Below are 72,089 nucleotides of genomic sequence, written 5' to 3' on the forward strand. Positions count from 1 at the left end.
AGCGCACTAGGCCCATAGGCCCCCAAGGCACGTTCATACGGCTTGGTTAAAGCGTGGCTTTATATGTGGGCTGAGGTAGAAGAAAAAGAGAAGAAGAAGAACGCTCGGTCACCCGCAGCTAATGCTTTCGCTCAATATTTGGTTCAGCAGTGTTGAACACTTGTAATTTTTTTTTCGCTCTTTTTTTTTGCACCGGTGGCGTATAACACGCCAAGAAAAATGCTTCTATCTAAGCCACTAGAGTGTCGAGACCTGCGATCAATTTATGCATATAGGTGCAGTCACAGCAGAGCTTTTGGATCATACCAGTTGGTAAACTCCTCTTCAGAAAGCGACTATAGTTCTTGTGTGCATATTTCGGATGGATGGATGGATGGATGGATGGATGGATGGATGGATGGATGGATGGATGGATGGATGGATGGATGGATGGATGGATGGATGGATGGATGGATGGATGGATGGATGGATGGATGGATGGATGGATGGATGGAAGGCGACAAAAAGCGTTTTGTATAGCTTTTCTGAAAGTACAAGCTGCATAGATTTACAGAGGAAATAGATATGCATGACAATTTCAGTGCGTAAAAAAGAGGGCTCCAAACTTTCATTTTTTTTTTTGTTCCAAAGAATGTCGCTATCCACCTCTTGTAGTATACGATTTTTTTTTTCGGGAAAACTACAGCGAATCATGCGAAAATAAGGTTCATTTCTTTGTGTCGACACGTTTTTCTATCACACATTGAAAATTTATTTTAAAAAAGGTCACGTGACCTTGATCGCCGTGAATAACGGGTAGTTTTGTTAATTGCTCATAGGTCACTTTCAACTCTGTGAGACATGCGTCAGTGCGGTCTGTCTAGGTGCATTCAACAACAAGCAACGTTGTTAGATAACAGCAAGGCGGATATTATGTACGTGATAGAGCTGATGAATTAAGCCATTAATTAATCAAAATTAACTCATTAACCTTTTGTCTTTCATTTTAGAAGCCACTATAATATTAAGTATTAATAAAATGAAGGCCGTCAACATAAACTTTGTTTCCAGCTTTTAAACTTCCTTTATTGGCAATATTGCAGTTTGAAATATATTTAACGACAAAATATAGGCATTTTTCAGCTGGGAAAGCTGGCTTCCCATAATGCGCATTTTTAAAATTCAGTCTAATTTATGCCGTTGAAGCACTGAGTATGATTTCCACGACAATACCACTCCTAGCGACGCCGTTTTAAAGACATGCCGCGTGGGAAGCCAGTTTTACGAGCTATAGCCATGCTTTTTGAAGTTAAAAACGGAAAATAAAATTTAAAAGCATGGACACAGCGTTTGTGTCGACAGCGTTCATCTTCTTAATATTGAGCCGGCTGCTAAAATAAAAACGTTCATCGTTCAATTGAAGTAAATAATTGCTTAAGATTACTAAGCTCGATCACGTCCGCCTTCTGTGGAATCCCTGCACAGACCCGTTCAGCAACCGAAACTCAGTACCCGGGTTCGACCCGACGGCGCTGGCCGCGTTTAGAACGAGGCGAAATGTAACTGATTTTGTGTTCTGTGCAATTATAGAGCATGTTGAAGAGCCCAAGGTGTTCGAACATATTTCGAACTCTTCTTTCACTCCCGCCTAATTGCTCCTTCCCTTCGCCGTTAGTACAGTTAGTACGCACGAGGTGTGAGACGACGGCCGTTGCTGCGGCGCGCGTCTTTCACTCCCGCTTTTTCTTTCTTCTCTATTTTTTCTTCTGTCTGCACGTCCCTTCCTATAAATCACTCAGGCAGCGGAGGTGGCTCAGCTACAGAGCCAGTAGCAGGCCCGTGCATTTGCTTTTCCTTCTTCCTACAGTCACAAAACCACTGTGGCTTTTCTAATTTCAATTTTAAGTTAGGCTACGCCTTAGTTCATTCACTTATCATCATCTTGCTTCAAAGGTACTTTAAGATCTTTTAACGTCTGTCCAATAATCCGGGTTGTGCCCAAAGTTCGTGCCCAAAGTTTGTGTAGTTTGTGCCATTGTGCGTGGGGTTGCGTGTAGCCACTTTTTTTCTTGCACATAAACCGGAAATGGCGTCAACCGGTTAGTTCACGTCCGCCCGTGGCATTCTGCATCCGTACTATCCGTACCACTGTGTCCGCACGGAGTCCGTCTCTGCATCGATGCGCGCTGCCAATGGTATAATAATGGTATCTACATTGCTCTGGACTTGGATCCTGTATGCTCCGTGAATGGTACGCTCTGCAGGGCAACACAGAGTCGTCATGGCTCGCATTTTTGTGCAGACGTCGCTACAGCTGTGCTTCGACGGGGACTGCGCGGGTCGGTACAGCGCAACTCGGGAAAATCAACGGTGCAGTGTCCCCTTCTCGCAGGAAGTGTCATTGCTGAAAGAGCGCCTAGTCCAATCTTCGGATGAAATCTCAAGCTCATTTCGTTGACATAGTGCTGTCTTTAAGGCCAGGAACACCGTGTTTGACTTTCCGTGTCGACGCTCGCCCATGGCGGTGCAGCGGAAGGTGTATTTTGTGCGGTGCCTGTTCGTCGTTTCAGTGCTAGGAGCGGCGTGTCTATTAAAATATGAGTACACGAACATCACCAGGGTTACGACAATAGAGACCTTTCCGAAAGCAAAGACCCTGCAAACCACCGGTCATCCTGAGCCCCAGCCATCATCTGGCATCGAGGAGCGCCCTGCGTAAGCATTCTTGGATACGTCCGCTTGCCGCGCTGTCTGCGCTGTGCCACGACTCAGTTATTCAGTAATTGCATTCAGTAATTTAGTATCGGTTCAGGGTCGCTCTAAAGCCGCATTTTGTACGGGAACTCCATGGCGCGCGCGCACCCAACTGCGTGCGTGGTGTCCAGCGCATTAAAGCAGCACGCATTGAACGCGCTTTCATGTTGCTGTGAAAATGGACATCGTTGATGTGAGTTTTGGCTATGACGTAGTTTGAGTGACCTGCTTCCTTATACTTGCGTTAGATCAACTACGTACAATTGTGGCATCTGTGCGGAACACCTATATTAGGACAAAATGCACGGTGTGAAGTGGATGTCGTCGTTGCTAGGCTTTCATTTGCATGACCAGAATGGTACTCTAGACTCCTTTACTTGACTTGCTGTGAACTGCTTCGGTCTTTTACATTTGCGCTTGCAGTAGCCACCTATATGTCAGGCTGAGGTTTTTCCGTTGTGCGAGTTTTTGTGCCGTAGAAGATATTGTGAGTTGTAATGTGTTTACCTCCACCAGCAATGGTTACCATACACTGTAGCTTGTAGAGGTTTCCGATAATGAAATGTTTTGTTCTGTAAGTTGTCTAATACTAAGTTGTATAGCATGAAAATCAGGAGCCCAATATTATTAATGGAGAGCCAGAGAAATGAAATCGGAGAATGATAAATAACGCAGAGTGCACACTTACACGCCGAATTCTACTTACTGAGTAGTTGTCTCTAGCAAGCACCTCGGCATTTTATCATTATTTCCACATTCTATATTTACTCTGTGCTACCTGTTTTTTACCTAGCTGCCCATGCCTTGAAAGTTTTGAACTGATCTATTGGGCACAGAATTGTGCAGAGGTGTTGTATGATGCTGGATCTTGTGCCCACAGTTGGCTTTGAGCTGCTTGCGTGATGACTGACAAGCCTATTGCATCAAGGGGAAAATGTCTGTGCAATGTTGCATGGGCATTTAAGTCACGGCTAGATAAGCGGCTCTTGGTAGCTAAGGGTATCACAGTTTGTGAATGAAGCAGCTGCTGTCAACCAGTATACTTTCAGAGGCTATTTAGGAGAGCTTGACAATTACAGTTGGCATTGTGGTTGTTATGGGGTTCCGCAGACGGACGTTTGGCATGAGCGGCTGTCTGTCATGACGCCTGGCAGATAAAAAGGAAAGCTTGGTGTTTGTGCAATGGGAGTGACTGCAAAACATTGCTAGGCCTGCACTCTGACTGGGTTAAAAGTTAAAGTAGTTTCACTGAGAGAAGCATATTTTTTATAAGGTCTAAAGGGAAACATTGCTGGCAGTTGATCTGCACATCTGTTAACCTATATGTTTGCACAAGATGGAAAGCGAGAGATTTCCATATTTCCTAGTGGACGGAAACAGGGCAGATGGTGACCTGTGTTTATGACGCTGCCGAAGACGCGATGATTATGGGAAGTACTATTATGAGTAGAAGTGGGGTACCGCTGCCAGTAGTACCGATCCATGTTGAATTGCATGTGGGTGCCACATAACACCCTAGTTTTGAGACTGGCAGAGTCCGCCGCCTGACAAAACATTCTGAGGTGATACACCTATCTCGGCACCAGGACCGCTTTGTCAGGTGTTGTCCACATGCAGTTTAGCGTAGGTAGGCAAACGCTAGTAAAGTGTCTTACTTTAACTCCCAATAGTACAAACAAGCATTATCTGCACTTCAGCATCTTGTATGATTTTGCTTTGCAGGGAGCAACTTGTAGTGCATTTTGTTTTTGAGTTGCTCATATGTGGCAGCAGGGGAATATGGTACTAAGGTAAAACCTCTGTGGAAGTTTTGGCTCCCAAAGCACAGCCTTGTTCACAGTGAGTGTGAGTGTGCAGGCATACGTTCGAAAATGCTTAAAATGTACAGTGCCGGCAATGGACGCTGACACCATAGTGATTTGGTTGGTTGGTTGGTTTGTGGGGTTTAACGTCCCAAAGCAACTCAGGCTATGAGAGACGCCGTAGTGGAGGACTCCGGAAATTTCGACCACCTGGGGTTCTTTAACGTGCACTGGTGCATGTTATACGACCTGTGTTGCTAGCAAGTGCACATCAGTTTGCTATGTCCTTGCATCTCCAAGTATGTGTGTGATGCTAAAACAGCTATGGCCAGTGGTCAGTGTGGTCATTCAACACTTCATATATTTAAGCACACTGCAGTAGCTTCAACAGGTGGTGGAAATGGCTGAGACACAATACACGTCTCACATGTAGTGATAGTTCACAACTCTGAGTAACCAAGATTTACATAACATGTCCACAAGAGGCTCACAGAAAGGAGCCAGGCATAATGTGCAGCAATAACTGGCAGCAAAAGCAGAAATGCAGAATGAGCAAAAGTTATGTACATTTGGAATAGTTGCTGTTGGTGGAAAGAAGTTCAGTAGCCTGATAAGCACATCTTTTGCACTTTTGTAATTGCCGTATGCATTCGTAAGAATAAACATAAAGCAGCATTTTTGGCAACATGAAATACAAGACTAGAGCACTAGATTGAGTGTTTGAGGCCTGACATAAACACGTTGAGAGCAGGCTTGAATACAAGTTCACTGGATAGTGCATTCCACTCTCTTTTTCAGCAAAGGCGAGAAAGGATGAAGTTTGTTTTGTATGAAGTGTTTAATTCATTTCTAGTATTCAGCAGGAACGAATGCTTGGTGGCATCTGTTTCAAAGGCACTGTACAATCAACCTTTGACCACACATGGACTTTCTTTTCAAGACACTTTTAGTGGATGCTGTGTGCTCAGCCAGGAAAGTCCCCATTCCTGGTAGAGAGGCTGGCATCGGCTATGCCGGCCTGCTGCTGCGCACTGGGAGATCAGAGAAGACAGGCAGAAAGAGGATTTGATGAGCGTGGTGTTAACAGAAGAAAGGCGGAGATACTTGCAAATGTGCCAGCAATGGATCTGATCAGTACCACAATCAAAGACCTGCATTAAACATGAAACAAAGGAGTTTTATTACCAAAATAGCAGAGAAGTGGCTCTTGGGCTTGAGCTGAATAATCAAGGGAGATCCCATGTTTCATTGTCATTGCTAGTCTTAGCTCTAAAAGGTCACTGAGGGAAGCGCCAGTCAATTTTTTTTAGTAAAAATGAACCCTTTTACCCTTCCTGTCTATATTGATGTTGATGTGGCAGCGAAAGACGCATTTATTGCTGAGAGCAGTACATCTACAATGAAAAGGGCTCCGTGACCAGTGTCTTGAAGCGAATAGTCACTAGCCTAGCCTCAGAGAATAGTGAATAACCTAGCCTCTGTTGATGCACTATATGTATGTATGTATAACTTTATTAAGATGCCGGCAAACGACGGTTTAAAACGTCGTGACGCTGGCCAAGCGTCAACCCGGGGTTATGCCCTACTCTGCATTACCTCATTTTGGCTCGTTTGTGGTGGATTGTGAGGCTCGTGCTTTTCGAGCACACTCCGGGCCTGCTGGACGGCCCATAGTTGAATGTCCTTGTCTGTACTGTGCACAACACTTTGAAGTTCCGGCGGGTATGTCTTGGATGCAGCTTCGGTCGGGAACCTGGCACAGTTCCACATGATGTGCCATTGGTCCGCCGGACCCACTTGACATACACTGCACATATCACTCGTGTAGATGTCTGGGTGGAGGACGTGTAGCACTGCTGGGGCGAGGAGTGACCCGGTTTGTATTTGCCTTAGGATGACCGCCTTCTCCCAACTAAGTGCTAGTTTGCTCATGAAATCACTTTGGTGCAGTGATATTCATATTAGATTTTTTTTACTTAATATAACTTATAAAAGCCCTGTTCTCAGTGAAAGTAGCATCTTTGCCTTTGTAGTGTAGTAATTTATTAATATAGGCCAATTTCAGTTTGTGCTATAAGGGCCCCTCTAAAAGAGCTATTGGGCTCTTTTAATCAGGTTTCGTTACCTGATGTAGTAGCTTTGCATCCCAAAAACCAATGCCTTTGCTCTGTGAATGACAACAACACTGAATCTTGCAAATCGATCAAATGTGGTGTTGATGCCCAAAGTGGTTGATTGGAGCCATGTCCAGGGCTTACTCAACTTTAGTTTGGACTGTGGCCGCTGTGCTTTATTTTCATGAGCTTTGAGTAAAAATTCTCTCATCCAGAGGGCGCATCAAGCTGGTGGTGGTCACATGCAAGAGCCTCCTCAACATGACTCTTGTCAACCTCAAGTCCGCGGTGGCCTTCACAACAGTTCCTATCGAGCTCCTGCTCTTTGCTGATGACGAGAACAGGGAACCTCTGCTGAATGCGGTCAGTGCATTTATTCCTCTTTATATTCCACATCGCAAACCGCTCACCCATAGTTTCACCTTGATCCCCGAGTGCTGGAAGTACCGGCTACCTAACTTTGTGGGACTGGTTGGGAGGCTTAGCTGCTGCAGAAAAAGCACGGGTGCAGTCACACTGACCAAGCTTTGGGTATAGAAAATTAAAATCTAATCACAGTTATGTGAAACAGCCCTGGAAGCATAGCACTCTGAAAAACAAAAGTATGCCCAAATGAAAACTTTCATCATTTTGATTAACAACATCCGGAAACGTATATTCTTGTTTATCAGCAGAAAATTTTACTTATTTATTTATTTCAAGATATTGCAGGTCTTATAGCTTAAGCAGGAGGAGCATATAATATATAGCAATCACGCTCGCATGCCAAAAAAAAGCTACAGAAATCTAACATTTTTTATGGGAATTCCCAAAGGTGGAGTAGATTTGTAATGAGGGAGAAATATCTCTTAGCATCCACCTGTGCACAACCAGTTGCCACAAAACAAAGCTATGCAGCTTTCACAGTAACTTTATAGGTAACTCTTTGTATGGCTTGCTTATTTCTTCTGGCACCTCGCTGTATTCACTCACTGTTTGGCAAATCAGAAAGGGCAGGGGTGGAGCCAAAAAAATATGAGGGGCAAGGGGGGAGGGGGGAGGGGGGAATTTGGGCGGTGCTCTGTCACCGAACCCGCCCTGGCTACGGTTAACTCTAATTTGGTGCTTAACATATCCTGTGAAGGGGTGGCAAAATGTTAAGCACATAAAGTATAGAGATGTGGGTGCACTAGCGACTGAATGTCTATTTCATATTTCCACAAGGGGAATAGCTGCAGGAAAGCCATAAATGTATCAGAAAGAGCAATACAGTCATCAAAATGCACATGTTTAAAAAAAACAACTAAAGAACATGGTGTGGTGCAGTAACATTTCCTCTTGTATTGTTCATGTTCTGGAGCCAAGATAAGTCAGCTTGTTTGGGGACCAAGGCACTGAAAGCACATTGACACAGGAATTGCCTTGGTTAATTACCTCCAACAGCTATAAAATTTATTTTTCTTACCATCAGCTGTGCTTTGAATGCAGGTCTTTTCAGACTGTGTCGGGCAGTCATGATTCCTGCTTTGAATGCTCAAGTGGCTTGAAATCTGCTATGTTGCCCTGCATGGACAGTCACTTCTCCTTTACGTAGGGCTTAGCATTCACCAATGTGCATATCCTTCCAAGGTATTTTGGAGCATATATTAAGTTTATTACTTTTAATATTAATAAATGCTATTCATTTTCTTCTATATATGGCACACTTATTCTTCACGTAGTTAACGACCACAGAATGTGACAACACCTTGGGCTTCTTTCCTGAAATAATTGACATGTTCACCAATCTTTAGCAGTCTTCTGACACCATAAATGTTGCTGTTGATTCTAACTGGTCCCCAAGCTTGATTGGGCACAACCTGATGCTGATGCAGCTCCATCAAAACAACTATAGCACATGTAACGTTTGCAAGGGCCAAGTTAAAGTTAACCTTTGCGTAATATGAGATTCACATTATCTTAATCTATCGCTATGACTGAACCAGTCAAGTGGGACTGATCATTTCTGGATGTTCCTGTGAAACATGTATTGACAATCTAAAGGCAATGGCTAGCCTACTTAACTTGCAAACATGGTGTACTTGTTTCGCTAATTTGATTACGATTTGTTGCTTAACAGCCTTTGATTCATATTTGAATGCTGCAAATTTCGGTTCCCGTAGCCATTTTTGATGTTCATAGCAGTTTCAGAAAAGAGTTAACTATGTTCACTTTCTTTGTTTTCTTTCTCTGTATGTCACTTGCTGCGAGCAGATCTCTTTGTGGCCTCCGAGCATCTTGAAACGTGTTCAATACCGGGTACAGCCTGTGCAATTCCCCGAGCCAGATGCCAAAAAGTGGCGGTCCCTCTTCAAGCCATGTGCGTCGCAGCGCCTGTTTCTCCCCGTGAGTGAAGAAACCCCTTTTTATGTTATCAGCTTTACCACCACTCCGAAGTGCGCTAACCAGAAAGCTCACAGATGATGCTTGCTTGATACTAGTACCGCATTGCAAGGCTTACCGTGAAGAAAATGGAGGAACAGCTGCTGCAAGTGTTTGTAGCATTCTGTATGTACCTTGAGGCATCCATTTATACTAGCAGTCATACAGGCTTAACTCTGCGAAGTCTGCGTTCAAATGGATACGACATTTGTGACCATGCCAAAGGTAGAGATTGGAGCAAAGGAGTGGTTCCGACGAGTCGTTTTTTTTTCTTGAAGGGGTCAAAACAGATAGGAGCACGGCACTTTGCTTCTTTTACTTTGAGCAGGGCAAATCAATATTTAGAGTGAAGTATATACTTTGTTACTGTAACAGCTTGTATGAAAAAGGCAGTGTATGACATTTGTGTTTTGGAGCAAGATTTGCTACCCAACGGGTAGTTCCACTTACATAAACTAGCCTAATGTAAGAAATTGGAGCACTTGATCGAATGGTTGCAATTGTGCTTTGCTATTGAAGGCATCTGACGTCTGTCCAAAAGTTTATGCAGATTTTCACAAAGAACATGTACCTTCAGGGGTTGAGGCCTTTTAGTTGATCCTAGTTGGAAAGCAAGTCTGGTGGTAAAGCCAACTAGTGAAGCTGACACACACTTTAGGAACAAATCCAGAAATTTTCAGAGCCAGTGGGCCACATTCGGCCTGTGGGCCACATGTTTGAGACCACTGCTATATAGTCTCGTGGTGTCAAGCAAAACCCGCCAATCATTCAATGGCATGCTCATGGTTTTTCACTCGCAATGCCAACTGCTGCCATGTTGCTATCAGGCATTCCATTGAACAGGAGTTGTTGCATTAATATGCACATTCAGAAAATGTATGCTGCCTTTGAGCAAAGGTGACTGCACTACACGGAAACTGATATATATATATATATAAATTATTTATTTATTTCAAAAATGACATACAAATACGAGCCTGCCCAAGCCAACAATGGACTTGTGGGGCAGCGCTCGGCAGAATGGAGCAAGCCAGGGAGTGGCACAGTAAGTCAATATTGCACAGACTCAAAATAAAAATAAAGAAAGGCAGTAAGAAATGACGGGGGAAAAAAAAAACAAAGAAAGAAAGAAAAGAAACAAAATTACACATACAGTTCAAAGATATAAGATTTTACTTCTTTCCGTGTGCTGGAAGATAAAACATTATCTGGCAGGTCGTTCAACACATCAGGTACATAGAAGGCACGGACACGTTTGCCATATCTTGTCCGTACTCTTGGTAAGGTAAAGCGGTCGCGTGGACGTAATGTTCTGGCGGGCACATACTGGAGGCAGAACTCATTGTTCCATATATATGAAAGGATTACCGTGGTAGATGGCTTGTGTTTATTCTGTGGTGTTGTTTCCATATAATCAAACATTTTTATGATATTTGTTTTGGAGTGAGCTCAAAAAGATGAGTTCAGAAAGTGTAATTCAAAGCCTTCAGGCCTGCACACAATTTTTGACCAAAATCATCATTTTATGGAGCGTAACATACATTACTCCAAACCTGTTGTGAGTATAAATTTACCGCCGTGATGTTGAATGTTTTTTTAATGTGCAGGCACAGACGGGTCCAGTAGACACACAAACTGTTCTATGGGGAAATGGTACTATAGTTCACTCTGGATTAATTGTAACAAATGAGAAAATAATGAAATATCTTGTTCATTCAGCAATTCTTTTGCACCCTGCCATTTCTACGTTATTTTTGAAGATATCAAGGAACAGAGCATTTCGTATGAGAGCTAGTAAATAATTATGCCTGCAGAAGAAATACTGTGAGGCCCAGGTTACTAATATTGTTTTTCATTAAACTGATTTCTACCTGAATCTGATCTCAAAGAGTAGCAACCAATATTCACTTGCCCCCTCTTGAAAATTCCGCAAGAAACGAAGATCGAGAACGAAGAAGTGCTCTGAATATAAATAGCCATTTCTAAGTTGGCATTTGTGCTGCTTACCTTTCAGTGTTGTTTCCATGGATAGTATTTCTATCATTTAAAGATCTGTCTGCAGCAGCCTCTGGTGCTAAATTTTGGCGTCACCACCACTCAGTGTTGAGGTTAAAGGCCACGCAGAGGCTTCAGCTATTCACGCTCTTAAACGGAGGCGTGTGGATTTGTGCTGTGTAGTTTTGGATTAGTATCGCATTTTTGATGTGTACATTGGCAGTTTGAGTCACCTCTCTGCCTTAGATTTCATTTTCCAAATTTCTCTGCCCATTTCCTTTCACTTGAAATCTTTCCTATGTGTGCTTTAATTACCTTTGAGGTTAGCAATTGTAGTGCTTAACCCTTTGCAGCTTGGTGGAACCTCTTCTAGAAGCATCGAGCACAATTTTCATCAAGTCAGTCATGTTGGTTGCATTTAAATTTATTTCTGGACAAAATGATGGGGCTATTTTGTCCCTTGAAAAGCTATTTTATCCCTAGAATAAAAGAATCACTTTTCCATAGCAGGAAATTAAGATACATGTGGCAAAGTTCTACGGAGCACGAAGGAAGTAGCGGCCTTACTGTTGCTACTTTTTTTGTCTTGCACGGTGGAACGTTTTCGTAAAGTATAAGGTGTTAGCCATGTTTTCATTGTGGAAGAGTTGCAGGTGATAAAGGAGTTGCTGAATTGTGTGTAAATTATTATATATAGTAGCTGAATCATACTGGGATTTCACAAACTTGAAAGCCTGCATCTGTGTGTGAATTCCTAAATTTTTTGAGCCATTTGTGTTTGTTTTCTGAGTGGGAGGTACTAAATATGCACTCACAAATTTTCACATTTCCCTCTGTTGGAGAACGTTATGCATGTCTGAAATGGTTAACTGCTTACAACGTCATTTATGAAGCTGTGGGGCAGACTTTTTCTCCGTTCCTATCTTGAATATTGGTCCTTCAGCTTACCCATCACATTTGGGTTTTGAGCTCATACAAGATATTTCCAAATGTGACATTATTAATATTAATAATTAAAATAATACTTAAGTTCCCAAGTGTGTGACATTAATTTACATTCTGTGGTGCGATGCTCATGCTTGTGCTGGCTGTCATTCAATTTTCTTGCTGTTGCAGAGCATGCTTCCGGATGTGGACGCGGTCATCTATGTGGATGCTGACGTCCTCTTCCTGAGCCCCATTGAGAAGCTGTGGGAGCACTTTGCGTCCATGAACAGCTCACATTTGGCTGCACTGGCACCTGAAAGTGAAGACTATGCCACCAACTGGTACCGGCGCTTTGCCCGACATCCCTTCTACCAGCCACTTGGTGAGGGCATCACACATCATTGGGGAATTAGTGTGTTGTGACTGCAAAGGATTTGCGGCACTCCTTCCAGCATTCCAGAATGAAATAATGGCTGTGTTCACATGGTACACTGCACTTAAGTTCTTGTACGCATATTTTCGTCCGATTTCTGTACCAAATTGCCTCGCCTAGTGCAGGACTGTACTTCCAGGTGCTGTGTAGTTCCACATTGATAGCTTTTGGTTGTAAATCGGCAGTAAATCCCAGTTTCTATCTGTTTTGCGTAAAAGCTTGACATTGTATCTCTCTACAGCATTGCAGTCTTAGCTACACAGCAGTTTCAGTTCATTGTTAGCTGCAGAGGAGACAGCAACAGCAGCTGCCACTATCGCTATTTCCGTCATAGAAAGACATCCTGCATTTTCTTTTAAATTGATATTGTAATTTGAACTTCTAGCTGTAGCCACTCGGAACTAGAAGATTTAAAATTTACAGAAACATTGAAGTGCCCCTATTCCAAGATATAACAAAATTTCCTAGCCTGTCTCGTCATCAAGGCCTAGGTGCCAGCATAAAATGCTTTGTAGGAGTAGCATAGCTTACTCTAGTATAAGTAACAGATACTGCTTGTAGCTCCCTTCCAGTCAGTCTTAGTATATATGCTTGCCTAGCACAGAGCATATCTGTTTTGTTTTTCTTTGTCGTTAATGGTGATTTTGGATGCCTTCTCTAATTCACACGTGGTCACACAAAGCAACCATTGCTCACTTATTCCATAGTTGCGGTGTGGTGCTGCACTCGCCACCACAACGCCATCTACCCCTCCGTAGCATAAACTACCACTCACCTCTGGTCATTTTTCATCTTTTTGCATGGGGCTAGAGAGGGAGGTGAAAAGAAGGGCTTGCAGAAACTGGGTGGTCGGTGCAGCCTAGTCCTTTGCTCTGCTGGGGGCAACTATGTAGCTTGTAGATTGTTTTGTTTTTGTTTTCTTGCTTTTGCTGGTCAGTGCCACCTCCCAATTGCTTGTGTTGTGGGTATGGCGCAGCTGGCGTTTGGTCTGATTTGTCTTCAAGTCCCCGAGACATATGAGAGAGTGTGCAGCTAACGACTGTAACCTGAATGCTGTGCGAGACTAACTTTGTTAACAATATGAAGATTAGGTAATGTGTGAGCTTCCTCCATTCTCCAGTTTTCTCCCAGTCTGGTGCCCGAGGAGAATAGTAGTTTGTCTGGCGGTAAGAAATGTCTTCTTTCTAGCTCAGTGTGTCCTAGCCTGTCACCGTATGGTCCAGTGACGGGGGTAGGAAGGTGTGGGGACCCGCTCGGTTTGTGAGAGCTCGGGCTTAATCATTCGCTACCTTGTTTGCTTCTAAACCTCTGTGACTAAGTGTCCTTGTTATATTGTGTGAGTGTAAGAGTTCATAGTATGCTTGCCTTCCCATCAGGTTTTCCAGGGAGGAAGTCTCTGCAATATTTTTGGGAGTTGCTCACTATGTGTGACGGCTTCCATATGAGTCTTCCACAGGCTCCTTGGCACAAATCGATGCCCCGATAATTGGCCTCTTCTGGTTGCCAGCTGCAGCTATGAACTTTCTTGACTCAGCACAGACCCCAATGTCCACCTAGACCGCTTCCGTGTCTTTGGATAGCAGTTTTGCCAGGACTTGGACTCTGGCTTTCTTTCTACCCTTGTGCCACTTGGGAATGGAATGACTTACTGCTGGATACCACGCATTATATCAACCGAACCCACTTAAAAAATGCAATCGACATCTTTTTTATTTAAACATTAGGCTCATCCCTTATGTACTGCCTCATACTATAGGTCAGGTACAAATCTTAACCACCGCATACAATCCCTCCACGACAGTAAGTAGTCCACTCCTAAAGCTATTCTGGTTATTTAAATAAAAAGCTAAGCATCAGACCTGATTGCAAGCTCAAGAATTTCGATGCCCCTGGCTTGTTTGGTATGGACAAATTTCAAAAGCGTGTTTCGTTTACTGTTCAGCAAAGTAAATATTAATGCTGTGTATTATGGTTGATGGTTAGCAACTGCTGTTTTAAGCATGAAGTGCTTTTAGTTTCCTTTGTTGGGAGGTAACCTTGAGGTGACTTCGAGCCAAAACCGAGAGCCATCATCCAGGCTCCGAAATGAGAACATCTGGGCACCGAACGAAATTTACCGACACGAGTTCTCAGCCCTCATACTGGACTGGCATGCAGATACTAAGCGCCGCCCAAATGAGTTACAAAAATTATTGTTTCTATTTTTTTTTTTTTTTCAATGTTCCTTGAGGTATCACTTAAGCTGTGCATTCAAAATAAGCTTAATTTTAACGTGTCATTTCTAATGATGTCATGCAAAAAACAGATATAGGATATCACACGCTTCATTGCCATCAATTGGCTGTGAGGGACCTTTGACAGAGCAGGGAAATAGCTTCAACACCATCCCCAAGGATGGCACCATGATCCCATGCATGCAACCATTTCATGCTTACATCTGCTGGCAATGAATTCTCAGCAGCCAGCACTTTCTGGTCAGAATGTCTGGTTTCACTGTGATTGCACTGTGTAAAAAAAGTGGCTTCAAATGTGCTACTCGCAGCCAGCATCCTAGGATTCTCCATCTCCCATTTTGTGACAAATATTATTATAAAATAAAAATTTTTGTTGGATAAAAAATGCTGTTTACTGTTTTTGTGTTTTCAAATTGGTTATGGGCCTCTGCTTGTTGCTTACTGTCGCTAACTGGCGACGGAACGATTTCTCTAATCCTGCTGCTGCTAACAAATCTTTGTACTGGCATTTCAGTGTGGGAACACTGACTAGCATGGTATGGAAGTACTAATAGTTTCTTTTACGTTGATTTCTTCATAATTTAGGCTTTAAAGGGTTTAAAATCTACCCCACTTGATGCTGCCCTGTCGCGTGATTAATCCACATCCACGCTGCTGCCGCTGCACAGAAGTGTCTCACACACCACATTTTTTACTCTGTACTGGGTGATGCAGGAGTCAACTCGGGCGTTATGCTGATGAATCTGACGCGCATGCGTGACTTTGGCTGGGAGAGCCGCCTGGGACCACTGCTGCACAACTACAGCCGCGCCATCTCCTGGGGTGACCAGGACCTTCTCAACATTCTCTTCAGCGCGCACCCCGAGCGCCTACTCCTGTTTCCTTGCCAGTGGAACTATCGGCCCGACCACTGCATGTACGGTGCCCACTGCAGAGGTGGACCGCCGGCCGTGGTTCATGGGTCGCGTAGGGCCTTCATTAAGGACTCAGAGCCGGCCTTTCGAGCCCTGTACCAAGCGATGGGCCAGGTGAGAAAAGTGCTACAAATCTTGGGGAAATTTCTTGGCCATATTTCATGCCTGCCCGTGACAGAAAAATTTCTTCGAAGGTAAATTCAGGAAAGGAAATTGACACATCCAGCAATGAAAGACCAAAAAAGAGTAGTGGGATTTAGTGGACGTTGAAATTAAAAAAGAAAGTGGACACAGTTGGGGTATATAATAGTGCATGTCTGTCGGATGGTCTGCCTGAGTAACTGAGTGGACTTGAATTGGAAAGAAAATGAAGCTCTGGGTGCCGGAAAGTCTAGTGGAGAGAGTGTAGCGGCGCCCCCTCTCTAGATGATGAGGGTGATAGAAAATGAAGAGACAGGAGCCACGCACCATGAACGGTTGGGCACCTAGTTGGCACTCTGAGGTAGGAAATAAAAACCTTTGGTTGGGTTCACATTTTACTTGTTTAGAGCAGGACTAGCAGCATACCTTGAGCTGTCACGTGGCTGAAGTCCGTTCAAGGCCGCCGATCGAAGTGATCAGGAAAGAAAGATAAGAAGATTGAAGGTGGGAGGTGATAAGAGAAAAGAGGAAAGAAGTACGGGCAGACGATGATTGGACCATGATTGAGAAGGAAGTAAACAGTGCACACATTTAAGGACAAAGCTTTTGCCTTTGAACCTTACAATACAGATGCACTTGTTTATCTGTTATTGTAATATAATTTAATGTTTTGCCCTGAGGGTATGAATAAAATAAAAAATAAAATGTTTAACTATGCATTTTCTTGAAAAGAAGACTTGGGAGGACTTAACACAGCTGATGGGGATGCTTGTGGTATTGCATGCTTCTGAAGACTGGTCTTTATTTATTCCTATTTATTTCTTGTGACAACCAGGTGATTTTTGGTGCACTGAGAACGAATGGGACAAGAAACTCACCCAACCAGATCTCTATTGGAAGTAGAATACTTACATGTTAGGAACCAACATTTAACTTGTAAGCAACATGTTGGAAGTCAGCTGTAAAAATGCAAAAATGTTGCCCTACTGATTTAGTTATGTGTTTTAAATGGTCACTGTGATGTTGAGAGACCGTTTATGCAGAGTATGTTCTTGAATTCCTCTGTCAAAAATATATCAGCCAATGTGTTTGTTTATGGGTTCTGCTATGTATGGCCCATTTTGTGTTGCTGCCACTTCAAATCATGCTGAAACCTAAACAGAGCGCTGTTTTTTTTCCTTACGGCATTTTCCAGGCTTTTTGTTATGCTGTTCTGTTCGCTTTTCTCCTGGCTCGAGGCTAAAAGGGTAGGCCAGTAATTAAATTGCAGTCTCTTTCGACATTGCTAGTAGGTGTAGGCATACAATGCTTTGTAATAGTACTGGCATAGCATTGTTTAGGATGGGTTATAACTGGTTCTTGGTTCTTGAAGAGATCTCATCCAGGTCCTGCCACACTGCATCATGCCACAAAGCACTTCTGCACTTCTGCCACTTGACCTTATTGAAGCAGATAATAAGTCAGAGATGTGCTCACGGTTCAGTAACGTACACCTCTAGCCAAACGCAAACGCAACACCTGCACTGCCAAGTACTTAGGCATGAGCACACCAGCTCTCAAACACCTCCTTTCTGCCAGTCTCTCTCTTTTTCTTTTAGTGGATGCCGATTGGCAAAATTATAGTGATGAGATGCAGTTGGTGCAGTACACACAGTGTTACAGTGTTACACCATTGCCACTGGCACCCCAATCTTTGCATTGACAGGCGAGGGTTGGTTTTTGTCGCGTGTGGACAGGTGTTTGCTGCTTCAGGGTGATAACTGGTTTAAATTGAAAACTTCGGAATGTTGGCTTCACATTCTCCCTCTGGTTCACGGCAGTTCCCAGATGATATGTTTGTCCGAGCTTGCCAAGATCAGGAGCTGAAAGTGTCTCATGCCTAACGCTGGGGAGGGCTTAATCCACGAATATAAGTGGGCAAAAAGGACCCTTCGAAATAGAAGACAGTGACTGCAGGGGAGGGTGGCTTGCAGAAGTTGAGCATTTGATGCCACGTTCCCTTTCAGTTTTTTCTTTTTTTTTTTTTTTTTCATGAACATCATGACAAATGGAATTTACTGTTGTATGGAACAAGACATATGCTTAACACTGACATTCAGCTACATCCCTGCCCCGGTGGCCCAATCGAAAGTTCTGGTGGACTGTTTTGGCGGTATTATGGACCCCGCCCTTCCGGCATCACACACTTTGCGTTCTTGCTTTGTGGCTCCACCTTAATCCATCTAGAGTTAGACCATCATACATTCGAGTTTGCCTAGTAGGGATCCTGCGACCTACAGTGCTGGAGCGAGTCTACAGGTGCCCAGGGACTTACTAGAGGTGTGCATCGCAATCATTTGTTGTTCTGTCTCACAACCTGGCCCTGTGTTCGCCATGGCAGAGATCACAGCCCAACTCGATGGGAGCCATACACGTGCATTGACACACAAGTGCACGTGCTATGCAAAAGAACTGTGCCAAAGTTGCTTTGAAGAAGAATCAACTAATATGAGTATTTTTTAACACACTTAACAACTTTCATGCTGAATATTGTGTTAAGTCTTACTATAAAAAAAAGAGAGCCAAGCTAACTTTGTATGCTACTGTACTTGTACTGAATTTAAGGAGTTATGCAATAATTAATGATTCAGTTTTTTGTCGCTGATGACAGCTTTGTTCTAGAAAGTAAGCAGGTCCTTTTGCTTTGGGCTCAGGAACGCCACACAGAGTTGTTATTTATGCATTCCCTTATCAGAGCTGTTTAGTAGACCATTGTCACTGATAAGATGTTGGTTCAACTTTATTATGCATCTTGCTGTTGTTCCAGGTTAGAAATAGTTTGGCTGCATGTTCTCTTTTTTTTTCTGAAAGTTGTTTTTTTAAGTTCTTGTAGACTGCATCCTAGGGTCTTCCTTGTGGTATGGTACACAGATCTCTTTCCCATCTGCAAATGTATGGAGTCGTGTAGACAAAGTATCTACTGCTCTTCTGGGCTAATTGTGCTCTCTGTGCTGCAACTAGGGGCATGACGGCCTTGCCTGTCTTTGGCCGCACGCTTCTGTGATGGCAGACAGTGTGGGCCCGGATTCTTGCCTTCAAGTGCTATCCAGGGGGCCACAATTCGATAAATAACAGTGCAAAGGGTTCATGCACTTCATGAAATTCAAATGCGAGAACATATGCCATTCAAAAAGCTGGCTGCTGAAAACATCAGAGGGGATACCACCCTCCTGTTTTATGAAACTAGGCTGAATATATAATTGAGGCCATGGAGCTGCTGTACTTTGATTTTTTACTGCGAATGCATTTCTTGTCTCGTGAGTGGCGCTACCAGAGTGTGCTGGCAGACTTTCATCAGAGTGTATCGGCAGTGAAAGAAGAAAAGTCTTCTCCATGCCAGGAATTGAACCACTATCCTTCTGTGTCTGAGCTGGGCATGCTAACCATAACTCTGCGCCACCTTCTTTTTTTTTCTTTATTGCTAAATGTACATAATTACAAAATACACAGCACATATATATTTACAAGTCTGCCAGGCCATTTGCCGGCCATAACACGTCCATAATTCTTCTTGGCTAGTGTAAGGATGCTGTGAAGCATTGAGGGAACTAAACAAATAAAAACATTCTGAAAAGTAAGTAAAAATAACATGAATTGAGCAAAGAAATAGAGCGAGCGGGTTGTCCGCTGTTTTCGTTGTAATCATTGTATGCTGCGGTGCATCGCATTGGGGCTGCTCCTCATGCTTGTCATGTAAGAAGCGTGGTCACTGACTCATTGTAGGTTCTGCTAACATGAATGTGGAATATCTGCCCTTATAGCACCTTTAGTGCACCTCCAGCGGTGTGTTTGCCGTAACCTGTCTTTCTGCTCTGAGGTGTGCTTTTTGCCTTGGGGCAGCACGTGGCATTCTTTATCGTCCTCGCACACGGGATACCAATTGAGTAACGCATAAATCATGTGCAAGCCTCTGGTCACAGGCTTTACCAGGCTGTATATTTTAAATCTTGTCTATTGTGCACCAAAAACACAATCCCAGAGCAACAGCACCAACACAGTTCGCATACGAGCGGCCATTCTACCCGTGGATGTGGGACAGGGCAACATCATTATGATTGTTGCAACATCATTAAGATTGTTGATTTTGTTGTTGGCATCACCTGCATACCGAAGCTTGGGGATGGTGTTTTTCAGATATGATGAAGTAATCGTGTAAGTTTCGCTTCTGCAAATTTTAGGGACTGCCCTGGAATGGAGTTTTATTTTGTAAGAACATGTCATCTTTTCATTCGTAGCTCATTGTGCAGTAACCTTCGTTTAGCCAAGCACATACCACTAAAGGTTGGCAACAGGAGTGTTTTTTTCTCAGGAAATGCTGCAAACATGAGGGAGATTCCTTTTATAATAAACATGTTCTGATTGCCGTCGTCCGCATGGCAATGTATCGAACTGCAGTTAATCGTGTATTGGGACCAAACTTTGAATTTTAGCAGAGAATTGTGTTGTCAACAAGTGAAACAATATGTTTGACACTAAACCTTCTCTCACTTGGCACCTTCAGAGTTGCATTCATCTGAGCTAGGTTGTTTGCATTGCATAGAGATCTCTGGCAGGTATTACAATGAACAAACCTGAAATTATGACAGTACTTCTCTTGACAACATCTTTTGCTTTACTCTAAAGGCTGGCTGCTGTGTGTGAGTTACTCTGTTTTTGCTTGGATTCTTAGCACTTTCATCTCTGATGCGACACACACAGTATGGTCTTTGGAGTTTCAGACTAAACGACTTCTCTAGCTGTTTTTGACATTGCCATCAAGGCAGCTGCTCATGATGAATATTGATGGCTCTGATGACTTTGCATTGACCTCATTCAGTTTGACGTGTCTTTCATGATGTCATGAGCCTGGTCTTTTGTGATCTTCCTTTCTCAAAAAGCCTAATAGCTGCTTTGAAAATGTGCTTGATCTAGTCTCAATCACATCACTTTTTTATTTTCTTAGAGTATTGAGGTATTGGTTCTAGAGCTACACAATCCTCAGCAGCTGTTTCAAGGAAAGCACTGTGTTTTTGCTTGAGTTGTCAGAGTTGTTGCTTTAATGCAGTCAAATCTCAATATAACGAATCCCGCGGGACCGCAAAATATTGTTCATTATTTTGAAATATTGTTGTAATGAAAAATCCGCGATTATAAGCCAATGGTCAAACCTAGGTATGAAAATGACGTACCTTGGCAGTAGGCACTTGTGTAGACAAGTGAAGCCTCAAATAAAACTGTTGAACTAACTCCAATGGTTATTTATTTCAAGATATCGATTATTTTTCTTCTGCCGTCTACAGCAAACTACCACACACTACATTACACCGCTACAGTACATACACCTACCACTTTACGCAACACCTCTTCCTGCGTCACTTGCAATGAAAGCTGCGTTCCTATCTTCTTGGCACTTTGCTGGTTGCAGCCATCGTCACATCTCGCACAAACTTTGCAATAATATCGTCTGCGAGAAAGAAAAAAAATAAAACATCCCACACGTGCGAATGCCACGAACGACTGAAGGGCAAATGACTCACAATACAGGAAGAAAAAGGCAGGCGACTAGTCCTGCTGGCTACTGCATAATAAACCACAGCTTTGCGGGAGCACTAGGAGCTGGCACTTGATGTGCTGATGATGATAGCTACAGTCCATGGACCATACACACAGAAATGGTGGTTTCTGTTTCACGCGTGAGTTGCGAGCTGCGGCACTGTTAATTTTAGCCGAATTCGTAATACTGATGTTCCTAGGTTATAGAAGAAAAAAATAAGTACATTACTCTGAAATATTCGTTATTTTGGAATTCATAATTCTGAAATAGTTTTACATTGAATATATAGGAAATCTGCTGGGGATTATTAAATAATTCATTAATTTGAAAAATTTGTTAATGTGGTGCTTGTAGTAATGAGATTTCACTGTACAGCCATTATCAACAAGTACATAATGTGGCCTCAAAGCTTTTTATGTTGGACCATGCTCTATCTTACAGATGCAGTAGTGCATCTGTCATTTTCTGAAAAAATAAAGGCTCTCACTCATAGTTCATAAGTCATTTAACTAAACATTCCCTCTCCATGATGATGTCTTACTAGTGATTTTAAGTATGACTAATAAATAAATGAATGTGCTGGTTTCCAGCAGATTTCTTTCTTAGCTTCTCATTTGAATGTTCTGTGGATTCTTAGCTCGCGACGTCTGTGTTTATTTGGCTAGGTAACTTTTTAAATATGCAGATTTATCAACCTCTGACAGTTTTGCTGCAACATATTGAAGCTTTGTATTGATCCCAGAAGGAACATCAGTGTGCTTTTCTAGTAGCTCAGGAATTTAATTTCCTTACTTATGAGCTATGATTTCACTTTTCTTCTTTCATATTTGCATTGACAGCTACATAGGTTGCTTTTGTAAAAATTACAGTGACAGTACTGGTTCTGATGTTGGAACTTAGAAGCCAGTGGTGCTAGTCTAGGATCCTGGGTTACAGCTAAAAAAGAATGAGAGGAGGTACACCAAGAGTGCTGATGAAGATCAGCAGTTCATCTTTGTTTGCCATCCCCTCATTGTGTAACAATCTCAGGCAAGTTTTGTCAATTTTGCTTAAGCCATCATGGACAAAACTTACTGTCTGAAAATTGTTTTTAAATTCCTGTATGGAATTAGATCACAAGAAAATTGTGAAAAGTGCTATTTCTGGCATAAATATATGAAGATGTACTTGTAGACAGCATCTAAATCAAGTCACCTCATTCAAGTTCATGCTCACTGTATGACTTTTGAACATTTTCACCTCTTACATACTTTTATAGACTCCTATTTATTTTAGTCATGTACTCATTGTATCATATCAGTGCCGGTGCCCGTTTGTTATCACCAGCTCATGTGAAACGTGCTGCACTGCCTCCTCTCTTCCTAACCCTGCCTTCTCTCCCCACGGTCCTATATATGCACGAGCCGTAATAAAGCTGGGGGTTGTTCCCTGACGGTGCGTTCGTCATTCCGGACGACTGCACGATACATGGGGCCAGGAGTGGGGTAGCCACGTTCGTCCGAGAGCAGCGGTGGCGGTTGCCGACTACAAGAGCAAGAATGGATAGCATCAGACCACCGGAACAACTGCGCATCACCGGAGACGGCGGTAAGAGGTGGAGCATCTTCAAGCAAAAGTTTGAAATATTTTGGCAAGCAACGTCGTGCAGTGAAAAGCCAAGATCCAGTGCCGTGAAAACTGCACAGCTTCTCAGCTTTGCGGGTGAAGACGCGTTAGAAGTCTTCAATAACTTCACGTTTGCCACAGGGGAAAGCAAAGAGGACTTTGATACAGTGGTCGCAAAGTTCGAGTCATACTGCGTCGAGCAGCAAAATGACGTTCACGAACGATACATATTTCGCACTCGCATTCAAGAAAAAGGGGAGTCCTTCGAGCAGTTTCTTCGGGATCTTAAGAAACAAGCCAGGCATTGCAACTTTGGCACAATGGTCGACGACATGGTGCGCGATCAAATCGTTTTTGGCACAAACTCTCCCAAACTTCGAGAGAAGATGCTAAGGGACAAAAAGTTGATGCTTGAAAAAGCTGTTGCTTTATGCAAGACGGCGGAGACTGCAGCCCGTCAAAACGAAGTTTGGAACGCAGGAAAAGAAGAGACGGACGTGGATGCCGTTTACTCGAGCACGCATACTTCAAAAGCCTCGAGACGTCCTCAACGAGACAGCCGGTGTACTCGCTGCGGCCGAGTACACGCCCCTCGCCGTTGCGCAGCATGTGGAAAGACATGCTACTCGTGCCATGGGCTGAACCACTTCGCGTCTTGCTGCAGAACTGCGGGTGTAAATGAGAGTCAGCAAGAAGAAAGCTTCGAAGTGCTAACCGTCGCTGTTGGAATTGTCGACAGCAACCGCGAGTGGCGCATCAAGGCGAAGATGGGCAGCCGAGAAGTGGTGTTTAAAGTTGACACTGGCTCACAAGCTAACATCATACCCTTGTCGGTGTACCACAAGTTACGTATGGCTGCATTGCAACCCAGTAATACCACACTCCGGTCTTATAACGGTGGGCTCATCAAGCATTGCGGCGTGGTTGCAACAAGCGTACTAGTTGGAGACAGAGAGGTGGCCGCTGACTTTTTTGTGGTAAGAAAGGACCACCAAGCCATTTTGGGACTTGAAACAAGCGAGTGATTGGGCCTGATTCAACGAGCGGTAGAGGCAGTCACGACCACAGCGGGAGGCGTAGCCCAGCAGTTTCCTGGACTGTTCAAGGGGACCGGATGCCTTCAGCGAAAACACAGAATAACGCTCCGCAAGGGCGCCGTACCCGTCGTACAGCCGGCGCGAAGAGTGCCACTGTCTCTTCAGCAACCGCTGCGTGCCGAACTGGACAGGATGGAACAAGAGGGCATAGTACGGAAAATGAGCAACCCGACCGACTGGGTAAGCCCATTAGTCATTGTGCGCAAAAAAGACTGCAAGTTGAGAGTATGTCTTGACCCCAGGAAGATTGACGAGAGTCTGAAACGAGAGCACTACCAGATGCCTCGTCGAGAGGACATTGAGGCGGAACTGGCAGGCGCGAAATTTTTCTCTCGTTTGGATGCGAATGCGGGGTTTCACCAAATTCCGCTCAATGAGGACTCGTCAAAAATATGCACTTTCGCAACGCCCTTCGGACGCTATTGTTTTCTACGCCTACCGTTCGGTATAGCCTCAGCCACTGAAGTGTTCTAGAGAGCCCTGAATGAGACATTTGATGGCCTCCCAGGTGTGCGAGTGTATGTCGACGATGTTCTAATTTGGGGTGCAACTAGGGCAGAGCATGACGAACGGCTGCATAACGTTCTAAGGGCGGCTGAAGGGGCAGGACTGACCTTTAACGAGGCAAAATGTCAGTTCGGTGTTGAAGAAATTGCATTCTTGGGCGACATTATTAGCAGCAGAGGCATAAGACCAAACCACACCCTCGTGAAGTGCCTTCTAGAAATGCCAAAACTGAAAGATAAAAAAGCGGTGCAGAGAATGCTTGGCGTTGTGAACTACTTTAGCAAATACTTACCAGCACTAACTCAGCAAGCGACAGCGTTGCGGTCCCTTATCAAGCAGAATGCGCTGTTTGAGTGGACACTTAATCATGAGAAGGACTGGCAGGACATTTGCAAAGCATTGACCAAAGCACCTCTTCTGGCAATATTTGACCCAACTATGGAAACGAAAGTGACATCAGACGCATCACAAGCTGGCATAGGCTCAGCCCTGTTACAGCGTCATGGGGCTACCTTCAGACCGGTAGCATATGCATCTCGAGTCCTGACAGAAGCCGAGCAACGATATTCACAAATTTAGAAAGAAGCACTTGCCCTTGTCTTTGGTTGTGAAAAATTCCATCATTTTGTGTATGGCCATCCGATATCTTTAGAAAGTGACCACCGGCCGCTGATGGATATTGCAACGAAAGCAATTGGGGACATGCCGCCTAGAGTGCAGCGTTTCTTTTTGCGGCTTTTGAAGTACAACTACGTGTTATCGTATGTTCCTGGCAAACAGATGGAGCTCGCCGATATGCTGTCAAGGTCGCCGCTTCCTGCTGATGTCGTCGCTGTGGACACGGATGATGTCGAAGTGCACGCCATCAATGTCCTATCGTCAACCGTGAGTGAAAGGACAATGACGCGCCTTATACGCAAGACATCGGCGGATCCCTATCTGCAGGGTGTGATCAAGCGCATTTCGACAGGCGGGCCTATAGACGGGTGTTTGAAGCCTATCGCGCCGGAGCTATCAGTTGTGAACGGCGTACCCATGAAGGGCACCAGGGTCATAATTCCCACAAGCATGCGTGCCGAGATATTGCAGCGCCTTCATGCAGGCCACCTCGGTATAGCCAAGAGCAAAGCAAGAGCTAGGCAACTGGTTTACTGGCCTGGGATGAACTCTGACATAGAATCATTGAACCAGAAGTGTGGGATCTGCAGGAAGTACGCCTACAGTCAGCCAGCAGAACCACTAATGCTTCGTTCAACGCCGAATCAAGCTTGGCAGCGTATTGGTGCCGATATATTTCAGTACGGGGGAAAGTACTATTTGTGCGCCTATGACGCAATGTCAAATTTCCCGGATGTAGAGAAGCTCTCTGATCTGAGTGCGAGCACAGTCATTGACAAGCTCAGTGCAATGTTTTCAAGATATGGCATCCCAGCTGAACTTTGCACCGATAATGGACCTCAATTTTCTAGCCGCGAGTTTGCACGTTTTTCGAAACTGTATGACTTTAATCACACTACATCCAGCCCACAATTTCCGCGCTCAAATGGTCTTGCTGAAAAGGGCGTGCAGGTGATCAAAAGGATTCTTAAGAAGACAAGCGAAAGAAATGAAGATTTTTGGCTTGGTGTATTAAATTACAGGACGAGTTCATTGGAAGACGGCCGATCGCCTGCAGAGCTGCTTCAAGGAAGAAGTCTTCGCACTCCATTACCTGACTTCCGCCCGCAGCCGACCATCCAGGTCGGCAAGCACAAGCAGTCTAGCCAGAACAGCCGGAACCTGCCAGCCCTTGCAGAAGGTGGCGTCGTACGGATAAAAGGGTCCTCTTGGGAAAGAAAAGCTAAAGTGATATCACCTGCCGGACCACGGTCCTATCACGTTCAAACCGGCGGAAGCATCTTGAGGCGCAACCGGCAGCACTTGCTCGCCACAAGGGAGCGCTTCACTTCATACTCATCGGACTGCAGCGACTCTGCTGACGACCTACCGACTGGAGCCCAGCATGTCACCTCATCACCTCAGGAGCCTACAGCCACTTCTGCGACGGCACAGCCTCCCCTCTCAAGGCGGTCCACGCAACCCACAAGGCAACCCATGCAATTAGGCTATGACAGGAACTTTCAACAAATCACTAACGACTGATTATTATTAAAGGGAGGGGGATGTATCATATCAGTGCCGGTGCCCGTTTGTTATCACCAGCTCATGTGAAACATGCTGCACTGCCTCCTCTCTTCCTAACCCTGCCTTCTCTCCCCACGGTCCTATATATGCACGAGCCGTAATAAAGCTGGGTGTTGTTCCCTGACGGTGCGTTCGTCATTCCGGTCGACTGCACGATACACTCATTACATTTGAAAGTGTACAGGTTGCTTGTTGTATAAATATTTTTTCTGGTCAATGTGTAGTAGTGTTACAAGCATATCCTGTAATTCCATTTGAGCTTTCAGGAGACTGAGAGCGTGAGGAAGCCCTTTTGCTGCAGGAATTTTAATGTTTTCTAAGTTTTCACCTTCGACATATTTCTCATGTCTATATTAGTACCATTATGTTATGTGTTCTCGTTCAAAGAAATTGTGTGCCCTTGATTTGCGTCTAACCAGAAGTTCTTTCATTATACTTTTTTTTATTCTAGTATGAGCTTGGGGAAAGCCTGGAGGATGGCTTTGTTGCCGCTCTCGAGCGAGACTTGGAGGGCAGCCGTGACACTCGCTGCCGGTCGGAGTTCCTCAAGCAGCTAGTCCACTGGAGTGTGGCTGCACGCACCATCGATCACTCTATGAACAGGACCAGATCGTTGCGGCCACCGGCAAAGTGACCAGGCGGTTTCGGGGTCCTGCACTGAATGCTTTATTGCGAGACAAAGTGTGATGTTCTGAAAGGCAAGAACCATCTACGTTAGGTCACCACAGCCCGTGCTGTCACAGGCTAGGTGCATCCACTTTTGTGATAGGTCTGATCGGAATGTTTTTTTTTGTAACAGGTGTGCTGTCATGCTGTTGCGCCCAAGGAAGTTCGTCAACATGAAATGTAAAAGTAGGGCTCTACTCTATCATTCGCAACCCACTGTATAGATATGGTGAAGCATCTGAGCATCATTTTGTCATTGTCATCCTGCTGTAGTATGCTTGCCAGATTCATTAGAAACAGATGAGTATTCAGTTAGCAATGCCTTGCCGGCCATTTGTCAGTGCTGCCATGCAAAGCTATATGTGCATGTGCTGTAGAACCTTCATCGCTGGATTTCCTTGCATCACGGTAAGTAATCTCTTTGATACACCAGGCACAATCTCCTCCTTTAATGCCGCACATATTGAATACGTATTGGTTATCACGTGAGCAGAAATGCATTGCTGGGTGCTTTCGTCATATTTTGAAGCGGAAATTATCTTCCAGAACGAGCGTTTCCTCGTTGGTAGTAAAAATAAACACACTATTTACGTTCTCTGTTGTATAAGAGCATATTTGTCTCGTGCAACCACTTCTTTTAAAAGTATTTCTGCGAGAAGTGCACAATTAGTTTTAGGTTCCTGTGTAATATAAAGTACAAGATTTATTTGTGGTGTGTACACTCATGTAAAGGCCACGCTTTTTTTTTTGAAGTTCTGGCTTTTTTCCATTAAATTTTCCCAACTAGAGTCCATGCCTGATTAATGTAATCCTTTTGTGCGACAACATGAATTTTCGTAATGGATTATCACAGTCCTTATAAATCTTGCAAATACTTTATGGCCCAAATGAACTGCCCGGAGTAAAATAGCTGACTACTGCCAAACATCATGGTATCCTTAGTTAATTAAGACCTCTTGTGACTGTCTGTGGAGTGACACTCCATGCGTGGGACCCATGGCCATCAGTGCAGGGTAGTCTTTAGTAGAAATGCACCATTTTCAAATTGTGAATTGATTTAAAGGAAAGGCGCAGTAATGGTCACACCTCTATGTGGACACCTGAACCATACCATGAGGGAGGGGACTAGACCCCGCAGTGGGGGTGCAGTGGTTACGGCGCTCGACTACTGCGCCCAAGGATATGGGATCGAATCCCAGCCACAACGGCCGTTTTTCGGCGGAGGCGAAAAACAAGGTGCCCGTGTGCTGTGCGATGTCAGTGCATGTTAAAGAATCCCAGGTAATCGAAATTACTCTGTAGGCCTCCACTCCATCGTCTCTCAATGTTGAACCCTGTCAATCTAATCAAGGAATGGATTGGGCTGGGAGTGAAAGAGATAAGGAGGTGCCGTGTGGAGGGCTCTGGACGACTTTCTGCTGTCTGGAGATCTTGCATTGACATCGCACAGTACACGGATGGATGCCTTTGTGCTTCACCTCTATTGAAATGCAGCTGCCATCATTCGGGTTCGAACTCGGGTACGTGGCCAAGCGTCTTGACCACTGAGCCACTGCGATGAGTCTCATTTTGGCTTTTGCGCAACACAACAGTTTATCCTTTCTGCTGTGAATGCCCAGTACACAAGGCGAATTAGCAGCTTTGAGATGCCGCGTGGGGCAATGCGTTCATGGTCACATCAAGTGTTGTAGGCAGTTATCACCCCTATTACCACCTGGAGGAATAGACCACGTGCCCGAAGTTATGCACTCATGAAAAAGCTTTTTTGTGACCTTTTTAAATTATCAGCTACCAAGTTGTGCTGTTGCCGTTACACAAATATACCTGTTATCCTCTTATTTCCTTACATGCATTCTTGTGTGTTTGTGTGCAAGGGGTGGGGGCACCTGTCTTTTTTAAGGCGCAGCTGTGCAGTCGAACCCTGGATACATTGAACTCGAGAAGGATCGCTAAATAGTTTGGCATATAAAAACGTGGCAATGAATAAGGTAACGAGTGAACTAAATGTATGGTGCACCCCTGCTACGGATGCCCCTTTTTACAGCGGCATGATCCTGCTGATGCACTCTAGGTCTAGCCGCCTTGCATTGATAGCACCACGCACGTTGCTTTACAACTAACCACTGCTTAGCATAACAGGCCTAATCGTGTTTCCGGTTTATAACAAGCACAATAACCTTTCATTAAGATCAAAGTACAGTTGGTTTTTGCAACGTCTTTGACAAGGTTAACGAAGCAAGTGTGGCAAGCTCTGCCAGTAGTGTTTCGCCATCTAGTCTCTTCAACACTGATTTTCCCGCACAGAAACAGTGCTGCGCGTTAATTTGCATCATCGCCAGACTGGATTTGCATCATCGCTACCCTCAAGCCACATTGCTAGGTTCTTTACGTCGTGAGTCATGTGATTCATGTGACTAGCGTGACCAGTAGGTACCCAAGGGCCACGCCCAACACTGCTCGTCGGGCGAGAAGTGATCACGAAGTACCATGAGGAAAAGTGGCACTTGCAGGAGTGCAGCGTGCCATTCGATATATCAGATGTTGCATTGACTGGAGTTCAATAAATGCGTTCACTAGTGCTATACTTTTGCTTTGGATGTCTAAGGTGATTATTCGGCTGTTTGATAAAAGCAATAATTCAATATATCCGAGATTTACTGTATTTCGTAACATATTTCTTTGGCATTGATGTCCACCAAAATTTCCCCCACACTGGTTTCAATTCTAAGGAAACCCTTGTATACAGTATTTGTAACCTGCACTACATATCAGAAAAGACTTATACATACTTCTGACGAATGTAAATGTACCAACGTTTGCTAGTCTTGATGTTTAAAGAAACATGATAAGTTCTGATGTTGCAAATTGCAAATAGATAAGCGATGGGTGCTGGAAGCAGTAAGGTCATAAACTTGGAACTATGTACTGTCACTTCCTTGTTATGCATTTTGTTAACTAAAAACGTGGACCTGATGAAAGTGGTAGAAAGAGCAAATAAACCTTCCAAGAAACCGAACATCACATTTAATGCCAGAATATCATTGACCTAAACTGGCCCAGCTGTATTAATGATCTGGGGTGAAATGTGGTGTACTTTCCGAGTTCGGGACTCGTGGCAGGGTGCATGTCCTTGATTGCAGAGGATTACTTGATAGAGATGGAGTAGGATTGGTAATCATTGAAGGAATAGCGGCACAGAGATAATTTCCAGTATCGAAGCATCAGCATTCGTGATGGAGCTTAGTAAAAGATGCAAAGTAAGGGTAGTATATGCCCATTGAACAATGTCAAATCATGTAGACATGGGTGTTGAGAACTTCTGAATGGCAGTTGGGCAAAGCAAGCTTCATATTTAGTCATGTAATGAACCCACTTTTCTGTAAGAGCACTTGACACCAGTTAGATATCAGATAGGTTCATTACGCGAGGAAGAAAAGGTCTGACAGATAATTTCGTGAGCTTAAATTTTGTTTAAAGAACAGGAATCATTACAAGTGAAGAATAAGCGATTATATCGCTGTTTTTTCATGCCGCGCATCAAGACATGATTGTGACGTCATAGCCATCTCTCGGATATTGAAACTGGAGAGAAAAGAAAATTCAGTAAATTATTTAGCGATCGTAAGCCAAAACTGCGTGCAGATCGATATACAGTAATCACTTACGCATCATTAACAAGAAGAAAAATGTGACCACAATTTAGCGTCTATTGTCCTTTAAGACACGCAGTTTGCATATATATATATCAAGAGCGAGGGCGTATATATATGCCCTCGCTCTTGATCACGTTCTACGTGACGCTGGCGGTAACAAAGGACGTTCCACGTCCGCCGCTATGGTTGAGGGTGGCGCTGGTGAACACTCTCAAGGTTCGTATACAGACAACATAAATACCCAAGCAAGTAGCAGGGGGACAGCGGCCGACATAGCTCAGTTGGAAGAGCACCGGACGCGATATTCGGAGGTCGTGGGTTCGGTTCCCACCATCGGCACGTTGTTTTTTCTTCTACTTTGTGTTTAATTATATTTCCCCTAAACAGATTACATTACTAATTTCTGTGATTATCCAAGTAAACATTAAAAAGATACATAAAGTACCATCCCGAACGCTTTCCTTGGCCTCGCCGACTGTTGGCTTCTTTCCTTCACACACACACACACATATATACCGGGTGTCCCAGCTAACGAACCAAGGGGTACAAAATAATATATTTGAGGTAGGTCAGTGAAACCAATTGCATTCAACTGCCAGCCTCCTTGGGCACTACAAGCAATTTTTTTTTATTTTGCAATTACTTAATTAGCTAATTATGTTAATTTATCTAATTTATTAAATATCGACTTTAGACCAAACATGTAAATTGGAAAGTTGTAGAGCACCTTCAGAAACCCCCATTTCATTAATTGTGATAAAGAAAGTCTCACGTGTATCGTTTTTTCCGGGCTCAGAAGAAAGCCCGCGAAATACAAATAATGCCACGTGACTAGTGCATTTGTGCGCCGCGATTGTGGTGCTCTCAGTCGTGGTTTGAGCGAACGAAATCAGCTGCGGCCGTGTCTTCTTGGCCCCGTTAAAGCGGCAGGCCGATATGCCTGCGATGGCTTCTTCGCCCGTGTCAGACAGCCGGCCCACGTGACGGTGCAGTAGCAGCCAGAGCGGCGAGCCGACACCACCGACATTCTAACAAGGCCTCCTTCTCTCCCATCAGCGAACGTCAGGACAAACGAATGAGCGATAAGGTATCAGCCACTGAATCTGCCCATACAGGCTTGGGTAAAGGGGCGAGATGACATCATGTGACTCGACTAAAATTAGCGCTGCACCTTCATTTGCCGGTTTTTTATCGCCATCCGCCTGTCGTGATGTAGGCTACTGCGGTGCGCGCAGTAGCCTACATCACGATATTTAAAAAAATAGAGAAAGGCAAAATGTACCAGCAAATGCAGACAGACACACACACATGCAAGACTGCGCGCGCGCGCGCGAACAACCAACAGTCACACAGACACCCACAAAGACACAAATAGACAAGCACACGTAACAACGTAACAACGCATTTCTATGACAAAGCCAAGTCAGACCTAAAAACAAAGTAAAACATGCAGTCGCAAACTAAAACCGATAAAACAGCCAAAAAGCCAAAAACCTCAGTGAATAAAATTGGTTTGCTAGGTGTGTGTGTCTGTCTTTGCATTTGCTGGTATAACCTTTTCTTCATCATTCGGCCTTCTTAGTACTGCAAGCACCATTTGGCCTCAGTGATAATCTGAGATTTAAGCAGTTTTTGCCCTGCTTGGGTCTTTGCTGGTTGTGTGAACACGTGCTATCTTGGATCGCTTTGATATCTGTTTTCACTTTTCTATATATGGGGGGTAGGTACAGTTTCCCAAATAAAACCAGTTGGAAGTTTGCGCTCTGTCCTGTCGTCACGCCTCTTTCTTCTTCTACTTATTGCACAAGTTTATTTCCTTTTGCTAGTATGAACCAACTCGCCCAGAAGAAAATACTTATTGATCTATAAAATCAGTTGGTGTCATCCGCTCAGTGATGAAAACCGGAATTCGTTGACATTAGAGATCCTAGACGTTCTTATGGGACGATAGCTGTGGGAGCACGAACTTGAAAAAGTTTTTTTTTTTTTTTTTTTTTTTTCAAGTTAGATATCCCGACTGCGGTGGACGCGTTTTGATAGAGGTGAAACGCAATTAAGGCACCCGTGTACAGTGCGATGACAGTATACGTTAAGGAAAGAACCCTTGGTAGGCGGAATTTCCGGTGCCCTCTACTACGGCGTGTCTCACAGCCCGAGTCGCTTTGGGACGTTAAACCCCACAAACACGCTAGCAGCGCATGACAACCAAGCATTAACTAAGCTCCACCTCCGGTATAGAATGCGAGACATTTGCACAGTACAGATCAATACACCACCCTCTACTTCTACAATTAAGACCGAAATATCTATCATATGCTCGCTTTACTTCTGACGAGCGTGAGTAATTCATTCGATTCGTGCTTTTTTGATAGTGCTAACGGGCAACACTTCGCTGGCGGGTGCGATACGCTGGCGACACGCCGTAAAATAACCATCTTCTGTTTATGTTTATTTCGGTGCTGCCTTAACCACGAAACCCGTGAGCGATAGAGCGAAACCAGCAGCGCACACCATCTGCTGCAAAAGAAGCAGGTGGGGAGCGAGCAGTTTAGAGAGCAGTAGGGAGCCAAAATGTTGCGGAGAGCAGTGAGTGGGCGCGCCCCTAATGGCTGCGGGAGTGCGTAACCACTAGGGAGAAATGCTCCCATTACTTCCGCGGCAATTGGGAAGGCCGAGCACGCACTCTTTTTGATACCGGCCATGACTAAACAGAAAAAAACGTCTTTCTTTTTTTTTTTCTCAAACCTGTTAAGGACCAGTGGATCCGAGCACAATATCATTATTTCTGGTACCCAAACAACCAGAAAGAAGTGGAGAGGTCGGCCGGCGGTAAAGAGACCCTGGCCTGCTACTACACACATGGGGAAGGGGGGAAGAGGAAGTTAAAGAAGAGTTAAGGTGTGAATGAAGGGTGATGATGTGATAGCACAAAACAACCCGAAAATCGGCAGGTTGCAGGGACTAGCAGAAAACCAGTAAGCAGTCTTCCGGAAGCAATGCAACCAGTGTGTTAGGTTATTGCACGAGCAGAGGAGTAGTTAGTATTCTACCGGGACCAATACATAAGCCGGCAATCAATAAATGCCCTGCTTGAACCTGTACAGCTAGCATAAAGCCAGCATGTTTCCGGAGGGGGGTAGGTCACCGCTGTTTGAGAAGGGAGGGGCTAGCCTGTCACCGGAGGTTGCACATGTTGTAGGCCGTCATTGCACCCGCCACCGTTTCGGTTGCGGACGACGGCTGTTGCGACGCGCATCTTTCTCTCTCCCTCTTTCCTTTCTTTTCTATTTTATCCTGCCCGCACGCGGTAGCGAAGGTGGCTCAGCTACAGAGTCAGTGGCAGGCTCGTACATTTATTTTCCTTCTTCCTTCAGTCGCAACAAGAACATGTACCAGCATGTTTCCTGCTGACGGCCGCAAAGAAGCAGTACCAGCCAGTCGGTTGGTTATAACAAGTTTTCAGGGGAGAGCTGGGAGAGTTGTCTCGGTGTTTCACATTTGCTAACTACACGCACTTGCCGGAAGTATGGTCGAGATGTTTTTAATGTTCTGGGGCTCAAAGAGGACTTGAAGAGTCGGTGGTCGGCATCCTTGTTTCAGAATGGTGTGCCTGCTGTTGCTGCCTTGACCCAGTTGATGAGCTTACGCTGATCGTATGGAACATTCTTAAACATCGCTGCCTCCCACTGCTCAAACGATACGCATAGCGTTTTTAGACGTGGTCGTTTACCACATGGGTTCCCATGTAAAGTGGAAGAGTGTTGGTCGGTTATCGCACTAGAGAAAGTTATCATTACATTAATTAACGACAAACAAACTACATGTGTGCGGTTTGGGATATTAGTGCATGTATCGTTCGGCATGACATGCCTTCTTCCGTGGTGCGGATTTTATGAGCTGAAGATTGCAATCTTCTGTTTGGTCTTGGGCCTCTCTCTATAGCAGTACTGTGGCGAAAGCTAAGAGGTGATGAATGCGGTCCACTCGGTTGGTTAATGGTCTAGCTAAAATGTTCGTCGCCTCGTTTATATATAGGTCATTGTGTCCGCAGCAAGGTGTGAACTCGGTGCGCGCCAGAAAAATTGGAGGTCATCCGAGCCCACGAACACTGCTACACCAACTCCTGCTCGATAGAAATCTATCTCGAAGGAGAGCGCATTCAGCAGGTTATGAAGATGCGGATCCTAGACATCAGTATCCAATGCTCCATCAGAGTAAATTTCACACTTCAAACTCTAGAGATAACCATGCACCAAGCAGATCACAGAGCATCACCGTGGAGGAAAAAGGAGATGAGAGAAGACACTCTCCATTCGTTCAAGCACTTTTCTTCACTAGAAATGCCTACCAATTACCGTACCACACACTGTGGGTAAAAGTCGGTCGGGATCACTGGCTACTTTTCCAGACAGTTCTTCATTACCTTACCACAGACGGTGGGAGAATGTTGGTCTAGATCACTGGCTACCTCGTTTCCGCGGATAGATACATTTGTATAGAGTCGATTTGTTTCGTGGGTTTAGCCTAGCTGTTACAACGTGGAAGGATGCTCCTTTCTGATCTCTCTGCTTTGAGGCCTCGCTTTTCTGATGTGGCTTTGTTCTCGCTTCTAGCCTGCCTTGTTCCTGAACATCATGCATGTAACGTTGAATGTGGCTAACGGTGATATTTTAGAGCTTTCGCTCGACTGCTGCCATTATTAATTTCATATGACGCCGGGATATGACCTCAGGTGCGGTGCGCGGAGCCGGCGGTGCTTGCGCCTTTTTGCGGTTTCGCTGCTTCTTCTTCACATACCTGGAAAGCTTTTTCATACCGGTACATATCTCCACAAATATACAACACTGCCTGACAAATGCCACACATCTTTCTAGTCAACTGCTTACTTTTTCCCTCGGCCGCTACCGCTGTTCATTTCGCTCGCCTCCTTGGACCTCCCCCTTCAAAATGTCCTCGGCACCTTCGTGTCGTCTAAAGCAGGCTGTGGTGTCCTTGAGGCTCGCAGGCATCCATGGATGAGTTAAACCACAGCAAAACCGTGTCTGAATATGCTTATTCGAGCTTCCGCTCTGTAAACCAAGCTCAGCTGCGTTGAACTCCAGCAGCTAACTCCCGCAAACTCGCCGTACGCGTTGCAAGATCGTCACCGCCCGCTTCCACCAAGACTTTACAGACAATCCGTTCGGATACGCGTATGCCAAGTTTACGACGTCGTGTGTTTCCAGTGCGATTTAAACTCGGTGAGGGGTTCCATGATTACCACGCTCCCATGATTGCAGCTAACGCTCGACATTCTATTCAGCAGCGCTGAATGGTTAAACCCCCTCGATTTTCTACTCATTGGGCCCCAAAGAGAGCTTTTACTCTGTCTTTCTTCCAAATCCTGGCATATCCCTATAGTTTACACGGGATGGCGTCCCGGAGACTTTTGCCCTATTGACCGTGTGTTAACATCGCGGCACAAAGACGTTGACACGAACATCCAGCAGTGCATTGCATCAAAACAGCAGAAAGATAGGTCTGAGAGCAGCAGCCTGCAGTACATGCAGCTGCTGACGAGACACAATGACGCCGACAGGGGTATTCATCAGTGTCTGTCACCGAGATGTCGGCAGTGTCACCGGCGTCAGGGGCGGCGTCTGCCACTAATGTCAAGACAAGAAGGTATCAGAGGCGAACAAACGCCGAGTGATCAATGCAAGTGTTCGGTAGGAATTAAGGGACAACCTATAGCTTCGTATAAGACGGTAACCGTCCTTTGTGGTTTATTTGGCTACGGAAATATTTTCCGCAATGGAGAATACAACTGAATAAAAAACTAAGTAAATTGTAACATAGCGTGTGAAAAAGGAGAGGAGCTTACATTATGTGTTTGGAGCAGTGCGGACTGTCGAAAGGTTTGAGATCACAGTTTAAAGCGCGAGCTCAACCACCTTTCTGGAACGCCTGCGGCATGCGAGCGGCAATTCATTAAGCATTTCCCTCTCCAGTATTACATGCACGTTATTCATCGCAGAGAAATCTGGCTTCCTCGATGTCGATTTAAGCTATTGAGCTGGTGCCGATTCTGCTATCAAATCTGCGCAGGCACTTAAGTCCCTTGTATAAACTGATAATGTATCGAGGAGAAACAGAAGGAAAGCATCGAGCGACCTCGACAGCAGGAACGAGTAAGTTATCTGAATTCTGATGAGCACGAATTTCTCTCGGCTTAACAAGCATAACGTCTTCACAGAAATATCCTAATAACATCCCATCGGTACAATTGGTATCTCGCCAGTACCTATTCGTTTTTGCGAACGTTAGAAATTTTCTACGACCAGCAAGATCCAAGAAGTTGTGCGTCCCGGGCACATCTACAAAAAGTTATTTCGTTTTTCTTGATCGACTTTACGTTGATACGCTGCGTTCTTTTTTCTTGTGTAAATTGATCCCCTCGTATCATTGATGTGTCCGTATTTCATATTATATAAAGCGCAGGACAAGTTTTGCTTTGTACGAATACATATGCAGACAAAGAACAGATGGCTGCATACACTCTTTATTGGGCAAGATAGCGCTATGGCGTTGTTACATGTGCATGGTTGGACCCTGATGACCAATGCCGGGAGGTTTCCTCTGGTTTTAAGGAACCTTCTATTGAAGTTTAGAAGCATAACGCTGCCTGAAAAATTTGGGAGGCACTTAGTTTACCAATTTAAGGGTGGGGCGTAAATACGTTAATGACTCCCCTTGCGGATCCTAGTTTGCGTACATGCAGTTTGTTATTTACTTAACCAGTGATCTCGTAATCTCCGTCTTCATTAGCACAAAGTCGTAAGCTACGACATGATGTGAGAAACCAGCCGACAAAGATATAATTCCTCGCTTTAACCAAGCTGTACGACGTCTAGGGGCAGCACGTCTAGGAGACGTCTAGCAGATGTCTAGAATCACGTTTAGGTCTAGGAGAAGCACGTCTTGGGACGCAAGGGTCCTGGGAGCTAGGCTGGATTCTGATCTTACCCTTCCACCTCAAAGGCGAAGCCTGAGTTGCCAATGTAGCTTCAACGCGGCGATTCATGAACAGAAAAAAAAATCAATGCTACGTTAAGGGGCAGGAAAAGAGTAGAGTTAGTCGGAACGAACGCAGTTAATGACGTCCTCGTTAAAATCGAAGAAGGTAATGAACATGGGCAGGACATGTAATAGGAAGACAAGATTACCGATGGCCACTGAGGATAACTCACTAGGTTCCAAAGGAAGGTCAGCGTAATAGGGACGGCAGGAACTTGGGTGGGCGGAGGAGATTAGGGAGCTGGAAGCTGGCGCAGCACTGGGTTTATTGGAGGGATATGGGAGAGGAATTTGCCTTACAGCTTGCGATGAAGAAATTTATATGCGTTTCATTTCGTGCTTTCGGAGGCACACTAGCCTTGTGCATATCCATCTTCTCTATATACGCCACGTTAATAACTAGGAGCCGCATTTCGTGAATGCTTGAACGAACACGTACTGCTTTGCGGTTTACGCTAAATAACCCCGAACGGCCGAAGTTTCTGCCGAGCCGTCTATTATGGCGTCCTTCGTGGTCAGACATAAAAATCAATCGTTGAATCCCCACCAAAGCAGTGTAATAACCAACTTCCGCAAGCCGATGGACTGCCCAGCCATAGCGACCGCTGCTCGCAGCGCGCCTTTCCGTGAAGCATTTCTGCGCGGCACACCGCTGTCGGCGGCGAACAGGTTGGTCCGAGAAACTCGTTGGGGGCCGCCGCTCTCTGCATCGACGCTCCCCGCGTTACGTGGCCGTCTTCCCCTCCCTCTCTCCCCTCTGGACCCGCAATAACGCTATTCTCTTCCCTTCGCTCTCGGCATCTCGTTCGCTCGCAGCGGCTTGCTCTACTGCGCCGTTGTTTCGTTTGTTCTCACGACCGCTTCAGTCAGTCGCCTTCTCCGACTTCCCTGCGCGCCTGCCATAGGGGTTGAGCTGTGTGCCTCCTGTGAAAGCAGCCTCGCTTGTGGAAGTAGGCACACTCACCTGGTGTACGTCTACCGACGCCAAAGGGCCTCTTAGGACGCAACCATTCAAGTGTTCTCGGCAGATTACCGTCACTCGTAGGATTACACGACGTCCACGTGAACCGGTGGGTCGACCACAGTGCATGGTGGTTCGGTTTGACCCCGGCCGCGTCTGCAACCTTCAAGGTGAGTCTCGTGTCGGCACACCGCCTATCGTCTGCTCACGTTGGGTCGTCTGCTTGCGCCACCAAGCATTGCGGAATGTATTCCTTCCTGACTGAAATTGCTTAGCGTTTTACATGGTTTATTCAAGCTTTTTTGCTTAGAAGAGCGGGATTGCACGCAGTCGATGAACTTCAATGCAATGAGTTGTTACAGAGCTATAAATGCACTGTAAACAACGCCGCACATCGATGACAGCCTTCTCACGAAGTGTCCGTCGGTTCGCCACTTCGTTAAGGAAATCATTCTCTGTTGAGCACTTTTTCTGTTCCTGTGCACTGAAGTCGCTGCCCTGACCAGGGACAACTGGATACACTTGAGTGCGTCCGTTCATTACACCGCCATTCTCAGCACGACGCAACACGTATATTGCAGTACAGCTGGCCTGTTATGCCATCTTGGCCTCGCACCTTTGTGTGCATTCTTTATACATTTGTTTGATGTAGACACACAGGGGGTTTACCGCTGGCGGCCAATCCCTGCCATCGTTTCGACTGCGGCCACGTCCAGAGGCGCCAACGGGCGATGCATAACACGCCAAAATCTTGGCCTAGTTCACCTAACGGTCTGCTATCAGCAATGTAACTTAGTAACCACTGCCGCGTCGTCGACCGCGTTAAAATCTTTCTGCAATGAATATATACCCGCCGTTCTCTGAAATGAGCCCATAGCTGTGGTCACGCTCGGACAAAGTGGTCTTCATGCTATAAGGTGAATTTAGAGGTTACGTACGTCTAGCGAGCGGCATTATTCGAGTAATAAAACGTAGAAAAGCGCTTTTGCTTTCCATATGTGGTAACTCACGAAGCACTTAAGTGAACGCAGGAAGCTTCAATTAACAGTTCAATTGATGATGCATTGTCACGTGATCAAGGCATTAACCCTGAAGAATAATCAGCCACTAGTAAGAAATGCATATTAATGCTGAATGCAAGAATCTGGGCGCTAATCTGGTCTAGTTACAGTTGGCGCACTGGAGCCCGGGGATGGTAAGCTGCCCTGGATATAAATTCGAACGATAAATGGAAAGAGAGAAAGAAGAGAGGATGAAAGATGCAGATGGGAGCAGGATCGAGTGACGGGTGACTGCCCTGCACTGTGGGGAAAGGATGAAGTGAAGGTGAAGGGGAAAAGCGTTCCATGGGGATAGTTAATAAGTGGGTTCTGAAGGTTTTGCTCATGGCTCTTATGACAGACAAGAGACGACAAAGAAGAATATGTTTTGCATAAGCGCTACGGACGAGTCGGCAGCACGAACCTATAACACCCGGAAACCATTTTCACGTTTTTGCATATTCTGACCTGTTATCAACCAAAATCATAAAGACCCGACCTCGACTACTGCGGTAATTTATAGTGATTAACATTAAATACTAGAGGAAAATACTTGTGCCCTATAACATTCCTAAGTGTGCTTCGATATTGCTACACCATGTTATGCTCCAAAAATACTTGTTCTAGTAGTCCTTGTTTCTTCACATGAACGATGATACAGAGTAAAGATTCGGTTTTGTATGACGTTTGACGTCCTAAAGTGACTTAGGCCGCTTTAGACTGTCTGGGGTCCTTGGGATCAGCAGTGGAGCTTCCTCACCACCGAGCCACCACGGCGGAGGGATACAGAGTTAATAGAAACCACTGGGGAGAGGTCAAGCTCTTCAGTTAGAAAGTTGGAGCGTCGGCAGAGGCTATTCCACCTTACGGGATACTGTCTATGTTGGACTGGTAAGAACGTTTACTATACGCTTAAGGTATAGGCAGTCTACCCCCACCCAGGTGAAGTCGCTGTTCGCCATTGTACTCGGCTATGCGAATGAGGCGGCGGTACTTTAGGGTGGTCATCCAGACCTCCTGAAAGTACGAATTTTGAGTTCCTCACTGGTTCAATGCACGTTAAAATGTTTAATATACGTTAAAATTATTCAGGGCAAATGGTATATGGTACCAATTTGGAAGCTGCATTAGGTTTGTTATACTTAAAAACATTTTTTTAAATCTACGGAATGCGCATATATTCCATTATAGGCATACACATGCGAGCATCGTCTGGAAAAAGCAAGGAATCTGAGGTTAAGTAGTATTCCAAACTTGAAGCCGAACCTTTCTGAAACAGACCGACATTTTTCGTCCACATAGTATTCGGGAGAAAAAAACAAACTTTACCACATCATTCTCTGGAGTGGGTGGAAACCAGCAAGTGGGGCAGCTTTGCACGACGATACCTTTTGCCATTCAGCTTTATGGTCACCTTCGTCGTTATTTATCGCAACTAAACGCGCTTCTTTACACTGTGGTAATACTTGCAATAAGTTTCCGTGATTGTGAACTGTTCTGGATGCCCAGAAGTGCATGAAAGTGCATGAATCCATTTGCACTCGAGCATGGAGTACATCAACGGTAGTGTCATGCGATACCGAATAAAAACGAGCTTTGCGGCACCTCTTTTTCTCTTACCTTCTTTCAGCCCTTCGTTCATCCCTCCCCTCACGATGCGGTTGAGGGATCCGCAGAGGGCAAGGCGGTTTACAGCACGCTTTCCTTTCCTAGTAAGTTAGGAAACTTACGAGGATAACGCACTTAGTGCCTGTCCGTGCCTTTCATAGTTTTCTTGCCGCATTAGAAGAAGATAATCCGAACGAAAAGTTAGCCATACGTCGGCCTCGCAACGGTATGCAAATACTTAGGTCAAAACTTTCACTAACCAGATAGACGCAGCGAAGCGACGCTAACCACGCACTAGTAGCCTCTTCATTACTTTTGCTTTCCCTGTAGGGGTTTGTGTGGTGGAACAATAGATGTTCCGGACGAAAATACGCCTGTTGGGCCGCTTTAATGGACTGCAGTTGGTTCGGAAACGTGACCGAACAAAACGAGACCGGCACAGAAGAAATAAGGTGTGAAGAGAAACGCGGTGCCCACACAAACTGTGTCAGCGGCACGGGGTATAAATACACAGTTTATGTACCGGTATGACGTGTGGGGTTTAATACCCCGAAATTGCACATGAGCTATGAGGGATGCCTTAGTGCAGGAGTCCATATTAACGTCGACTAACTTGGGGTTATTAAGCTTGGATTGACATCACGTCGTTTCTCCTTTTTCGAAATGCGGCCGCTGCGACAGGGATTCGATCTAGCGACCTTGGGCTCAGAATAGCCAGATGGCATAATCCGCCATTCTCATCATACATTACTGGGTGTGAGTGAGTAGAGTTTTGCAGCGTTCATGCTAGTCGTTCAGGACTACCTGCATCAGTGCAAAATACGCGAAGGCGCACAGACGACAAGGTCACAGTCAGGTGAGGCGACTCTCGCCGTTTGTGCAAAACAAAGGTCCTTTCAGTGCGGCGCGACTTTTCCTGGTCGTTCTTTTCTAAACAGCCCTGACAACTGGATCCTCTCTCCCTATAGTTACCTCTGCTCATCCGCCACCCGGAAACGTCGGCTCCGGGTCGTGTCACCGTCACGCAGTGAGCACGTGACACGCGACAGCTGTTGCATAGCAGTATGCAGTCGGAATGCCACCTCTCCCTCAACCCCTGTCCTCGGCGACCCTTTCTCTAGCGCGTCAAATGTGACGAGCATAGTTTCTTCTACGCACTGACGGTTGTCAAGAGGAGAGGCCCGTTGTTGAAGAGCTTTCTGTGCATATTAGGTGTCGTCTGGCATCAGTATGACACGTGAAAGCAAGTACAAGTGCTCAGAGTATAGTTACCCTGTGAAATCCAAAGTTCAGTGACAGGAGGAGGAGGAAGAACATTTATTTCCGCCGAATATGGTGCAGCAGCCACCTACGAGTCCGCACGCAGGCGTTCGGGGAGGCAGTCTGTCACACCGCGGCCAGAGGACACCCGGCCTCGTCTAGGAGAAGAGGTCTTCAGCCTCGGCCGCCAGGCGGACGGCGAATCGCTGTGTTTTTTCGTCGGAGCTTCTTAGCGTGGTCTCCCATTCATCGCTAGTTTTAATCGCGTTGCGCCCTGGGGCACGAACGCATCTCCATATTATATGATCTAATATTGCCACGTGGCCGCAAAATTTACAAATTTCGGTTTCTGCACCGTCCCTCTTCCGCCCTCTGGCACCCGTCCAACTCCTCCACAGGGGCGAAAAGAAATTTCGAGCTTGGAGTCTTCTCCAGTCGTACGATTCCTTTTTTACTCAGGGATCTAACCGGTGGCGGATATATCCTCCGGTCTTTCTTCAAGTTGTCGGTTACATCCCTAAAGGTACCTATACATTCTTTGGTTTTAGATGTTGTGGAGGCGTCCGCAGCACCCCGAGGTAGCGAGGAGCGGGCGAGCATGTGGGCAGCCTCGTTGCCGGCGAGACCGGCGTGTGCTGGGGTCCAGATTATGGTCACGCTTTCGGCGAGAGACGACTCGTTCAGAAGTTTTGCAGCACGATTGCTGACTCTACCCTTGCTAAAATTTCTAACCGCCGCTTTGCTATCGCTGATGACGTGTTTCACGCCTGGTCGTGCAATGGCAATGGCTATTGCAATCTCCTCCGCCTCTACCGGCGGTAGATCTCGGTTTCTTTCTATTCCTATGGCGATCCCAGTGTCCAATAGGGCGACCGAGGTTACGTCGCCTTCTTTCCCGATCGCTGCATCGGTGTAGGCGACCGATCCCGGCGGGAGTTTGTCCAATTTGTTAGCGAGGTGCTTAGCTCTGCTTTTTCTCCTCCCCTCGTCGTGTACGGGGTGCATGTTCTTCGGTATGGGCGAGACGTATAGATGCTTTCTGATTTCTCGATCTATGCTTTCTCTGACACTTTCGCCTTCCCCGGGCGCTAGTAGGTTTACCCAATCGAGGATTTGCCTACCCGCCGCCGTTCCTGCGAGTCGCTCTCTCTGGGACAGCCTGACCGCCGCAGCCAGCTCTTTCCACTCATTATGCAACCCCATTTTCTCTAGAATGTCGTTAGAAGTAGTTATGGGGAGTCCTAGAGCGCACTTCGTGCATCTCCTAATTATGGTGTTTAATTTGTGTTCTTCGGTCTTGTTGATATTTAGGAATGGAGTCGCGTAGCACATTCTGCTCGTGACAAAAGCTTGTACGAGTCTGAGTCTACTAGCCTCCGTGAGACCACTCCTTCTGTTGGACGTCTTCTTAAATACTCTGACTACGAGCTCCGCCTGATCTTTTAATTTCTTAATCAGGCTTTTGTTACTACCCCTGCGGTTGATAATCATACCTAATATTCTAATTTCATCTACTTTCCGGACTTCGTTTCCGTTGACTTTAGTTTTGATATCTGGAGTTATCTTCCCACTACTGCTGGTTATTACCAGGAGCTCCGATTTTTTCTGTTTTGTGTGGGAGTCAAAACTATAGTTATTTATATTGCTACAAGTGCGAAGACAACGAAGCGGGCAGTGGTGCGAGGCGGAGTGCGCACGCTAGGGCCGCTGGCCATTAAACCGCGTACCTTATCATCACGTCGTCTTGTTTCCATAATTTCGTTGTGTTACGTCGCTGGCAACCACGTAACAATATGATCACGTTTCGATAGAACGCCAAGAAGGGCCTAAAGATAGAACGGTTTGAATGGTTGACCAGAGCGAGTCTTGCGTTCAAGCTTCGTTCTCTTCCAGGCTCGCGCTTGTGGCCCCAGTCGTCATCTTTGGCGTCGTCTTCTATGCGGCGATATGTTGTTCTTCGCTTCTTGTTCTCCTTGAGGCCTTGGTATTTTTATGAGATTTTTAGACTTCTCGACTGCAGAGGCATTCGAGAAGTCAAGCTATTCGTGAGGCAGCAAGCGGAGAACCGAAGAAGCATCCTTGGCACGGGAAATTTTGTGCTGGCGATCTCAGTCGCCACGTCGCTCTCCACGCCACTGTGTACGCATCAAACAGCGCTGCGCATTGCAATGACGTCATTAGTGGCGTCACTGTACTCGGACCAATCAGCGCGACACGTAGCGGCTGCTGTTTGTTGCGCGCTGCGTACACCCAACGCCAGCGCCACAGAAAGTATACAGACAGGGCGTAAAGTGATGTCCCTGTAAAATAGGCCTCTCTTGGACAACGCTCCCGGCGCTCGATGAGCACCGCATTCAACAGTTTACTGCGTGTTTCTTTAGGAAAACAAGCACCGTAAAAAATCCTTAGGAGGCGTGTTAGACTCACGAGACCTTCCTGCACTGTGTTTCCATCAGTTAGGACCGGTTTCCGAGAACCCAGATATCGACATAGAAGGTACTGCGCATTATAGATCTCATGAGATTACAAATTACTTGTGGTTGAGTGGTGCATCACGTTGCGGGGCTTAAGATGCTGTACATACTTTTCACGGCTCAGAAAAAAGGAAAAAGAATCGGCGACAGGTGCATTCCATTCTTGCACGTCATATCGAACTGCGATCACATAACCTTCCATTTGTTTCCATCCGCGTATCGCGGTATGGCAGTAATGCATGTGCTCTAAAATGGAGGCATGCTTTTGACCTCCCGAGACGCAGGGCGAGAGAACTTGCCGAAATGTTGGCCAAAGTAATAGCAGACGCTGTAAAATGTAAGTAATTCTTCTGGTCTAGTTTTAGAACCGGTCTTCCTATTAGTGAGTACGTGCAGAGTGTAGCATTTCCCTGTTCTTCAGAAGCTGTCCAAAAGGTGAGGAGTCCGGGCTATCGCCCGTTTTATGGTGGCAGCTTAAAAATAAACATTCACGCGAGTTCATGTTCATTTCGGTAGGCGGTAAAGCACCTTCATGCACTTGACGGCACTTGCAAGTATACAGGAGAGAAATTTAGACCTACATTTCAGGGTCAAAGTTATAATTTTGCTCTGGCCTTTAGAGATTTCATACATTGTGTTAAGCATCGGGCATATACCTCAACTAGCAAACACCTGAATTTCGCTACACAACAAACGATGTTTCAATCATGCCTTGGAATCTGAAGTATTATGCCCAAAGGCTTGAGAGGCATTGAAGCATCGGGCAGGTGATAACCGCTACAGGTTACGTACATCAGCGGGCCAGTATCACATAAGCGGAAAGTCCATATTAGTTGTATCTTATCAGTAGCCTCTTACGGAGCGGAAACGTGGAGGCTAAAAGGGGCTTCGACTCAAGGCGGTGGATGAGGTTAGCAAGTATGCGGCAATAACGTGGTTGTACTTCCCACAGTGAGACTCTGACGAATACTGGAGGGATATGCGGCAGGTCGCTGTTGGGCGGATAATGATGACTTTTTGTGTAGCTATGGTATTTCGTTTCCCTTACTCTCGCTGCAAACACTCTCGTAGGCTCTTCACGCTTTTAAGTGTATGATGAGGCAACGCCAATGACTGCGATACTGGAGGGATATGCGATTATTTTGTACAGTGACATATTACAGCTAAAACCTGGGGATATGTTTAAGAATATCACAAACTCCCAGTATTCAGAAAAGATTAGTTTTCCTCTTAAGATTTATTTATTTGTAATACTGTTCAGACATTGCAGGTTGTTGGAGAGCGGGGAACGAACGCTTAACAATATAGCACGAAACTCTTTTCTAATCTTTGCTCGAAAATTCTCACCTGGTTTTCATCCTCTTACAAATAAGCATACAACACTGTTTCATTTACCAGTAGTGCGAAGGAGACATCAACAATTTTAAGTGCGAATTCTTAGTGTGTAAGGTTTAGTTTGGTTTGTAGGGTTTAACGTCCCAAAGCGACTCAGGCTATGAGAGACGGTGTAGTGGAGGACTCCTGAAATTCCGACCACCTGCGGTTCTTTAACGTGCACTGACATCGCACAGCACACGGGTGCTTTGCTTTTCGCCTCCACCGAAAAGGGGCCGCCGAGGCCGGGATTCGATCCCGCATCCTTGGGAACAGAAGTCGAGCTCCCTAACCGCTGCCGCAGTGCGGTTGAATGACATGATGCTGACTTGTACAGGTCGTCCAGGAGACCGTAGATAAAAGTTTGGACATAACTTTAGGTTCTCATTATTAAGGTCATAAAGAAGATATACAGTTCACGCGCAAGTACTTACATTTAATTGGACAGATGGACTCACCGGAATGTTTAACTTGTGGCATCCCAGAGACTGTGGACCATGTATTATTGGGGTGCCCAGAGTATGCGAACGAAAGAAATGTGCTAGCTGCTTCCTTGAAGCGTTTAGACAAGAGGCCTCTGTCGGAGGAACTGCTGCTGGGCGCTTGGCAGGACAAGGGGAAGGGCGTCCAGGCAGTGCGCGCTCTTTGCCGTTATTTGAGCGCCAGCGGACTTGATTCACGTTTGTAAAGCAAGCTGCTGTGTCTGTATATATATTTCATATGCCTTCTCCCACATCGTCACCCATCATGACCTTCTTTCTTCTCTCCTTCCCCTTCCCCAGTGCAGAGTAGCAGGCCAGATTTGAATTATTCGGGCCAACCTCTCTGCCTTTTCCTTTCAATAAATCCATCTATCGTGCGGGCAAATGTTCTAGAACGGCCCTGTCCCGCAACTCATTCAATAATTTCGTTCGTTATTAACGCTAAAATATAATCATGACAGCTCGTCTCTTTACACTTTCTGATTTATTAAATTGGGTTTGGTTATAAGGGTCTCAGAAGAATTTGCATAGTCCAGGGTTGGTCTAATAATTGTTTTATAGTTGTGAATTAAGCACTACGAGTGGCACTTGTCAGGTTTCTTTTAAAGAAACCAATCTGCGTCGCGTTGAGTGGATCGACAAATGCTCGATATGATTATACCCGTTCAGAATTTGGGTAATCGTGAAGCTGATATATTTTGGTTGTTTGGATCGATTGATTGACGGTACCGTGATTTTAACTAACATAGTTATATTACAATTATAATTTTTGTTACTGTCATACAGAGTTTTCTAAAAAATAATTTTTATTTCCACTTCGCATACTGTAGTCATCAATAGTCTGTAAAGACTCGTTCAATAGTATTTTGTCACTGACATCAAAGTAGAGCAAAATACTGTCATTCGCGAACCATCTCACATGATCTAAGGTCAGAGGAGTCGTTGCAATATTGTTAACGGGCGATTATAGATTTCTTTCTAACAGTTTCACTTCGTAATCCCATCACATTCCTTCAAGTGTCCTCTCTCAATTACAAAAGCTGTTTTCAAAATACCAAACAGAGATATTTTAAAGAGAGCAAGAATTGTGAAGCCAAAGTCAAAAGTATATTTCGGCTAACTCATGAAATCCCGACATACCTAGTTATGACGTCATGGATACGGTCGCTAAAACAACCGTGTGCGTGCTAATTAGCTAAACAGGAGATTGTTAAATAGCAGATGAGTTCACTATTTGTCTGAAATGACCAAAAGAAACTCGAACTTTCGTCTTGCAGCAAAAGAAGAGCAAATTAATTCATGAATCCATTAACGTCACGTGCTCAAAGTTGGCAGCAGGAGCTGCTTAGATTGAGACCACGAATTTGGGAAACTTTCGTATTCTTGCCTGGCTTCAGGCAACATACCTCTACCCATGATGCATATTGCGCATGACATCTATATAGAATATCACACTTTTATTACTGACGCAGAGATATGTTCCGTCCCGTGCCGTTTCTCTCGAGCTTTGAACTGATAAGCCGTCAGGAAAACCTCACGGGCCATTGATCAATAGAAGACATCATTTGTATCACCGGTACTGTACACCGCCAAAACATGAACTGCAATGCAGGATGAAATAAATTGTCAAAGAGGAGACAAAATGAATGCACATTGCAGAAAGTGCGAATTCGGATGTTGTGGGTGAAAAAATTAAAGACGAAATTAACCGAAAGCAGAATGAAAGTACAGGGTCATGCATAACTAGCGTGAACACGCGAGCACTGGCCGTTCTCTTCAGCGTGTCAGTGCATCCGACGCGACTGCGCTGCGAAGCGAAGTGGCAGCCCATCAGGTCCGTCTGTACCTGCGCTAATTTGCTGTGAAGTGCGGCTGTGTCACCCGAAGGAGCGCGTTGAAGGGAGCGACCACGTCCTTGCGCGTTCCCTTTAGGAGTAGACGACCCTGTACGTCACAAGCAAGCAAAGCGTAAAAAATACTATTCCAAATGTTCTCGATGAGAATAATTATGGCGAGGACCTGAAAGGGAAAGCTGCACACTCTAATAACTACTTCGAGTCTGTTCTCGCTGTCCAAACCTCGTGCTAGTGGCCTACAAGCGGACAAGAATTTTTCACAAACAAGCGAAGTATCTTTTCCAGAGCACGGAATAGCACCACTGCACACATTGAAGGTAAACTCAGCTTCTGGCACCGTTCACACCTCTAATTACGTAGTAAAGAACTGTGCCGTGTCCAATGCCCCATTTCTGTCGATCCCGTTTCAGAAAACATTCAACCTCGACACCCTGTGTTAGTGCTGGGAAACTGCAAACGTAGTCTGGGTTTACAAACGTATGGAAAAACAAAGGCTATTATCTACAGACCTATAAACCTATAAACTAATCACCTGGGCATAACATGTTGCAAAACAAATATGTATGTACTACTTGAGTTTCAGTGGCTACGGCCAACGCATGAATGTTCCGTAAAATTGTGAGGATTTACATTTCAGGAGTATATTAAGCGGCCTTCGCTTGTATAGTATATTTGCGGGTGACATTGTCTCGCGTTTATATATTTTCCCGAGTCACTACACTCGCGTTAGTCCATGTATGGGTTCTTGAAATTTGGTTGATATTTTTCCGACCTTCACCGCGTTTTCGAAATTCTTTCATCCTTCCTTCTTCTGGCGATTTACTATGCATGAGGTGTAGTTGCCCTTCATTTCCTGTTAGTGTCTGTTTTCAGCGGAAAACGTTACACAAACAAGCAATCTCCGTGTGCCTGCCTCCGCCAGTGGATCTTTTTATTTGCCTGGGGAAGTGGAGTAAATGTTTTTCTGTTTTTGGTCAGAAATTTTAAACTGAGAGCTTTAAAAGCCCCGTTCTCTGATAAATGACGTAGTCGACGGTGTGAGCGAAAAATCACTATCGTGGGGTTTGGCGCGGGAGCCGGCTGAGCACCGAAAAATTACAGGACTGCGTTTAAGTCTGCTTAGGAACAGAAATGACGAAAACCACTTTATTGTACTGTTTTCATTAACTGCATCGTCATTGTTATCGGTAATATCATCATTATCAATACACCCTAATTGTCATCGCTATAGTGCCATCACTATCATTATCATCACTAACTGCAACATCATTATCATCGCTATACTATCATCATTATCAATATCCCTAACTGCATGTTATTGTCATCGCAACTATAATCTTAACGCTACAAGGAGAATTACGATCTGTTTCTCATGAGCCCGGTGTGGCGTAGTGGTTTGCACTCTCGGCTGGGGATCGGAGGAAATGTGATTCGATTCCAGTGGAAACAGACTTTAAGTGTCGTTCGTGCGGATATTTCCTGCACACACTTCCTGTGAACATTTTCTGCGGATATTTCCGCAGCCTTCAGCCAAAATACCCGGTGGGTTTTGTGATGTCAAGAGGCCTTAGTTTTGAAGCGAATAGCTTCACTAGGCTAGTCAACTCCGATTCTCGCGTGTCCTCCGTCGTTAGAAAAAGCCACAGCTGCGCATGCGCAAACCACGTGACGTCACAGGAGGACGTCACAGTCAACTTGGGTCTCTCGTTTCACATGGGACGGTTATGTCAGAATCAGCCTGCTAGGGCCCTAGAATTCACGTTACCCCTATAGGCCACTAAGGCACGTTCATACGGCTTGGTTAAAGCGGGGCGTTATTATATGTGGGCTGAGGAAGAAGAAAAATAGAAAAAGAAGAACGCTCGGTCACCCGCAGCTAATGCTTTCGCTTAATGTTTGGTTCAGCAGCGTTGAACCCTTGTAATGTTTTATTGCCATTTCACAGCCAGTTTTTCTTGCTGTTGCGACCCCTTAAAACCGTGATTCAGCTGATTTCTGGCAGCTGCCAGAACGCTATCTTGCTTCAAGGTGCATTCATAAAAGTTCTCACACTTCGAAGTTCATCTTGAGAAAATAAACAGCGCGAACAGAGACGACGAACGAAGAAATACACAACTCAATTAGCGCTTCTTTCGGCGCTTAGTTGTGTTGTGTATTTCTTCGTCCGTCGTCTCTGTTCGCGCTGTTTATTTCATCAAGATGAATATAACCTAACTAGTCCAACTTGCCATCCTACTGCAGCAAAAATTTCGAAGTTCAGATTTAACTGGATCTCTGCCGGTACAAGCTGTATAATACAGAGCGGACGCTAGCTCATTGCTTCGCCCACGACGCAGCCGCCCCACGTGCGAAGTAATGAAGCAGTCACTATGTTGTAACCGTGTAAATGAAAGATGGGGAAATGACGATCGCAGGCACTGCCAGCCACAGCGCTATAGACTATTATCTCCGTATTGCAGGCCTCTGCAGATGCTTGGGATGGTGCGCCATCCCGCGTCAGCCTATGGAATATGTACAGGAGCGGATATAAGTAAACGGAGCACGCTTTTCTGTTGAAATGAAAATCACGCCCTTTGCACTGGAGATAAGAAAACGATATTTGTCTAAGGGTAAAGGGCGTCTACTACCGGTTCGCATATACCATCACTGCCAGTTTCAATTATGCAAAGCGTGAAAAATTGTAGTAGGAAATGGCGTGTTCCGTTTACTTTGGTCCGCATCGGTACGTGCTATACATATATGCATGCACCAAGGCTTGTTCAGTGTTCCTTCAGCGCGCCGATATGCCCCAGCGCGTTTGCTAAGAGTTGTGGGCGGACGAAAAGCGCGAGTCGCTTTCGTCGGGCAAATTATGTACTACGTAACTATTCAGACTTCAGTCCGGGATTTATTGCTGTCCCGGCAATGGCAAGTCGGGACTCGGGACTTCACACAAAAATGATGGTCAGTTCCACAAATCCGGGATAATTGGCAAATCTAGTAAGCAGTTGCCTCACGGAAGAGGGCAGTAGAAGATTAGCGGACATGCGCAAAGCGGCAAAAAGGATCACAATTACTCAAACACAAAAAGGAACGAATAACAATGACTGCATGGCAAAGCTGTGTGAGTGCTGTTACAGAATGCGGCTATGCATATTACGTTATCAGGAAAGCCAAGACCGCAGAACATGAGATACATGAGATTAGTATGCCGGAAAAGTAATCGATGTGTTCACGTGTTCTGCATATAACGAGTCAAAAGAGCGCATTTTTCGACTGCTTACGCAAACAGTGCGAAGGCATATATACTTCGCTCCACCCGCAGCTTTTCCCGGCCACGCACGGCAAATACAGAACCACTCCTCGTCCAAACTCACGGATACGCAGACACACTAGCTCATGAACGCGCGCGTATACAGACGCGCTGCAAACGGCAGTGGCACGACACAGAGCTACTTGAAGCCTCGCAATGCACGGGCGCCGTACTTGACAAGAATAAATCGTGATTCTACAAAAGACAGACGCAGTCCAGCAGCTCTGCCGGCCGCCGACACGACGACGTGCGTGTCGAGGGAGCGCTCCGCAGAACTGCTCGGCCGCGGTGCTTGCCGAAGCCGCACCGTTTTCATGCGGTGTGCTTTGCCTCTAACACTTGCTTCGTGCCTCGTGGTGCCTCCAGGTTGCCGGTCGTGGAGACGGTGGCGAGCGGCTGTTTCGCCGTGAACCGAGTCACGATTTTCCCTGCGCAGTCATGCGTGAACAAAAAAAAAAAAATATGACCAGGAGAACGAAACTCATAGGTGGAGCGTTCCCTGCCTTCTTCTTATTGTATATTTTTTTTATTACGTTACTTAGGGATGCCATGCCCGAGAAGCAGTGTCAACGCTGTCGCGTGTCGAAGGCGTCTAGCACGATGAAGGAGAGCACTTAGTATGGGCGATAAAGGCGGGTCATTTCTACTCACGGTGTTTAGTGCAATGCGTGTGCAAGGCGTTCATTAGAACAAAAAACATGGTCGTTGATTTTACGCGGGTAGGACTTATGCAAATTAGCTGCACCAGTTCGATTTTTATTTCGGTTTCGGCATCAGGCCGTATATATTCATTAGCATACTGCCGTATTCTTTAGCATATTGCGAAAAACCAGTCGACGTGAACATAAAGCCGCGCTTTAACCAAACAGCGTATGAACGTGCCGGCATGGCCTAGGTGTAGTCTGTCTGGCTCGGGGTCCTTTCCCATTGAAAAAGTGCTGTCTAAGCTGGCACCTCTTGCCATTTTGGGCCATAATGTGGGGTCTTGTTACGCCACGCAAACTGCCGACCAATCGCTTGAAGCCAGTTGCTGTACTAAAGTTAAGGCGAAAGCCTTTAATGGCTCATGCAGTCATGGGCAAAATGTGTTCCGCTTTTGCGGCGGCTCTGATTGGCCGAGGAGGCTAACGTCATAGAGGTCTCGACCAATCGCAGAGCACCACCACAGTATGCGCGAATGCGTGCCTTATATGGCCATATGTAAATCAATGATCAGTTATGACTAATAATGAATTACTAATTGACTAAGTAATTCATAATTTTATTAATTAATGAACAATTAATTACAGACACAATAAATAATTAATTGACTAATTAATTATTAATTAGTGCCAGTTGCGTAGCTGAATGCGGCACTCAGGCTTTCGCCTTTCACTATTTCAGTCGCTAAAGTCCCTCGTAATTTGTCTTTTACATCAGGCTCCCATACACAGCGCGACAAAGAACAAGAACCACAGGAGAACACACCACAAAGCGCAGCGCTTTGAGTTGTGTCCTCCCATGGTTCTTGTTCTTTGTCGCGCTGTTTGTATGAAAGACCAATTCCTGCCTTTCCGCATCACCTGCAACTTCTACCTGTCAAAGGCATGCCCGTAAAGACGATCGGACAAACATAGGCGATATGCGGAATTGGCGTTTTTTAGTGCTACTGCACTGAAAATGAAGACAATTGTTGACGATTCTACAGTTCGGAGGGGTCGGAATTTAATGAGAACAGCGTTGGGGTGTTAAAACGTGAAAAAGTGGATGCTGATCAGGGAGGAAGCAAAATATACAAAGGCTAGGCATGTGGTTTAATATGAATAATTCAGCGAGTAGCTGACGCCAGTGCGGTGTTTGGAGGCGAAACGGGCTCGGCTCCACGCATGGCTGGGTCTTGTCGCCGCCGGAGCTTTCATTGCCGGCCACGAGAAAGACTGCGAGCGGCCGCGTCCCCTGCACTAGTTGCTCCTTCTCTATAGGTATGTACGAATAGGCGTGCTGCGTTATCACAAGTCTATTGCACGGGGCCGAAGCATGAGACTCCAACCTTCAGAAAGTGGCTCTGTTCGAGGGTCACGCGACTACTATGAAAAATCAGGGATTACATTTCGTTCATTCGGCGGAACAGCTCTAACGCAGCTGGTCGTTGTTAAAACGTCTCGGCTCACATGCAGGGGACTTTTTCGCTATGAACGGGTACTGAAACATGGTTATGAAAACGGACTATCTAAGACTATCTATTTAAACAGACTATCTAAACAGACTATCTGAACAGACTTAGCACAGGATTGCGCTCGTTCTGTGCTACGTGTCCTTCTTTTCTTGTATGCCCTGGGTTTCAGCGCAATTTGCCATGGCTTCGGCAGATAGACTACCTATTCGTCAGGAATAGATGCAAGCATAGAATCCTTGAGATTAAAAGGGTAGTATTATATCTAGGATGGATTATAGGAAATATAGTGCTAGCCAGATTCTTGAAGTTGATCTCGTCCACGCCACTCCACTCCATGACACACCGCACGACAAAACAATTCTGCTCCCCATCATACTCAAGCAAAGAACAAGCAGACACACACGCGTAGTCAAAGCCTGCAGCCAAGTGCAACCAATCCAATGTGCATGACTGTGGAGTCCATGACTTGCGTAAGTCTGTCAAAGTGATGACCATGACTAGTGTCTAGTCATTCAAAAGTGCTGAGGAGGCACCAAAGAAGACTTGCTAAAGAGCAGGCAACGCACATGCTTTCGCATTTCTCCAATGCAGATCTCTGTAGTGCTCCAAAGCGGGACGGACTCTATGATAAAACACCCTTAGTTAAATGTACATATTTACAGGCACCGAGTTAAGTGTCTGGGAAACGAGATCACGGCTTAAAGATTAAATAAATTTTTGCCCGCACGACTGCTTATAAGAACTCGTTTTTCCCGTGCATTATCAGTAAGTGGAACCGGCTACGTCTCGAGATCGTTGAAACTGCTGATCGTGCAAGGTTTTTTGATGAGTTTAGTCAATAGCTGAAGCTTTGCTCATATTTCCTTTTGTGCAAACTGATTGACTACCCGTGTTTGTTGCCGGTCTTTATTACTTTGGTGCAACGATTGATTGCCCGTATTTGTTGCTTGTGTTTACTTATTACTTTGGGGGAGTGAAGAGTTTGCTATTTTTTCACACCCCTTACTGTTATGCCCACGAAGACACTGTATTTGATGCCGGTATTAATTCAATGAACAACTTCCGTGCTGTCAAGTGCTCCTTTCTTTGTTTGCCTCGTCCCTCTACTCTAATGCCCACCAGAGTAATATGTAGACTGAAATAAATAAATAAATAAATAAATAAATAAATAAATAAATAAATAAATAAATAAATAAATAAATAAATAAATAAATAAATAAATAAATAAATAAATAAATAAATAAATAAATAAATAAATAAATAAATAAATAAATAAATAAATAAATAAATAAATAAATAAATAAATGTTGAGGTGAGCGGCAAAGCACATGGTTTCACATAGATGCGAGATAATGCGAGACGAGCAAGCGCCGCTGGCTCCGTGCATCGCAGCTTCGGCGGAGATTCACTTGGAACGGCACATGGCTGACACACCTCTACTTCTCCGTTTGAAAGTCACATTTACCGCTGCGATAGCTTTGGCTCACCGAGCTTAGTAAAGTTTTCGCTTTCAAACTTCCTTGAGGGCCTTAAGTAGACGGGTGTCGACTTTAGATCTCGATGAAAATTAATTGCAAGGCCTCCGTGCATTATGCGAGGTCAGTGCGCGTCAAGGAAGCCCCTGATGAAAAAACATATATATCCGGAGCCCTCTATACATCGTTCTTCGAAGCATGAGTCGATTCGGGTCATTAAACCTCATAAACCGAACTAAAGAATACGACAGAACTAGCCTTGACTCTATGGTGATGTCATTTTCGCCTATTATAAAGTCAAGTTGATATCAGCTGAGGGAGTAATTATTCATTAGCCAGTCCTTCATGGGTGATCTTCCTCAGGATACCGTGTGCATATGTACACTGCGGAACGCTGTCTTTAGCAGGAATACAGCTGTACGCCGCCAGGCACAGTCCATTCAAGCACATAACGCAGTAGCGCACGAGCATGCGGCGGCCGCCATCTTTGATGTGAAAAGCAGCTGGTGTCACCGTAGTTGCTCGAAAACCATTCTCCGCATCCAGTATAGCATTACGAGTGTCAGAACCTATGCATTTAGTTTAAGTTCGCAGGCATATGTTTCATGATTTGATGGTAAATTATCCCGTCCTGAAATCACAACCGATTTTGAAAATTTGATGCGTAACAGGGCAGGCTCCTCTCGGCTTTCTCCACAGTTTCGCGTCGGCGGCGCTCTCCGCTGCCTATATTGTAAAGAAGACGATGAGTATGAAGCACTCTCATGAAGAAGTAGACGAAGAAGAAGAAGAAGAACAACAACAACCCTCAGTGCTTCTGAGTGCATTAGGATTATTTTATTTTTGTTTCAGTGCTTCATGCTTTTGTTATTTTGTTTTCTTTTCCCCTCCAGTCATTTGCTATTTGGCCATGTAGATATACCTTCGAAAAACTTTCTCTGCCCCCAGTTCTTCGGCGAAACACCTGGGTGAATATGCGCCACTTGTTATGTGGTCTACAACACCCGCCCGCGAATATCCCATTTGATCTGTCGTCAACCTTCGGCAGTTCCTGCCAAGCCTGCCGTAGTTGCCATGTGTGCTCATAATCTGCTCGGCATGAGTAAATCGCCCCTCCAAAGACAGCAATATTTTCAGTGCGTTAAATGATTTCAGCTCATTCACCAGTTGTCGCGCCGTCAACGTCGGCGCCGTCCGCAGCACTGACTTCGGCGTTGAGCCAATATGCTGCGCACCAGTAACTTTACGACATGTGAATCGCGGGCAGCGGGTGTTTTGACGAAGACGCCAATGTCAGTAGCTCGCTTTGTGAACTTAGCAGCAAGCTAGAGCGTTGCTGCGGTAGTATATGTATGTGTATGAAGCCAATGTCACTGCTCTGAAGAAACATGGTTCTCTAGCAGCAGTAGCCGCGTTCATGTACTCGAGCAATGGAAGGGGAGCTGCTATTCCGAAACAGGATAAAGATTATGTGCTGTTACACCGCAGCTAAACCTAAAACAACCGCGTCACACAATCGTAACCGTTCGGCAAGTTTCTTTTTTCTTTTACTCCGTAGCCAGTGACCGGATAAACAACTTGTCTTGACGCGACAACGTTAAGTGACCTTTTTTCCAAATAATCCAGTGTCAATGTTGTCGTTGTCGGCATCGTCGGCATCACTGATTCTTCACGTTCTGTGACGTCAGGAGGTGACATTACGTAGCCGAGATGGTTAGAGCTGGCAACTCGGACAGCTCCTCTTACACGGTAATCGAACACTTTGGGAACATTGATCATAACACACACGCTACCCTATAGGCCACGCGGGCATGTTTGTACGCCTTGGTTAACACGGGGATTTATACCTTTGTCCGGCTATTTACGATTAAAGGAAAATGCATGGTATTAGTGACTAAATGATACTCGAAATACGCATGCGCGAACGACGGACGGCTGCGAGAACAGCGGAAAGGCGCCGTTACCACGGTCGCTTCAAAACGATTAAATAGAGTAGGAATGCCGCTATTCTGCTAGCACTGCTTATACACGTATTTATGTATATGCATTACTTTCTTGTTATGTAGAAATACTACTTTACTTCTGCCGATTGCATGGGGACAGCCAGAGGCCTTCGTCAGACGCCTAGCCTTTAGCTTTAGCCTCTGTCACTGCAGCAGGTGCTGTATCTGCTCTGCTCAAATAAAATGAATAAAAAAAGCTTAGCTATCGCAGTGGCTGCTCCGGCAGTTATGAATCATAACCTCATCGTGGAAGCAATGAACTGAAAAAGTTTAAGAAAATGAAAGTTCTGGGCGAAACAGGAAGCGGAAGTATTTTCCGAACCTGCTCCGATTCTAAATCCGGATGTTTTCTGAGGTCACAGCTGAATATGCTTTACAGTAGTTCACCCAGGTTTTATGTTTTTTCCTTTCAAAGTGAGCTTAAGGCCCTTTATCCGGGATATGAATATCCTTGTTTTTATAATAAATAAACGTCTGACGGCCGTAATGTTAAAAAATTTTCGCTGCGCCCAAGCGGGAGATATATTTTATTCCACGAAACATGAAATATTCCTTGGATTATGTTTACGCCTTCTTCGCTTCCTCGAGAATACACAGCCGTATGTGTCGGAAATTGTGATAGAGACAGCAGGGGGTTTCCGAGAAATATGATTTCCGGGAAATTGGAATCCGCGGATTTATCACCTTTGTCAGGACTGTTGTAGGTAAGGGATGCTATCATGAAGCCAGGCTTTATCTTTTAAGTAGCAGACAAGGGACTTAAGCATAGTTATGGCCCTTGAACGGTGCAGTTTTTATTTATCTATATCATTATTTCTCAGAAATTCTGAAATGTTTCGACGGGGCAAAGGGTAAGGGTGAAGAAGCTAAGCTACATCCAGGGGCGAGAAGTACAGCTGAGAAGTTAAGATGAGAACTGTCAAAGAGACCGCTAAGATTAACGCAAAAAAGAAGAGGGATAGATAACTGAGGTGATACGCCGGACAAAACGCGATAAGTGCTTCCACGCAGGAACAGAGGAAAAAGAAAACTGATAATAATAATTAATGTAACAGGCTACAGAAATAGGAAAATATTTTCTTATAACGTGAATGTAGTTTACTAATGGCAAATATGTGTCAATTTTCCAAAAAAGAAAAAAAAAAAAGAATACTGGCTGCTATCTCGAGGTCGGCGTATGCGGCACTCTCCGGCAGGTTACCGGATAGCACTACAAAAGGAAGCGCTCTTCGAAATCCACGAGCGTTGCACGATGAGAAAGGCTGTCGAGCAGTAAAGACTGCGATGACTAGGGTGGGCAAGAAGGTCATTTATGTGCACGCCTGTTGCTGTAAATTCGACGAAAGTCTAGATGACCGATGAAGACAGCTATGACAGCTCACGTGCATTTTAACATAGAAATGGGTCATCATCATCATCATCATCATCATCATCATCATCATCATCATCATCATCATCATCGTCATCATCAGCCGAATTATAATCACTGTAAGGCGAATACCTCTCCCATATTCTTCTAATAAACTGGGTCATCAGCTAGGGGCATCCATTTGACCTCTGCAAACTTCCTAACGTCATCATCCCGCCTAATTTTCTGCCGCCTCTTAGTACGCTTTCCTTCCCTTAAAATTCTATTTGTTACCTTTAGTGACCATTGGTTATCCTCTGTATGCACTAAATGTCCTGGCCATGACCATTCCTTCTTCTTGATCTTCACTGGAATGTCATTAACTCAATTTTATGATCCACTACGCATGCTTCCTATCCCTCCACGTTACACTTGCCGTTTTCTGTTTCATAGCTTTGTGCGTTGTCCTCAACTTAAGTAGAAAATGTTCGTTAGCCTTCAAGTTTCAGCTCTATATATGTGAGTACCGGTAAGGTGCAACTGTTCTGCACTTTGCTCTTGAATGATACAGGTAAGCTGCTAGTCTTAATGTTTGAGTACCTTTCAAATGATCTCGATCCCAATCTTAATCTCTGAGTTATTTCCCTTTCGTGGTCCGGATCTGCGGTTACTACCTGTCTTAAGTAGACATATTTGCCTACCACTTCCAACTCTTCGCTACCTATCTTACACTGCTGTTCCTTTCCCAGGCTGTTCAGCATTACATTATTTTCTGCATATTAATCTTAAGGCCTACCTTTCTGCTTCTCGTGTCTAGATCATTTATCATTAGTTGCGATTGGTCCCTGAGTTACTTAACAAGGCAACGTCATCAGCGAATCGCAGATTACTGAGGTTTTCTTAATCAACTCTTGTCCCTAACTGCTTGCACTTGAAGTTTCGGAAACTATTCCTCGAAGCAAGCTGTGATTAGTACTGGGGAGCTCATGTCTCCTTGCCTAACACCTTTCCTGGTGGGGATTTTATTACTTTTCTTATGGAGAACTGTGGTCACATCGATAACCTCTGAGACATCCATGATGTGTTTTGACGCCAGGTCACTTTCTCGTGACCACTGGATTTGACGCAGTCTGTCAACATAACTCAAGACACAGTTATGCACAGTATGCCCAAAGCGCCTGCACTCGGCGCATTGAAGCGTGCGGCAACGGCCCTGTACATGTCTAACCCGGCTGCATCGGAGACACAGTAGAGGTCTCCTTAGGATAAGAACTAATATCTGCACCCCATAAACATTAAGAGTGTGAGGAATCGCGCTTACTGACACTCAGTCCTTGAGCGTGAGGGAGATTTCACGGTTCGCCGTTTCCATATGCTGCATCCCTGGGCACCGCTACTTTTCACGCTTCACAGATTGAATCTTTCCGTAAGGTTCTAAAGCTTCCACAATCCTCCGGTGCTCCATATAGTGGGGAAGTCAAAGGAGCTTAACCTTGACATTCTTTGTATCCAGGTCAAACATAATGCACCTAAGTCCTTTGACAGAAACTCTGCTTTGTTAATAAGCTTCTGCTTGGAAAAACAACTCTCGCAGGTAACCATCCACTCGTGGCTCATTTGGTATTTCCCAATACACAGAATTTACGGGAGGTCCAAAATGAGTGCGTCTCGGAAGTCAGGAGCTCGGTATGGTTGACCCTTAAGGTCAGCATGCAGGAAAATGGTATTAAGAACAACATTACCGGTAGGAAGTCGAGGAAGGACAACTTTGTACGAGTCAGTAGTATCCTCAGAAGTCGGAAGACCTTGGCCAACGGCCGATGCGCTGTTTCCAGCAAGCAGCATTTTTGGGCACAGCCGCACAGAACGGCTTCTTCCACCCTATCGCCGCAGCAGATCACGCCTTATATACAACTGCAACGCAGTCTCGCTCTGTGCAGTAAACATTGTCGTCTTCAAGTTTCCACTGCACCGCACTGTCGCGTTGTGCACTGAACACCGCCGTCTTCATAAAGTTTCATCTGCGCTGCTCCTTCGTGCAATCTAGGTAAACACGCCGTACACATACGTCAACTGGCCGAGTGCGGTCGAGGTCCGCTAGTGTAGTGTCGGTTGAAGCCACCAGGCGGGGTGAGAGAATTCGCTGTGTTTTCGTCTCACTGCACCTAAGGATACTTACGTTCTCCTTGGATTTTTTTTTTAAAGAAGACGCTGGCTCTAATTCCGTGGCTCACTATACCCTGCACTGCGAGAGAGTCGATTAGAAAGCATCGTGGTCGGCGACGGAGTGATGCATGCAAGTGCACCTTTCTCTTGATCGAAGCCACGAGTCGCGGTCTGTGTAGCTTTGGAAGCGAATTAACTCCTGACCTGCTTGGAGAACATGCTTCCAAAAATGTGATGAAGGAAAAACGGCGGTGAAGGGCACACATGAAACGCACTCATGTGGCTGCTGTTAATTGAACGCTGAAATTAAATATACATAACGCAGTGCGGAAGTCAGTCTGTTAGCCTCATGGTGTATCATGTGATGAAGTTATTACATCTCTCGCTGCAACTGCAGCCATTCTAGGTGTCTGAAACGTTGCAGCACATTTGATCGCTTCTGAAATAAAAGTCATAGCCGGCTCGTCAAGTCTTTAGCGTGATAATAATAGAGCAACAATGTGTGAATAAATCAAACCACTTTCCTGCATCACGTGTGTAGATGCTTTTCTTGAGTTATCTGTTTTGGCTGTTTTCTACCAAGTGACATAACCCTGCCATATTCATTCGCCGAGAGTTGCCCGTTGCGTCATAAGGGGACGCAAGGGTACGAATGTTGTCACCTACTTACTACCACCTGCCTCAGACATGCTTCAAACGGCCTACGTACGCCAGCGGACATTTTATTTTTTTTCGACATGAGAGTATTGACTCCCTCGCGCTAAAAATTTACGGCTAAAGAAACTGATTTAGGATTTTTCTCACCGCTTAATTATTGGACTCAAACCAGTTACGTCTGCACATAAAAAGGACATGTCATCACAATTTTCAAGTGAATGATGGTGTATAGTATAGCCTCTGGAATCTGCGTCGAAAAAATTAGTTTTGGGAAATCGGTCGATGATGGTGACGTATGTATTTTGGTTTCTCGTGTTTTCTATCTCGTAAAAGCTTAGTTTTTTTATAATTTGTCTCTTCTTCAGGGTATGTAGATATTGATGCAGGTGGATTCCCATTTGTCCCCAGTGTCCCTTTTTCAAAAAACGAGAGAACAAAATCTGGTTATCGTCACTTTCTTGCTTAAGTTCTCGCGCGGCCTCTATTGACACCTGATAGACTGCCAACACTACCAACTGCTCGACGAGCGTGTCCACTGTGCGCGCTGACACTCGCTGACACTAGCAATCTCTTCGGCTCTGATGATGAGACTACTTTGGCGCCAGCTGTGGCTTCGTGTTACTAGCCTTGGTTGGTCAGCGTGATCCGCCCCATTGGAAATTTGACTGAAAAGACAGACAGACGTCAGTTGTGTTGAATGTCGAGAGCCTCCCGTAGACGAGAGTGAGGTGCTGCTCCGTATCCTCTTCCTTCCCAGCTTGCGCAATGTATACACATCGCCTCATTGAAGCGCCTGGTCGGGCCCAGAGATCGATATCTCTTAATAGCTTCGCCCTTATCTGTAAGGGCATGCTTCATATGTGAACAGTTAACGGAGCATGGTTATAGCGCAGGCACACTTGTGTTTTGCAAACTGTATGGCTTTGAATAAGAAACTAAATGATCCTTGTGAGACTATATTATACCGTAGATACACTTATATGCTGCAGGCTTAGCGTGCGGTTCAAGATGCAAGACGGAATGATATTACCAAACTGCACGGCATAGCTTAGCGCCATTTTTTTTTTTTTTTTTTTGCACACCGGAGCTCTTTAACTGCGCTTAAAGGTTAGTGAAAAGCTTTGCCAGAGGACTCACGTAACTAAATCTGGCACTTTGCTAATTGGTGCATAACTGCGATGTTGATCGCCCGCACGCTACTTGTGGCATTCAGTCGCACTTCTCAACGGTGCTGAGACATAGATAAGGTGCCTGTCTTTTTTTAGGTATAATGGTTGCACAGCGACGCCAACGGCCGACTTGATCAGTTAGGAAGCCTATATTGCGCCGCAGTGCGGCTTGCGGTTAGGCCTAACGTACTGGAATAATTGCCACACAGCATGTATTCCCCATATAGCTCAGTGACTTTAGGCCCAGTGCACGAGCGACACCATCTGTTGGTCAGATCCAGAAACTGATCGCAGGTCGTCCTGGATTCAAATTACGAGTTTCGTGACTAGGATGATTAACGAACTCTTGACACGCACGCAAACTGGAAACGCAAGACGCACAGCCGATCGTGCGAGCTGTTTACCAGACATCGGCGTATCTGGGGTCCTTGAGGTACGAGCTGCATACGCAAAGGTGAACACGTTTGTCTAGAGCGATGCGCTGCGGGTTAAAGGAAGGTAAATTTTAACGCTGCTACATTGCTACGAGCAAGGCAATTGCTCTTGCAATCGTCGTTTCTGCGTCTACCTGGCGGCATTCGAGCGCAATCACTTTTTACATGAAGCTGCTGCTTAAAAATAATGCTTATTTCTTCAGCAGAGCACGCTGGAGCACTCTAGACAAGCGTGCTCATATATTTACCCGCTGTGCCATATATATATATATATATATATATATATATATATATATATATATATACATATGTTATTTATTGATACCTCAAAGGCCCCATTTAAGGGGTATTACATATATATATATATATATATATATATATATATATATATATATATATATATATATATATATATATATATATATATATATATATAACGTTTCTCTCAATTGAACTGAAATGAAAAGTGACATACATTTACAGTCCATAAAAGTCTATAAATATGATAATAATCATTGCTTATTCCAAGAGTCCAGGTAAACCAGAGCTTTCACAGAGATCAGGCGATGAATTAAGTAATTGTCGGCAAAATAACCGTACGTACCAGGTAATATTGGCTAGAAAAATCGTTAATTTAAATGCGGAAAGCAAGTATTTAATCACTGTGACTTCAGCAGCACTTCAAGTTAGCGAAGAGTGAAAGGACCAATCCTAAACATGCTCCTTGAGTCAAAAGCTGAGTCGTTCTACCACTGAATAGTTGTAAGCGCGATAGTTTTAGAAGTGTATCGCGCGGAACCTTGTTGAATAAGGTTTTAAAATTTAGAAAGAGATCATCAATCAAATTTTAATTCTAGGAAATAGCTATAGTGTTAAAAAGAGGGAGTAACAGGAAAGTCCTTTTCAAAAAATCATGCCGTGTTAGTAGAAATAATTTAAACGAAACAAGGCAGTTATGGAGGAATAAGCGAGATATCTTTTAACGTCCGCTACAAATGAAAAGAAATCTGGTTCATCCTGTCATTGATACCCTCGATGACAGGATGAACCAGATTTATTGAACCAGGGGGGGGTCGTAGTGGAGGGCTACGGAGTAATTTCGACCACCTGGGGATCTTTGACGTGCGCTGACATCGCACAGCACACGGACGCCACTTCGTTTCGCCTCCAACGAAACGCAGCCGCCGAGGCCGGGATTCGATCAAATTAAAATTTTTTTGGCCATTCGGCATAAACAAGAGTACTAGTAATATATGGTATATTCATAAACCACTGGAACGATTTTAGCGCAGGGATTGCTCCATTTACGAAAGAAGCCATACACAGCTAGCCCCAGCTCGGCCTGGGCCCGCCACTTCAAGCCCTGGCCCAGCCCTGGAGCGCAACTTCAAACCCGAGCTTGGCCCGGGCCTAACAAAACGGAAATTTTTCGGCTCAGCCCGGCCCGGGCTTTCGGGCCGGCCAGAGTCCGTGCAGTGCTCTAATAGGACTCTTCTTGAGGCAAACCTTGGATAAATGCTGAGAACGTTTTCATGCCAACCTGAGACTTGGGTTAAATGTTTCGGAAAAGTGAGAAACTTATCCAGGAATTTGATCTGCGCACAGAGGGGAACAACGTGGCGCGGCTACGGATTCCACTCGACGTCTAACACTAGCCAAGCCAAACACGAAACCTCGCCTTCCCGGAATTCCCGTGGTGGGGGAACTAATCCTTAAAAAACTCGCGCAGACTGGGACAAAAACTATCCCTCTAGGTGATACTGTGAAACTCTGTGCTTGTAGATAACTGCATGGATGTCTTTGAATGATATTCTTATGCTCAGGGGCCGAACTACGCTCCAGTCACGTCACAGAAACTGTCACAAATCAATCGGCTAACCGTGCTCGTATTGGTAGATTCTGACCGGCGGATATGTCGACTAATAGGAGTAGGGGCTGACTGACAGGCTTGTGACAGTTCCTGGGATATGAGGGGAGCCTGATTCGGCCCCAGATGTCGCACTTGGTCTGAAACGCCGATTTATTTCGACGCTCCGTCGAGTTCAGCGGGCCAGGCTGAATCCGGCTCGGTAAGGCCCCGAACAGATTGCACAGGCTGCCGCGCTCTTGTCCGGGACAAATTAGCCAACGATGTTTTCTTCTCCTTTGATTTTGCGTAGGTCTTCTTCTTTTTTCTTTTTTTCATCGTGAGGTACCCGTTTTTCTGGACCGGTAGCACGGCTCGCAGTGAGCAGACGAGCACGCGAACGCTGTCGTGACGTAGGCGCGCGTGCGCGACCTGATTGGCAGTTTGGTGTCGTCGTCTGTCAAGCGTTTCCTCTTGGAAGACTTGGCCCTCCTTTTAGCCACGCGGCAGTCCCGTATGTATGCTTTCGAGAGCGCCGTACGCAACAGTCAGGTGTGGGCTGGTTGGCGTTGCTTCAGCAGCACGCGTGCTCCATTTGATGGCTATCGCGTCCTTTGCGCGTCTTGCCTTTTGCTTTTACCAGGCACCACTACTTTAGCACGAAGATCCTAGCGGAGTAGTACCGTTTTATTGCTTTCGCCATCGCAGTTCATTTCTGACGTGAAGCTCTTCTTTATTTTGTCCTTTAGTGATCGGATCTTGCTGAAAAATTAGCCTTTCATTCTATTTAACTGTTTTTTTTTTTATTGTCTGCACAAATGCAGCTTTGTGCTCGCTTGTGTACGTGCTCGCACGCAGACGGATCCTAGAAAAAGAAAAGGGTCGTCTGCTACGAACTTTTTTCTTTCTCGTCTGCTTCCTCCGCAGCGGACCTATTATTCCTCATCTCTCCCCTGCTATGTTCATCTGTCCTTAGGCACTCGATCAGGTACTCTGCTTGTCGGCGGGACATTAAAGATGCGAACCGGTATAAATGGGTGCACCGCTTAAGCACGTTGGGCGGGATTTTATTTTTTTTTGTCGGCGGGCATGATTTCTTCCTTTTTGATTCGTTTATGCGTGGGAGATCAATATCATTATTGGAATCGGACGAGCGGAAATGAGTGTATTATTATATATTTTTCCGACATGTCTAAAGCCCTAGAGGCCATTACTTAGGGAGGATTCATCGCAGAAAAATACAACTGGTGTCCAGAACAGAACTTATTCATTGTGGATAGGGCAGCACGGAACAGAAGAAAGACAAAATCAGGAAACATGAGTGCCGAGTAAGCTAATTATCTTTTTATTGAACACAACTCATAGCTCACACATCAAAACCTTGTAACACTAATGGACCTAGGGCACTTGCGCAAAACAGATTTAATGAGTATTTCTTAAACAAACTAATCTACCACGCTTTAAGCACCGATCGAAACGATCCTCCTCCCCCCCATTTTTGCACTCAAGCAGTAGTTTATAAAGAAGCTAAACCTCTTTATAGCGACCAACGATAAAGAAGAAGGTAGGCTTGCATTTTGCAAGAGGCCAACAACAACAACAACAACAACAACAACAACATTGTGTCGTCTCTTTGGGATAAAGTATACTTCGAATCATTATTCATATTGTTCACTTTTTGCACTGTTTCTTTATATTTTCCTTTTTCCCGTAAGCACAGCTAGCACTGATTTTTCCTATACGCATAGCCTGAAAGTTCAGTTGTGACACTTGATTTACAATGTTCGGCGGTATTGCCATTTTGATGTACCGCGAAAAAGTGTCGCGAAAAGCACGTAATTAAAAATAAAGAATAAAATAAAATTCTCCAATACGCCCGTTGCTTTCAGTGTGTCCGAAAACTGGCGCACTATGCTCTCCCGCGCGGTGTGTCCTCTTCTCGGCTGGCCCCATTAGAAGGGACGTTCCGAGTTTCGGCCGTGGGCATCCCGAGCAGCAGTCGGCCTCGCCGGAATCATAGCGGTTGATCGATCCGTTTGCTTTTGTGACATGTGTACATGAGCTTCGAGGTCAAGCGTGCGCTTAGGAAAGCCAAGATTGAGGTCAGTTCCCTGACGAATCGTTGATGTCCACCAGGGCAAGTTGTTAGGCTGACGGCTCGCGTAGAGTGAACGTGCACGCTCTCCGACAACTGTCTTCGCGTCAACTCCTCCAGCGCCACCTGCTATTTCTCGCTTTTATTTTTAACTCTGGCGTACATCCTAAAGCGTGACTGGAAGAGTACTGAATTCGATAAGCGTCACGCAAGGTTTTTATCGTTATCGATGCGCGATCCGCAATCAGCTACCACTGGTCTCTAGTACCTGAGTGAATAAGTGCGCATGCGCAGATCGCCTTGAGGGCGCTCGATGGCGCCATATGATGGCCGGCGGTGCGCACGCTTGCCGCTTCGGGACCAATTAGCGCTTGCACACTGGCGGTGGACGGTAGCAGATCACGGTACGGGATGTAGTGTCGCGCTACGCTATAATTAATATTCCTACGATTGGTCTTAGTGATTGACTTATTTAAGTTTGGAGAGCTAAGGCGATCGGAAATGCTGGGCTTGACGTCGTACCGCAGAGCCTAAAAACGCGGTGAAACTCACTATCACCATCGGTGCTGTCATCACCATCACTACAACTGCTTTCATTGCAGGGCAAAGGATTCTGTGATAATGCTCTTAAACGTGACAACAAAACTAGAGAATTCTTTTCCATCTCAAATCCTTCGTTTTTACTCACTTATGTTTCTTAAAATTTCTTGATTATTAAGTTCTCCATTAACTTTCGCGTCCATATGGCTTGAAGCCGACAGAATTTGGCTAGGCTGGGCTTCTTTTGGCTTTGTTTTTTTTTTCTCCTTTTATCAGACGAATAATGGTGATTTCAAGAACGATTCTTAGTAATTACGAATTAAGCCTTTTCTGAGCAAGCTGCAGTCACTTTATCGCCAGAAAAGTCTTGCACTTATATTTACTTGCGTGTCCTCGAGAACCTTCAAAGTGACCGGTCCGCGCGCAATGGCCCGGAACATAAGCTCACGCGGAAAGCAGCCATCACCCGTTTCATGTACGTCACAAAATGTGCTTCAAGTCACGTCCCGCCGCTGCTGGCTTCTCTATGTCGTCATTCCGAAAGGCGAATCAGGATCGCTGGCTATGCCCTCTAAAAAAGAGTAAGATCCCCGGACCTTGGCCATAGCAGCTGGTTGATTTCAAGGCCTACAAGTCACTCTTCTGTTGCCCGAGCGTGACTGGCTGGGTGTGATAAATGTCACTGTTTTCCTCACCCTTCGCTCTTTCCCTTTCAGACCCTTCATCCCTCTCCCGCAGGGTAGCCAACCGAAACACGCGTCTGGTTAACGTCTCCTACCTCCATTTTTCCTGTTTAAGCTTTCTCTCACTGGCTATCCATTGTTTCTTGCGAATCTTGAAACGGTTTAAACGAAGGCTTTTGCATGGTAACACGGGGCCGGATTCTTGTCAACGTGCAGGTGTTGTTATGAGCGCGATATGTAATCAACAGCCACCGCACGCATCTCCAGTCTTCTGAACTCATTTTGAAGGCTTTGCGTTCTGGAAAAAAAAAAAAAAAAACTGTAACAGGCACTATATGTTATTGTATAGAATGCGGTGCAGCGCTGGTGAATATCTGAATACATTTGAAGATGAATATTCGGCGCGGCATGTTCTTTCTTTTTTTCTTCCCCGATTGTATAACTATGCTGGAAATGCTGATTTGTTTGGGTAGCCTTAAGGAAACCAGGGAGGAAATGTTCGGAATACAACTTTAGATCAAACGTTTCCCTTACGTAGAACCATAATGATACCGTCATCATCAGCCGGATTATACTCACTGCAGGGCGAAGACTTCTTCCATATTCCTGCAACTAACCCGGTCTTGTGCTAGCGGCATCCACTTGACCCTTGAGAACTTCTTAACCTCATCCGCCCGCCTAACTTTCTGCAGCCCCGTGCTGCGCTTTCCTTTCCTCGGAATCCAGTATGTTGCCCTAAGCGACCATCGGTCATCCTCTCCTCGCACTACATGTCCTGCCCATGCCCATTCTTCTTCTTAATTTCCACTAGAATGCCATTAACTCTAGTTATTTCTCTGACCCACTCTGCACGTTTCCTATCTCTTAATATTACCCCTACCATTTTGCGTTCCATAACCCTCTGCGTTGTCCTCAACTTAAGTAGAACTGTCTTCGTTAGCCTCCACGTTTCAGCCCCATAGACGAGAACAGGTAAGCAAGATGCAATCGTTGTATACTTTCCTCTTGAGCGATACCGGTAAGCTGCTAGTCATAATCTGCGAGTACTTGCGAAACGGAGAACGTAGTTGTGTTATTCTACTCTGTTGTGCGCTTCCCGCACATAAGCGATAAAACATTTTCCCACCATGTACAGAAATGTATGATTAGCCGTGTCCTTCCGGAATGTACGTACTTCAGCTTGAAAACGCAAGTGCAGGTTCCCAGTCGCTGCAATTCATTCACGATTGTGTTTTTTCTATGCGAACAGTGGTACAGTCATGAGGCCAGTGCCGTGCTTATTGCATTTTATTGCATGTATTGTACCAGTCGTTGGTATATGGCATTTAGCGTCGGGAAGCGAAACTGGCCGAACACGAGAGGCTAGTGACAGCGTTACATAGTGGCAAGGCAGGAAGGACCCAAGCAGTCAGAGTTCGGAGAGAAAAGGTAATGCTTTCAGTCGGCGATATCTCTGGTGCGACGTAAGAATGATTGAAATTTTTTGTCGTTGTATAAAGACTGGCTTGATACCTCCTTATCGCTTTTCTCAGCCTCGATAGAAACCATCTCGTAGGACCTTTAAGACATCGAGACTGTTCCGCAATAATCTGGACTGCTTGCCTGGGCCGCTAGACTGGAATTGTATTGGTATAACGCAATATATATATAGAGAACGACGGCTGTGTTGAGGCCGAATTGAAGAACTAACTTTATAGTGGGGGGTATAGTGAACTAGAATACTTTGCGGTGTATGGAGTTAAGAGGCTGCCGCACTGAAGGGGTTGGGGGTGGGGAGTTAGAAAAAGCGAATATATTGCAGACTGACTGTGGCACATGATAGGACAGGACACACGAAGAACCGAACAACACGAGCGCTAAACTCACGCTATAATCAAAAGCCGCTCTGTTGAATACGTTATGCTGATTGCGGCCACAGTTTGATATCACTTAGTCAATGATGCATAGATGTACCTACCTCGGTTGTGCTCTGAAATCAACAGCTCACAAAGAATGCGCAAAAAATCAAAGTAAATTGTCTCCACACGACTATTACTCTCGCTGCATTTGAGTATAGGAATGATTCTTTAAGTAATGAAGGAAACACTTCATGGGAACACTTCATTGATGTACGTCATCGCAAAAAGGGTAAGGGAAACGACGCGTAGTGCTTGCGATTGCTTTTTTGTAGTACGTTATTATAGTGCTGTGCTGCTTGCAGTTTCGAAAATGGGCTGACACGTAAGCGAGGACAGGCAGCTACAGTTAAATAGACACTTAGGGAAGATCGAAGATCAACAGACTAATGTTAATGCGGCCGTTTTTTCGAGCGAACGGTGGTAACGCCGAGACAGGTTTGGTTGCGGATCAGTGAGGCGAGGCTAAACCGCAAATCACTTCCCTGCAGAGGTACACAGTGCATTTTGGCCTTGGCGTGACCAGTTTGACTGGAGTGGAGAAAAAACAAATGACGCATTTGTAAATCTAAATCGTTCGGGATTAACGTGTCGTTTTTCTCAGACGGAGACTGCCAAAAAAAGCTAGAGGATAGAGTTTATATATATATATATATATATATATATATATATATATATATATATATATATATATATATATATATATATATATATATATATATATATATATATATATATATATATATATATACATAAACATAATTGTATGAAGTTCTTCTCAGGTCCCTCTTTTAGGATGTGGTTGTGCTTGTCAGTCTTTGCTTGACTGTGTTCATTGCTTAAGGAACTAAAGCTGTGCAGTACAAGAAACATCACAAAACCCATATATTAGCAACGGCGAGTCTGTTATCACGTGACTAGTATTCGTAGGCATGAAGCTGCTCAGTTCGTGCCAGCGCCGGTCCAATTCCGCCCTAAGTGATGGTGCGACATTTTCCTGCCGGATGTCATTAAGGCAAAAAAATTCGAAATTTTTTGAGGAGCGTTTCGGAAGGATTTGCCCTTGTGCTGCATGGTCGTGATTTCCACTGACAGTCGGCAGCGGTTTGCTGAGAATTGTCGCTAGGAACGCTTCTCTGCAGGAGAAAACAAAACACGACGAATTATACGAAGTTCGTTCTTCTGGGTCCTCTTCCTCCTAAATGAAAACCGCCCCACTCCCGATAGAAACTGAAGCAAAGCC

The 72,089-nt window shown here is 45.1% G+C and overlaps 2 protein-coding genes and 1 long non-coding RNA gene across 3 annotated transcripts in view; all 3 read left to right on the forward strand.

Annotated features, from left to right (window-relative positions):
- Positions 1 to 1,786: 1,786 nt before the first annotated feature.
- LOC146182463 (glucoside xylosyltransferase 1-like) lies at positions 1,787 to 27,918 on the forward strand. The gene is made up of 6 exons (XM_084577588.1): positions 1,787 to 2,694; positions 6,865 to 7,012; positions 8,882 to 9,013; positions 12,161 to 12,353; positions 15,353 to 15,666; positions 27,110 to 27,918. The coding sequence occupies exons 1-6, from the start codon at positions 2,498 to 2,500 to the stop codon at positions 27,290 to 27,292; spliced, it is 1,167 nt and encodes a 388-aa protein (XP_084433714.1). The 5' UTR covers positions 1,787 to 2,497; the 3' UTR covers positions 27,293 to 27,918.
- LOC146182464 (uncharacterized) lies at positions 25,176 to 26,881 on the forward strand. The gene is made up of 2 exons (XR_014700056.1): positions 25,176 to 25,359; positions 26,115 to 26,881. It is a non-coding gene; the product is annotated as an uncharacterized LOC146182464 (long non-coding RNA).
- A 10,917-nt stretch (positions 27,919 to 38,835) lies between the features above and the next one.
- Positions 38,836 to 72,089, forward strand: part of LOC146182465 (uncharacterized) — a 98,580-nt gene continuing 65,326 nt past the window's right edge. Inside the window, exon 1 of the mRNA XM_084577589.1 lies at positions 38,836 to 39,164. The gene's annotated coding sequence lies outside the window, so the exon portion shown is untranslated. The remainder of the gene's footprint in view (positions 39,165 to 72,089) is intronic.

The sequence above is a fragment of the Amblyomma maculatum genome, chromosome 8 (genome assembly GCF_055883805.1).
Source record: "Amblyomma maculatum isolate TAMU_Amacu chromosome 8, ASM5588380v1, whole genome shotgun sequence".
Lineage (NCBI taxonomy): Eukaryota > Metazoa > Arthropoda > Arachnida > Ixodida > Ixodidae > Amblyomma > Amblyomma maculatum.

Excerpts from the sequence above, each read along its gene's own strand:
- LOC146182463 (XM_084577588.1), top strand. The coding sequence starts at position 2,498 with ATGGCGGTGCAGCGGAAGGTGTATTTTGTGCGGTGCCTGTTCGTCGTT. Across the intron at positions 2,695-6,864 it reads GGCATCGAGGAGCGCCCTGC|AGGGCGCATCAAGCTGGTGG; the intron begins GTAAGCATTCTT and ends TCTCTCATCCAG. Across the intron at positions 12,354-15,352 it reads TCCCTTCTACCAGCCACTTG|GAGTCAACTCGGGCGTTATG; the intron begins GTGAGGGCATCA and ends TGGGTGATGCAG.